We start from the raw sequence: 72,089 nt of genomic DNA, 5'->3' as shown, positions 1-72,089 counted from the left end.
CATGGTTACAGAAGGAGATCCTTGAGTGTTAAACACAAGGTTGTCCTCATTCAGTTGAAGGACCAACTCTCCTCTGTCCACATCAATCACAGCTTTTGCTGTGGCTAGGAAGGGTCTTCCAAGGATGATGGATTCATCCTCATCCTTCCCAGTGTCTAGGATTATGAAATCAGCAGGGATGTAAAGGCCTTCCACCTTTACTAGCACGTCCTCTACTAGTTCATAAGCCTGTTTTCTTGAGTTGTCTGCCATCTCTAATGAGATTCTGGCAGCTTGCACCTCAAAGATTCCAAGTTTCTCCATTACAGAGAGTGGCATTAAGTTTATTCCTGACCCCAGGTCACACAGAGCCTTCTCAAAGGTCATGGTGCCTATGTTACAGGGAATTAGGAATTTACCTGGATCCTGTTTCTTTTGAGGTAATTTCTGCCTATCCAATGCATTTAGTTCATTGGTGAGCAAGGGAGGTTCATCTTCCCAAGTCTCATTACCAAATAATTTGGCATTTAGCTTCATGATTGCACCAAGGTACTTAGCGACTTGCTCTTCAGTAATGTCTTCATCCTCTTCAGAGGAAGAATACTCATCAGAGCTCATGAAGGGCAGAAAGAGGTTCAATGGAATCTCTATGGTCTCTAGATGAGCCTCAGATTCCTTTGGTTCCTCAAAGGGAAACTCCTTATTGGTCACTGAGCGTTCCAGGAGGTCTTCCTCACTAGGATTCACGTCCTCGTCCTCCTCTCTGGGTTCGGCCACACCAAATAAGGTAATGGCCTTGCACTCTCTTTTTGGATTCTCTTCTGTATTGCTTGGGAGAGTACTAGGAGGAGTTTCAGTGACTCTTTTACTCAGTTGGCCCACTTGTGCCTCCAAATTTCTAATGGAGGACCTTGTTTCATTCATGAAACTCACAGTGGCCTTAGATAGATCAGAGACTATATTTGCTAAGCTAGATAGACTCTGCTCAGAATTCTCTGTCTGTTGCTGAGTGGATAATGGAAAAGGCTTGCTATTGCTAAACCTGTTTTTTCCAACATTATTAAAGCCTTGTTGAGGCTTTTGTTGATCCTTCCATGAGAAATTTGGATGATTTCTCCATGAGGGATTATAGGTGTTTCCATAGGGTTAATCCATGTAATTCACCTCTGCTATTGCAGGGTTCTTAGGATCATAAGCTTCTTCTTCAGAAGATGCCTCTTGAGTACTGTTGGATGCAGTTTGTATTCCATTCAGACTCTGAGAAATCATATTGACTTGCTGAGTCAATATTTTATTCTGAGCCAATATGGCATTCAGAGCATCAATCTCAAGAACTCCCTTCCTCTGAGGCGTCCCATTACTCACAGGATTCCTTTCAGAAGTGTACATGAACTGGTTATTTGCAACCATGTCAACGAGTTCCTGAGCTTCTGCAGGCATTTTCTTTAGGTGAATGGATCCACCTGCAGAATGGTCCAATGACATCTTAGATAATTCAGACAGACCATCATAGAATATATCCAGGATGGTCCATTTTGAAAGCATGTCAGAGGGACACTTTTTGGTCAGTTGCTTGTATCTCTCCTAAGCTTCATAGAGGGATTCACCTTCTTTCTATTTGAAGGTTTGAACATCCACTCTAAGCTTACTAAGCTTTTGAGGAGGAAAGAACTTGGCTAAGAAAGCCGTGACCAGCTTATCCCAAGAGTTCAGGCTATCCTTAGGTTGAGAGTCCAACCATATGTAGACCTCGGAGTCAACCCCATTGGTCTTAACAGTATCACAGATCTGCAAGAATTTAGTTAAGAACTGAAAAGGATCTTCTGATGGAAGTCCATGAAACTTGCAGTTCTGTTACATCAGAGAAACTAATTGAGGTTTTAGCTCAAAATTGTTTGCTCCAATGGCAGGGATTGAGATGCTTCTTCCATGTAAATTAGAATTTGGTGCAGTAAAGTCACCAAGCATCTTCGTTGCATTGTTATTATTTTCGGGCATGTCTCCTTCTTTTTCAAAAATTTCTGTCAGATTTTCTCCAGAGAGTTGTGCTTTAGCTTCCCTTAGCTTCCTCTTCAGAGTCCTTTCAGGTTCAGGATCAGCTTCAACAAGAATGTTCTTATCCTTGTTCCTGCTCATATGAAAAAGAAGAAAATAGAAAAGAAAATATGGAATCCTCTATGTCACGCTATAGAGATTCCTTATGTGAGTAGAAGAGAAGAAAAAGAATTCGAACACAGAAAGAGGGAGAGGGTTCAAATTTTTAAGAAGAAGAGAAGTGTTAGTAGATAAATAAAATAATTAGAAGGAGATGAGAGATGGAAGAATTCGAAAATAAAATAAAAATATTTTTGTTTTTAATTTAAAATAAAGTTAAAATTCGAAAGTTTTAAAAAGAAAAATGAAATTAAATTAAATTAGAATTTAAAGCAATTAGTTAATTAAAAAGGAATTTTGAAAAAGAGGAAAGTGATTTTTAAAAATTAGGGATAGAATTAGTTAGGTAGTTTTGAAAAAGATATGATTGAAATAGTAAACTTTTAAAATCAAACAAAAAGTCAAGTAGTTAATTGAAAAAGATTTGAAAATCAATTTTTGAAAAGATAAGAGGTTAGAAAAGAAGTTAGAAAAGATTTTGAAATTGATTTTTAAAAAGATGTGATTGAAACTTATTTTGAAAAATATTTGAAAAAAAAATTTAAAAAGATTTGATTTTAAAAATTAAAGTTGATTACTTGGCTAATAAGAAGCAAAAAGATATGATTTAAAATTTAAAGATTGAACCTTTCTTAAGAGGCAAGTAAAAAACTTTAAAATTTTGAATCAATCACATTAATTGTTAGCATTAATTTCAAAAATAATAAGTAGAAATAAGAAAAAGATTTTGAAAATAAATTTTGAAAATTTCGAAATTATGAAAGAAAAAAATGAAAAAGATTTTATTTTTGAAAAATATTTGAAAAAGATAGAATTTTTAAATTGAAAATTTGATTTGACTCATAAGAAACAACTAAATTTTAAAAAGTTTTGAAAAAGTCAACTCAAATTTTCGAAAATTTATGAGAGAAAAAGGGAAAGATATTTTTTTTATTTTTTATTTTTTTATTATGAGAGAGAAAAACATCAAAAAGACTCAATGCATGTAAATTATGAATCAAAACACTCAATGCATGCAAGAACACTTTGAATGTCAAGATGAACACCAAGAACACTTTGAATGTCAAGATGAACATCAAGAACATATTTTTGAAAATTTTTAAGAAAAGAAAGACATGCAAGACACCAAACTTAGAAATTGACAATGTTTAGGCATTAACAAATTGAAAATGCATATGAAAAATAAGAAAAGATACAAAACATGAAAAACTAAAGATCAAACAAAGACAATCATCAAGAACAACTTGAAGATCATGAAGAACATCATGCATGAGTTTTCGTAAAATGCAAGAAAGAGATAAACATGCAATTGACACCAAACTTAAAAACTGACACAAGACTCAAACAAGAAACATCGAATTATTTTTTATTTTATGATTTTAGAAAATTTTTTTGTTATTTTTCTAAAATTAATTGGAAAAAGGAAAATAAGGATTTCAAGATTTTTAATGAGAATTTTAGGAATCATGCAATGTTAGTCTAAAGCTCCAGTCCAGGAATTAGACATGGCTTACTAGCCAGCCAAGATTTCAGTGAAAGCTCCGGTCCAAAACACTAGACATGACCAATGGCCAGCCAAGCTTCAGCAGAACATAACATAAAATAACTAATTTGCTGGAAAAGACAAAGAAGCTCTTCTCTTGAGATAGTTGAAACCTCGGTCCAAAAGATTAGACATGGCTTAACAGCCAGCCAGGATTCAACCTATCTCATGAGATTCTAGAATTCCTTCTTAAAAATCCTGAAGAACAAAGACTAATTTATTTTTTATTTTTTTTAAATAATTTTTTTTTCTGAAAATATAAATAATAAAAACAAAAAGCTTAAATTAAAATAAAATTACCTAATCTGAGCAACAAGATGAACCGTCAGTTGTCCAAACTCGAACAATCCCCGGCAACAGCGCCAAAACCTTGGTGCACGAAATTGTGATCCTTAACAACAGTGCCAAAAACTTGGTGCTCGGAACGTAATTCACACACTTTGTCACAACTTTGCACAACTAACCAGCAAGTGCACTGGGTCGTCCAAGTAATAAACCTTATGTGAGTAAGGGTTGATCCCACGGAGATTGTCGGCTTAAAGCAAGCTATGGTCACCTTGTAAATCTCAGTCAGGCGGATTCAAATGGTTATAGAGTTTTAATAATTAAAAGATAAATAAAACATAAAATGGGATAGAGATACTTATGTAATTCATTGGTGAGAATTTCAGATAAGCGTATAGAGATGCTTTTGTTCCTCCTGAACCTCTGCTTTCCTACTGTCTTCATCCAATCATTCCCACTCCTTTCTATGGCAAGCTTTGTGTAGGGCATCACCGTTGTCAATGGCTACTTCCCATCCTCTCAGTGAAAATGGTCCAAGATGCGCTGTCACCGCACGGCTATTCATCTGTCAGTTCTCGATCATACTGGAATAAGATTCAGTAATCCTTTTGCGTCTGTCACTACGCCCAGCACTTGCGAGTTTGAAGCTCGTCACAGCCATCCCTTCCCAGATCCTACTCAGAATACCACAGACAAGGTTTAGACTTTTCGGACCTCAAGAATGGCCGCCAATAGTTCTAGCCTATACCACGAAGACTCTGATCTCACGATCAGAATGCTAAGAGATACACATTCAAGCTTGTTTGCATGTAAAATGGAAGTGTTTGTCAGACACGCGTTCATAAGTGAGAATGATGATGAGCGTCACATAATCATCACATTCATCATGTTCTTGAGTGCGAATGAATATCTTAGAGAAGAAATAGGCTTGAATTGAATAGAAAAACAGTAGTACTTTGCATTAATTCATGAGGAACAGCAGAGCTCCACACCTTAATCTATGGTGTGTAGAAACTCTACCGTTGAAAATACATAAGTGATAATGGTCCAGGCATGGCCGAATGGCCAGCCTCCCAAAGAGGGTTCAATCATCAAAACATGATCAAAAGATAATCCAAAGATGATAGTAAAAAGTTCTATTTATACTAAACTAGTTACTAGGGTTACAGAAATAAGTAAATGATGCAGAAATCCACTTCCAGGCCCACTTGGTGTGTGCTTGGACTGAACATTGAAGCTTCAATGTGTAGAGGTCTTCCTTGGAGTTAAACGCCAGTTTGTAACCTGTTTCTGGCGTTTAACTCTGCTTTGCAACCTATTTCTGGCGTTTAACTCCAGAATAGGGCAGAAAGCTGGCGTTTAACGCCAGTTTGTGTCATCTAAACGCGGACAAAGTATGGACTATTATATATTGCTGGAAAGCCCTGGATGTCTACTTTCCAACGCAATTGAGAGCGCACCATTTGGACTCCTGTAGCTCCAGAAAATCTACTTTGAGTGCAGGGAGGTCAGAATCCAACAGCATCTGCAGTCCTTCTTCAACCTCTGAATCTGATTTTTACTCTGGTACCTCAATTTCAGCCAAAAAATATCTGAAATCACAGAAAAACACACAAACTCATAGTAAAGTCCAGAAATGTGATTTTTATTTAAAAACTAATAAAAATATACTAAAAACTAATCAAATCATACTAAAAACTATGTAAAAACAATGCCAAAAAGCGTATAAATTATCCGCTCATCACTGACATATGCCACCCTGGAGCACAGTGGAGGCGTGATGCTAGGAGGCAACCATACCAGTTGGGGAGGCATGATCTGAGGCCGGTTGCTAGGGGATGATTGGAGTTTATTCAGCGCTCCATCATCCCCACGAGTAACCGGTCCAAGGTTACCATTGACCGAGCAGTGCTGATTCACTGTATTATGCTCGGTAATGAGGTAGAGGTGCATCACGTGATTTCTCAGAAGTTGTACAGCTTTACCGCTAAGGCGTCCACTTCTGTTAGAAAAGCCTTTCCCCACCTCATCTTCCACCTGTGTGACGCTACTCGAGTGCGCATTGATCGTGACACCCCATTGACATCAAGAGGCCGATCACTAGGAGGGGCATGGAGTATGCAAAGGAGTATGCCCGAGCACTACCCTAGGAACCAGCTCTGCCTCCTCAGCACGAGTAGCTTGAGATACCTCAGGGACATTATTTCCCTCTTTAGGATTATTGGGATCAGCTGACATCATCCATTGGATATCTAGCATCATCTATTGATCAGTTGAGGGTAGACCATGTGGGCCACTTTGCCCTCTTCCAGCAGCTAGTGGAGGAACAGCAGAGCCAGAGGTGGGAGATGGAGCAGCTGCGGCTTGATTTTGGAGCTTCCAATGGATTCCTTGGGGGGAGCAACCACCATGACAACTGAGGTGGTTTAGCTCCTTTTATACTATTTCCCTATTTTAGTTCTTATATTATTTATCTCCTATTTTCTAGTGCTTTGTAGTATCTTTTGTATGATCCTGTTTAGAGTCAATAGTTCTAGTTATGTTTAGTAGTTTCAATTGTCTTTAAATTTCTATTTTTGAAGATGTCTCATGTATGCTCACTGAGCTTAAAAAAGAAAAAGAAAAAAAAAGGGAAAAGAAAAGTAGTGTAATTGCATGAGAAATTGAGTTCATATATTCTGAATTGTCCTATTTATCTTAATGTGGTGGTATTATCTGTGGCTCTGAATGTATGAAAAGAATAGCGCATAATTGATATTGAAGTTAAAGACTGTTGGTTCCTGAGGTATAGGAATTTAGAGAAATATTATGGATTCTCTAAATTAAACAAAAAATTAATCCTTGAAGCAAAATAGACAGCAAAAAGTAAAAAAATATAAAAAGCAAGGTCCAAGGCTTTGAGCATCAATGCCTAGGAAGGTCAAATATGATTAAAAGCTCAAAGAGTTATTTTTCTAACCATATGCTTGTGGTGGGAATGTGTCAAGGAATTCTTGAGACAGAGCACTAAGAGTTGAGACCAAGTGCAATTAAAGAGTATGCCAAAGGCTCTGAGCACCACTGACTGAGAAAAATAAAAAGAAAAATTAAAACTCAAAGAGTTCCCCAGTTAAGTACTTGTGGTGTTTTTGTGTCAAGTTAAGCTTAAGACAAAACATTTAGAAGTCACGGCTAGGCTCAAGGTGCAAAGCACCAAAGAAAAGATAAGAAAAAGCTGTGTTCGAGGATTAATCAAAGGGTAAAAAGGAAAAGAATTCATAATATTATCCAGGTTCTAGTTCTGAAGGACATTGACATTTTCTGAACTTCAAAGGATAGTGAGATGCCAAACCTATTCAGAATCACAGTGTCATCAACTCCACTCAGTGAACGGATAGGAGCTTAACTGAAAACTCAATTCTTGGGCAATTTCACTTTTCAGTTCTATATTGTTTTTAGGTGCTTGAGGACAAGCAACAATTCAAGATTGGTGTTATGATGCATGAGCATCTTTTCCTTATGTTCTTATTATTTTAAATATAAATTAACTGATTTTTATTGAGATTTTAGTATTTGAAGCCTATTTGGATGCTACTTTGAGTCGTTCTATTGTTTTGATTATTTCAGATGAAGTTTGGAGCAGTTTGACAGATTCCGTGCAGAAGAAAGGAGAAGAATTTTGATTCTGTTGAGCTGGCGCTAAACGCCGCATCTGGCATTTAGTGCCCAAGTTCTTTGAAATGCATGCAGCCATTCTGTCAAGCTGGTGGTAAACGCCAAACCGCCAGGAAGACAGTAACGATTGGAAGCTTTCTGCCTCAAGGGATGCTAAACGCCGATTCTGGCATTGAGCGCCAGTAGCGCGGATCCAAGTTTAATGAAAGGACTTTATTAGTTAGATTTGAGTCATATTCATTGTATTTTATTTTGTTTTAGTTATTTTTATTCCCAAACACAATCTTTTGGGCTTTAGTAGTTAATTTTCTATTTTATTTTCAATTCAATTGAGGTTAGATATAAAAGGGAAAAGATTTAGCCCTTTGGGCTCTCTCTTCTCTTTTTCCGGATTCTAGTTTTCACACACTTTGGAACCCTAGTTTTCTCTCTGAGCCATGAGCAACTAAACCTCCCTTTGTTAAGGTTAGGAGCTCTGCTTATTCTATGGATTAATACTATTACCGCTCTATTTTAATTAATGTATTGATTAGATTCAAGGATTACTTTCGTTCTTCATCTTATGAATTTGATTGTATTGGAAAATAACTCTTGTTCTACATGAATTCTTGTTGATTCTTGGAAAAGTTATCTCACTTGAATACTAGCCTGGAAGTAAATTTCTGCTAAATCACTAATTGCCTGGACTTAACGAGATACGTGATATATAATCCTCTTATATTTGGGTAATTAGATTTTTTGTGGCTAATAAACTAGAATTGAACCTAACCCTTTAATCTATATTAAGTGACCAAGGAATTTACAGTTGATTAGGTTAGAGAAGACTAAATCACTAAGGAATTAGGGTTTAGTCAATTACAGTTTGCCACGAATTGAATCTTGCATGATTAAAGTAGTTGGTAAGAAATATAAATCCGGAAAAATAAACATATCTGAAGCCTTAACTATCCTCTCACATATTTCTCACAAAAATTTTACTGTTCACTTTCTAAATCTTTGAATTACTGTTTAATGTTTTTGAACCCCAAAACACCAATTTCTGCTTGTCTGGCTAAGTGAATCATTCGATTATTGTTGCTTGGTCCATCAATCCTCATGAGATCAACCCTCACTCACTTGAGGTATTACTTGGTATGACCCGATGCACTTGCCGGTTAGTTTGTGGTTTTGAAAATCCGCACCAACAAGCACTATTATAATTGTGGGTTGTGATGGACAAGTAATGATATGTACTTGATAAATAGGAATTTTAAATGCATTATATAAGATAGAACAAAATGAAACACATGCATATAATTAAAAAGGAAGGAAGCAATTAGAATTCAACAACCTTAGTTCCCACTGCCTTTCTCTTTATCATCTTCTTCTTCATCACCTTTTAGGCTATGTAGAGTATATCTTCCGACACCAAACTTAGAATGGTTTCTTGTCCCCAGGCAACAAAGAAAAAAAAAAGAAATAATGGTGATGGAAATAGGCATAAACAGGATTATCAAGTGAAAGTAATCAAGCAATGCAAAGACTTATTCAAAGAAAACAAACCAAATTAAACCAAAAATAAATGAAAGATAAAATGATGCAAAATAAATGGGTTGCTACTGTGTTTGCATGGGGGTTGTGGCAACACCAAACTTGGTGTGAGGACACTGAACTTTGTGTGACACAATCGATGTAAAATTAGGCCAAGTACCCAGTGAACTGCAAATGCCTTGTTGGTGTAGCACACCAAACTTAATCCGTATTCAGCTCCGAGCTTGCCTAATATGAGTTAAAGTTATTTCTATCTCAGGATCAAACGGGGCCAAGCTCGGGTTTGGAAGAGACCGTGCCATTCAATTGAGGAATCATAGAAATCATGCAATTGTTAAAGACCAAAGAAAAAGTAACTAAAGAAATGAACTAACAACTAACAATAACTACCAAATCAAAAGCACTAGCTACCAATTAGTGTCAACTAACATAAAAAAAGTAACTATTCACAATATTCACATATCTACAACAACAAAAAATATGACACGCAATTGCATAGTCACTGGCAACGGCGCCAAAAACTTGATGCACGCTAGATCGTCGGTTAGGAATTCTTCACTAATTGAGAAAAGAGTGGATTTGTTGCGAGTATAACTCCCAACAGACAAAACGGCATGAACCAAAGTTTAGAAGAAGAATGTCATAATTCAATTCAATAATGAGGAGTTTTAATTCTCGGGTCGTTTTCCCTTGGACTAGCAATCAAATGTGCAAGTTTAGTTGTGAACTCGTGAATTAAAGGAATTAGAATTAAATGAACTAAAGCAATGAAATAACAACTAGAATTAGCAAACAAGCAAGACAATGAGATAAGCAAGCATGAATAAGAACAATTAATAAGCTATTACTAGATTAAAAGATAATTAATGTAAATTAAAGAAAATTGAAACAACAAACTAATGAGAATGTAATTCAATGCATGAAAGAACATTGGCTTGGAGTTGAGAGTTAAGGAATCCTATCCTTGTCATAACCACAACCATGGCAATTACAATGATTTAATCCCACTTAGTTAACCCCTAAATAATGGGAAAAGTCAAGTAGGCATAATTGGCCTTAATCCACAATTCCTAGCTAACTTACTAATTAAACTTAGTAAAAAGCTAGCGTTAGTGGAAACAAGAGCAACTAACAACCCAAAATTACCACTTAATGTTGGACATTAATAACTGTAGGATCCTAGTTACTCAAGCCCCAAGCCAAAGAGTAAAAATCTACTCTATAATTAAAATGGACATTTGGTGCATGAAATCACAATCACACTTTTGTAATTCCGCACAACTAACCAGCAAGTGCACTGGGTCGTCCAAGTAATACCTTACGTGAGTAAGGGTCGATCCCACAGAGATTATCATCTTGAAGCAAGCTATGGTTATCTTGTAACTCTTAGTCAGGATATCAATAATAATTCTCAGTTTTAATTGGAATGAGTAAAAGAACATAGATTAAATAATACTTGTTATGCAGTAATGGAGAACAGGTTGAGGTTTTGGAGATGCTCTGTCTTCTGAATTTCTGCTTTTCTACTGTCTTCTTCTTCACGCATGCAGGTCTCCTTCCATGGCAAGCTGTATGTTGGTGGATCACCGTTGTCAATGGCTACCAGCCGTCCTCTCAGTGAAAAGGGTCAATGTACATGGCTAATCATCAATCAGTTCTCACTAATATTGGAATAGGATCATTGATCCTTTTGCACACTGTCACTGCGCCCAGCATTCATGAGTTTGAAGTTTGTCACAGTCATCCATTCCCGGATCCTACTCGGAATACCATAGACAAGGTTTAGACTTTTCGGATCTCAGGAATGCTGCCAATTGATTCTAGCTTATACCACGAAGACTCTGATCTCACAGATTTGAAAGCTCTGTTGTCAAGAGAGGCAGTCAAACTCGTGAGACAAGAACCAAAGAGATATACATTGTATCTAAGGTAGAACGGAAGTGGTTGTCAGACACGCGTTCGAAAGTTAGGAATGGTGATGAGTGTCACGGATCATCACATTCGTCATGTTGAAGTACGAATGAATATCTTAGAATAGAAACAAGCGTGATTGAATGGAAAACAGTAGTAATTGCATTAATCCATCGAGACACAGCAGAGCTCCTCACCCCCAACCATGGAGTTTAGAGACTCATGTCGTAGAAGATGTAAAATTCAGATGTGAAATGTCACAAGGTACATAGTAAGTCTCTAAAAGTAGTTTTTATACTAAACTAGTGACCTAGGTTTACAAAAAATGAGTAAACTAAGATAGATAGTGCAGAAATCCACTTTCGGGGCCCACTTGGTGTGTATTTAGGCTGAGAATTGAAGCTTTCACGTGCATAGGCTGCTCCTGGCATTTAACTCCAGCTTTTGTGCCAGTTTAGGCGTTTAACTCTAACTTTTATGCCAGTTCTGGCGTTTAACGCCAGAATAGGGCAGAGACTTGGCGTTAAACGCCAGTTTGCATGATCTTAACTTGAGCAAAGTATGGACTATTATATATTGCTGGAAATCCCAAGATGTCTACTTTCCAAAGCAATTGAGAGCGCGCCAATTGGGCTTCTGTAGCTCTAGAAAATCCATTTCGAGTGCAGGGAGTTCAGAATCCAACAGCTTCTGCAGTCCTTTTTCAGCCTCTGAATCAGATTTTTGCTCAGGTCCCTCAATTTCAGCCAGAAAATACCTGAAATCATAGAAAAACACACAAACTCATAGTAAAGTCCAGAAATGTGATTTTTGCATAAAAACTAATAAAATTATACTAAAAAGTAGCTAGATCCTACTAAAAACTATATGAAAATACCCCCAAAAAGCATATAAAATATCCGCTCATTACAACACCAAACTTAAATTGTTGCTTTTCCTTAAGCAACTAGATAAATAAAACAGGATAGAAAGAAAATCAAGAGGCAATAACATCTCAGAGTTTTATATGAAGCTCAAATTCTCATTAGATGAGCGGGACTAGTAGCTTTTTGCTTCTGAACAGTTTTGGCACCTCAATTTATCCTTTGAAGTTCAGAATGATTGGCATCTATAGGAACTCAGAATTCAGATAGTATTATTTATTCTCCTAGTTTAGTATGTTGATTCTTGAGCACAGCTACTTTATAAGTCTTGGCCGTGGCCCTTAACACTTTGTTTTCCAGTATTACCACTGGATACATAAATGCCACAGACATATAACTGGGTGAACCTTTTCAGATTGTGACTTAGCTTTGCTAAAGTCCCCAGTTAGAGGTGTCCAGAGTTCTTAAGCACACTCTTTTTTCTTTAGACCACGACTTTAACCACTCAGTCTCAAGTTTTTCACTTGACACCTTCACGCCACAAGCACATGGTTAGGGACAGCTTGGTTTAGCCGCTTAGGCTAGGATTTTATTCCTTTAGGCCCTCCTATCCATTAATGCTCAAAGCCTTGGATCCTTATTACCCTTGCCTTTTGTTTTAAAGGGCTATTGGCTTTTTCTGCTTGTTTTTTCTTTTTCTTTCTTTTTCTTTTATTTTTCGCCATTTTTTTTCGCAAGCTTTGTATTCACTGCTTTTTCTTGCTTCAAGAATCAATTTTATAATTTTTCAAATTATCAATAACATCTCTCCTTTTTCATTATTCTTTCAAGAGCCAACAAATTTAACATTCATAAAATTCACTATCAAAAATTATGCATTGTTCAAGCATTCATTCAGAAGACAAAAAGTATTGCCACCACATATAAATAATTTGAATTTTTTTTTTCTTATTAAGAATTCAAAAATAAAACTGCCTCCTTATTCTAAAAAAATCTGCTATTTTATTCATGTTTAATGATGATGAGAAAAATAAATTATAGCTTACTTGGAGATAAAAAATAAAAATAAAAATAAAGATACTAATTACTATTATTCATGTGACTCCTAAGATAGATCTCTAATAGCAAAAGTTATCACAGAGTTAAGATTAGGACTCAACAATCTTTATTTTGGGAGATGGATTCTCCTTCAATTTGTGGGGTGTCTGGCCCTTCAAGAGACAGCTTCTGGCGCTTCAGCTCCTGTAGCTCACGCCCTTGCTTCTCTTGTTCCTTCAGCAGTTTGCAGAGCATGCTATTTTGAACTTGCTGTTCTTCTTTCAGTTGATCCATAGCTTCTTGCAGCTTGGTGATAGATGCTTCTAGGTGGGTCCAGTAGTCAATCTGAGGGATTTTTGGGAGGAACTCCTGTGCCCTCCTTTTGATGGAGTTATCTTGCACTTGTTGTCCTTCCATTGACTTTTTGGTGATTGGGTGCTCGACTGAGATATACTCATCCACTCCCATCTTTACCCCAGCATCTTTACATAACAGAGAGATTTAGCTTGGGTAAGCCAATTTGGCGTCAGTGGAGTTCTTGTTTGCAATTATGAAGCTCACAAGAAATCAGATGATGAATCTCCACTTCGTTTCCTAGCATAATGCAGTGGATCATCACTGCTCTTTTGATAGTGACTTCAGAGCGGTTGCTGGTGAGTAGTATAGAACGCCCAATGAAGTCCAGCCAGCCCCTAGCAACTAGTTTGAGATCTCCTCTCTTGAGTTGATTTGGGACACCCTTTGTGTTGGTTATCCACTTGGTTCCAGGGATGCATATGTCCTCTAGAACTTGGTCCAAGTGCTTATCAAATCTCACCATTCTCCTATTAAAGGATTCTGGATCATCTTGTAGTTGAGAAAGCTTGAAGACCTCTCTTATTTTGTCCAGGTGGAAGTAAATAATATGCCCTCTGACCATGGTTCGAAAGGTATAGAAGGCGGTTCCAGTCATTCTCTGCTTATCTGTTTACCACAGATTTGAGTAGAATTCATGAACCATGTTTCTACCCACCTTTGTCTCAGGATTAGCTAGAATTTCCTAGCCCCTGTTTCGAATCTGACCTTAGACCCATGATTTTGTGGTAATGGTCTGCATGTTCTTTGGTTAAGAACTTCTCTTGATTCCAAAGTGGTTTTGAAGTGTTCTCTTTCTTGCCTCTTGAAGTGGTTTGTTTTCCTTTAGGAGCCATGATCTTAGTGAATCTTAGCTCAGTGATCACGAAAAACACACCAAACTTAGAGGTTTGCTTGTCCTCAAGCAAAAGAAAGGAAAGGAGAGGAATAGAAGAGTCAAATTCGAGTTATGGAGGAGAGGGGGAGGTCGATTGTGAATTTATAAGGGAGGGGATGGGTTCGAAAATTTTGAAAAAGATATGATAGAAGATATGATTTGTAAAAGATAAATATGATATGAAAAAGATGAAATTTTAAAATTGAAAAGATATGAGAGATTTGAAAAAGATAAATCTGAATTTGAAAAGATAATAGGATGAGTTGAAAAGATTTGAGAAGAAATTAAAAAGATAGATGAGTTTTGAAAAAGATTTAAAAAGAAATTGAAGAAGATTTGAGAAAGATTTTTATGATTAAAGAAAAATTTATTTTTAATTTGTTCTATTTTTTTTTTTTTTGAAATTGAAATTGAAAGATGATAATTTGTAACATGTTTTTGCAAGAAATTTTGGATGGACCCATGAAAATTTGAAAAAAAATTGAGTTGGAAACAAAACTTCCTCCCCTCCACATTCCTAGCGTTAAACACCCAGAATGGCACTCATTCTGGCGTTTAATGCCCATTTGTTGCTTCTTTTGGGCGTTTAACGCCCAGCCAGGTACCCTGGCTGGCGTTAAATGCCAGAAAGCCTTTATCACTGGGCGTTTTTCTAAACACCCAGGATGCTGCAATTCTGGCGTTAAACGCCCAGAATGGTACCCATTCTGGACGTTTCACGCTCCTACTGGCGTTTTTGTGCTAGTGAGCTCCTTTTCTCTGCTTTATGCTCTGAATTCTTCTGTAACTCTGTGAACTCCTGCAATTGATAATTAACCTTGAGGATAATTTATATCAAACTCTTATAATTATTATTTGAATAACAAATAAACTTTGCTAATGGCTGGGTTGCCTCCCAGCAAGCGCTTCTTTATTGTCTTTAGTTGGACCTTGTTGAGCTTTAATCTAGTCTCAGCTTTGAGCATTCTTGCTCAACATTGCCGTCAAGATAATGCTTGACTCTCTGTCCATTGACAATGAACTTTTTATTAGAGTCAATATCCTGAAGCTCTACATAGCCATATGGTGACACACTTGTAATCACATATGGTCCCCTCCACCGGGATTTTAATTTCCCAGGGAATAATCTGAGCCTAGAGTTAAATAGCAGAACCTTCTGTCCTGGTTCAAAGACTCTGGATGATAGTTTCTTATCATGCCACCTTTTTGCTTTCTCCTTGTAAATTTTTGCATTTTCGAAAGCATTGAGTCTGAATTCCTCTAGCTCATTTAACTGGAGTAATCTCTTCTCTCCAGCTAACTTAGCATCTAGGTTTAGGAACCTGGTTGCCCAGTAGGCCTTATGCCCCAGTTCCACAGGCAGATGACAGGCCTTGCCATACACAAGCTGGTATGGAGAGGTTCCTATAGGAGTCTTGAACGCTGTTCTGTATGCCCACAGAGCATCGTTCAAGCTTTTTGCCCAATCCCTTCTATGGGCAATTAAAGTCCATTCTAGGATTCTTTTTAGTTCTCTATTAGAGACTTCAGCCTGCCCATTTGTCTGTAGATGATATGGAGTTGCTACCTTGTGGCTAATTCCATACCGGACCATAGCAGAGTAAAGTTATTTGTTGCAGAAATGAGTGCCCCCATCACTGATTAGTACTCTAAGGACACCAAACCTGCTGAAGATATGTTTCTGGAGGAACTTCAGCACTGTCTTAGTATCATTAGTGGGTGTGGCAATTGCCTCTACCCATTTAGATACATAGTCTACTGCCACCAGAATATACGTGTTTGAGTATGATGGTGGGAAAGGCCCCATGAAGTCAATACCCCATACATCAAACAACTCAATCTCCAAGATCCCTTGTTGAGGCATGGCGTAACCATGAGGCAGATTACCAGCTCTCTGGTAGCTATCACAGTTACGTACAAACTCTCGGGAGTCTCTATAGAGAGTAGGCCAGTAGAAGCCACATTGGAGAACCTTGGTGGCTGTTCACTCACCTCCAAAATGGCCTCCATATTGTGATTCATGGCAATGTCATAAGATCTTCTGTGCCTCTTCCTTGGGCACACATCTACAGATTATTCTGTCTGCACATCTCTTAAAGAGATATGGTTCATCCCATAAGTAGTACTTTGCATCAGAAATCAATTTCTTTATTTGCTGCCTGTTGTACTCTTTGGGTATGAATCTCACAGCTTTATAGTTTGCAATGTCTGCAAACCACGGTGTTTCCTAAATGGCAAATAGTTGCTCATCTAGAAAGGTTTCAAAGATCTCAATAGAGGGGGAGGACGCCCCTTCTACTGGTTCTATCCGGGATAGATGATCAGCCACTTGGTTCTTTGTCCATTTTCTGTCTCTTATTTCTATATCAAACTCTTGCAGAAGCAACTCCCATCTTATGAGCCTGGATTTTGAATCTTGCTTTGTAAGTAGCTATTTAAGAGCAGCATGGTCAGTGTACACAATCACTTTTGATCCTACTAAGTATGATCTAAACTTGTCAATGGCATAAACCACTATAAGCAGCTCTTTTTCTGTGGTTGTGTAATCATTCTGTGCATCATTTAAAACACGGCTAGCATAATAAATGACATGCAGAAGATTGTTATGCCTCTGTCCCAATACTGCACCAATGGCATGGTCACTAGCATCACACATTAGTTCGAATGGTAATGTCCAGTCTCGTGCAGAAATAATTGGTGCTGTGACCAGCTTAGCTTTCAGAGTTTCAAATGCCTGCAGACACTCTGTGTCAAACACAAATGGCGTGTCAGCAACTAGCAGGTTACTCAGAGGTTTTACAATTTTTGAGAAATCCTTTATAAACCTCCTATAGAATCCTGCATGCCCTAGACAGCTTCTAATTGCCTTAACATTGGCAGGTGGTGGTAATTTTTCAATTACCTCTACTTTAGTTTGATCCACCTCTATTCCCTTGTTTGAAATTTTATGCCCAAGGACAATTCCTTCAGTCACCATAAAGTAACATTTTTCTCAGTTTAAAACTAGGTTGGTCTCTTGGCACCTTTTCAAAACAAGTGCTAAATGGTCAAGGAAGGAGCTGAATGAGTTTCCAAATACTGAGAAGTCATCCATGAAGACTTCCAGAAATTTCTCTACCATATTAGAGAAGATAGAGAGCATGCACCTTTGAAAGGTTGCAGGTGCATTGCACAGACCAAAAGGTATCCTTCTGTAGGCAAATACTCCATAAGGACATGTGAATGCTGTTTTCTCTTGGTCCTGAGGATCTACTGCAATTTGGTTGTAACCTGAATAGCCATCCAAAAAGCAGTAATATTCATGACCTGCTAGTCTCTCTAGCATCTGGCCTATGAATGGTAAAGGAAATTGATCCTTCCTGGTGGCTGTATTGAGCCTTTGGTAGTTAATACACATACGCCACCCTGTAACTGTTCTTGTAGGAACCAGTTCATTCTTTTCATTATGAACCACTGTCATGCCTCCCTTCTTTGGGACAACTTGGACAGGGCTCACCTAGGGGCTATCGGAAATAGGATAAATAATCCCAGCCTCCAGTAACTTGGTGACCTCTTTCTGCACAACCTCCTTCATGGTTGGATTTAGCCGTCTCTGTGGTTGAACCACTGGCTTAGCATCGTCCTCCAATAGGATCTTGAGCATGCATCTTGCTGGGCTGATGCCCTTAAGATCACTTATGGACCACCCAAGAGCTGTCTTGTGTGTCCTTAGCACTTGAAGTAGTACTTTCTCTTCCTGTGGATTTAAAGCAGAGCTAATGATCACCAGAAAAGTGTCACCTTCTCCCAAAAATGCATATTTCCGGGATGGTGGTAGTGGTTTGAGCTCGGGTTTAGGAGGTTTCTCCTCTTCCTGAGGAATTTTCAGAGGTTTTTTTATTTCCTCTGGTTCCTCCAGATCAGGCTAAACATCTTTAAATATATCCTCTAGCTCTGATTCGAGACTCTCAGCCATGTTGATCTCCTCTACCAGGGAGTCAATAATATCAACACTCATGCAGTCTTTTGATGTGTCTGGATGCTTCATTGCCTCAACAGCATTCAGCCTGAACTCATCCTCATTGACTCTCAAGGTTACTTCCCCTTTTTGGATGTCAATGAGGGTTCGTCCAGTTGCTAGGAAGGGTCTTCCTAGAATGAGAGTTGCACTCTTGTGCTCCTCCATTTCCAGCACTACAAAGTCATTCGCAAAGGCAAATGGCCCAACTATGACAATCATATCCTCAATTATGCCTGATGGATATTTAATGGAGCCATCAGCAAGTTGAAGACAGATCCAGGTTGGTTTGACCTCTTCAGTCAAGCCAAGCTTTCTGATAGTGGATGCAGGGATTAGGTTGATACTCGCCCCAAGATCACATATAGCTGTCTTGGTACAAGTACCCTCTAATGTGCATGGTATCATAAAGCTCCCAGGATCATTAAGCTTTTCTGGTAAGATCTTTAAAATGACTGCACTGCACTCTTCAGTGAGGAAAACTTTTTCAGTTTCCCTCCAATCCTTCTTATGACTTAAGATTTCTTTCATGAACTTAACATAAGAGGGTATTTGCTCAAGTGCCTCTGCAAACAGAATCTTGATTTCAAGAGTCCTGAGATAGTCTGCAAAACGGGCAAATTGTTTATCTTGTTCCGCTTGGCGGAGTTTCTGAGGATAAGGCATCTTGGCTTTGTATTCTTCAACCTTAGTTACTGCAGGTTTATTCCCTACAGAGGTGGTTGGAGAAGCCTTCTTAGAGGGGTTACCATCAGCACTTGCAGGTGTCTGATCCCTCATTGGCGTTTGAACGCCAGGCTTGGGGGTTGGATGGGCGTTTAACGCCAGATTCCCTCCCCTTTCTGGTGTTTGAACGCCAGAACTGGACATGGATTGGGCGTTTAACGCCAATTTTTTACCCTTTTTCTGGCGTTTGAATGCCAGAGTTATTCCTCTTTGGGCTCTTACTGTCCTCAGAGGGATTTTGGGTAGCAGGTTGCTCATCCTCTATCAGTTGTTCTTTTCTTGGCTTTCTGCTGCTTTGAGTTGAGGTATTTAATATTTTTCCACTTCTTAATTGAACTGCTTGGCACTCTTCTGTTATCTGTTTTGATAACTGCTGTTTTGTCTGATTCAATTGTGATTCCATATCCTTGTTAGCATTTTTGGTTTCTTGTAGCATCTCCTTAAATTTTGCTAACTGCCTTGTTATAGAAGATAGTTGCTGATTGAGTTCAGCAACTTGTTCCTGATGACTAAAGTCAGTTGATAGTGTTTTAGCTTCTTCTTTCATGGAGGACTCACTACTTATGTACAGATGTTGATTTCTAGCAACTGTATCGATAAGCTTTTGAGCCACTTCAATAGTCTTTCTCATGTGTATAGATCCACTAGCTGAGTGGTCTAGAGATATCTAAGCTTTTTCTATAAGCCCGTAATAGAAGATGTCTAACTACACCCACTCTGAAAATATTTTAGAGGGGTATTTCCTTAGCATCCCTCTATACCTCTCCCAGGCATTATAAAGGGATTCATCATCCTCTTGTTTAAAGCCTTGGATGTCCAGCCTTAGCTGTGTCATCCTTTTTGGAGGGAAATATTGATTCAGGAATTTGTCTGATAACTGTTTCCATGTTCTTATGCTTGCCGTGGGTTGGTTATTTAACCACCTCTTAGCTTGATCTTTTATAGCAAATGGAAATAGTAATAATCTGTATACATCCTGATATACCTCCTTGACACACACTGTGTCAGCAATTTGCAAGAAATGCGCCAGAAACTCAGTAGGTTCTTCCTGTGTAAGACCGGAATACTAGTAATTTTGCTGCACCATGACAATGAGCTGAGGATTTAGCTCAAAACTTCTTGCTTTGATGGAAGGTATACAAATACTACTCCCGTATGCAGTGGTAATGGGGTTAGCATATGACCCCAGAGTCCTTCTGGACTGTTCATTTCCACTTATGTCCATGATGGAGAAAAGGGAATTGATATGAATTGCAAATAAATTTTATTTTTATTTTTATGTTATGTAATTAAAAGCAACCGAATAAAATAAAATAAAATAAATAGAAAATAAAATAAAAGTTTTGAAAACTAAAATAATTGATTAATTAAGAAAATTTGAAAAAAAAACTTGGATATGATTTTTGAAAAAGATTTGAATTTTGAAATTCTAAAACTAAGATAAGATAAAATAAGAAGTTTTAAAATAAAAATCTGAATTTTTAAAGGCAGAATTCAAAAATTAATTAAAATAAAGAGAAAATATATTTTTGAATTTAATGAAGAAAGAGAAAAACAGTAAAAACGACACAAAACTTAAAATTTTTAGATCAAAACAAAGAAAACAAACAAGGAAGCTTTGAATATCACAATGAACACTAAGAGCAACTTTTGAAAAAATTTTAAGAAAACAGAAACACAAAGGACACCAAACTTAAAAATTTTTATATTTTGAGCACTGATAATTCGAAAAAATGAAAGAAAAATAAAATCATGCAATTGACACCAAACTTAGAATATGAAACTAAACTCAAACAGAAGACTAAATTATGAAGTTACTAGTTTTGAAAATTTTCGAAAATAATTTAGAAAAATAAAATAAGAATTTTAAAATTTTAACCAAAAACAATAATAAAAGACTCTAAATCAAAAAGAAAAATTTTCCTAATCTAAGCAACAAAATAAACCGTCAGTTGTCCAAACTCGAACAATCCCCGGCAACGGTGCCAAAAACTTGGTGCACGAAATCACAATCACACTTTTGTAATTCCGCACAACTAACCAGCAAGTGCACTAGGTCGTCCAAGTAATACCTTACATGAGTAAGGGTCGATCCCACGGAGATTGTCGGCTTGAAGCAAGCTATGGTTATCTTGTAACTCTTAGTCAGGATATCAATAATAATTCTTAGCAAGGTTGTCAAACTCGCGAGTCTAAGTAAACTCGTGGAGCTGACGTAGACTCGACTCGCGAGTTAACCCGTAGACTTGTACGAGTTAACCTGTTATGAAGTTTATATATATATTCATACATAATGTATATTTACTCAATTCTAACCCTTCAAAATTAATAATATCAATCTTAAAGCACATAATAAATTAAAATAGTAGCATAGGTTATAACAAATATTTTAAAATACACATTCAAATCTTCTATCATTATTCTTATACAAATACAACATAGAACACACAAAATTAAAAATTTTAAATCTGTAATACTAAATCTTTAATTAAACATTGAACAATATCAAATAATCAAATTAATTTTAATCAAAATAATTAATTACTAATCAGCCATGAATGGATGAACCATCTGGTCATCTAACATAAACGATAAGCAATAGGCTAAAATTAGAAGCAATAAAATTTATAAAGAAAAAAAAACTAAATCAAGAAGCAAATGCTCAAAAAAGGGCAAAAGGTATACAAAAAATAGAGGATACAGAAGAAAAGAAGGGGACAAAGTCCCAGCAACAGTAGATCGAAGACAAGGGTGCAGCAGGCAGCGGTGATGAGGGTGCAGCAGCAGCACAAAACGGCGGCGACAAAGAGTCATGGATTTCACGATGGCGCAAACCAGAGCAGTGATAGGACTATAGGAGAAGTAGTCAAACTCGTGAACGGTGATAGCATGATGGAGTTGCGGATAGTGGAGATGTGAAGAAATACAAAGCAGAGGACAACATAGGTAAAATTCACAAAGACAATGGTGCAAATCAGAGCAGAGGTAGTAGACGCAGGCGAACAGCAGTAGCTCGACGGGGAACAACGACTGCGGCAGAACATGGAGAAAGTGAGACTTGAGAGCAACGACACAGATGAGTGAGTTGTGAGTGAGTTTTCTTTCATTCTTTGGGAGTGTTATCGTAACCCTAATAAAAAAAGTATTTTTTTGGTTTCAAAATGATGTTTTTTTGAGCAAAAATGAAGAAAAATACAAACTCGCTAACTCGGTCCTAAACTCACGAGTTTGTCCGAGTTTGACCGAGTCTAGCCGAGTTTACTCAGGATAGAGTTTATGTCTGAGTCAACTCGTTTCTATATCTAAACTCGTACGAGTTTACGAGTTAACTCGAGAGTTTGACAACAATGATTCTTAGTTTTAATTGGAATGAGTAAAAGAACATAGATTAAATAATACTTGTTATGCAGTAATGGAGAACAGGTTGAGGTTTTGGAGATGCTCTGTCTTCTGAATTTCTGCTTTCCTACTGTCTTCTTCTTCACGCACGCAGGTCTCCTTCCATGGCAAGCTGTATGTTGGTGGATCACCGTTCTTAATGGCTACCAGCCGTCCTCTCAGTGAAAAGGGTCCATGTACATGGCAAATCACCTGTCGGTTCTCACTAATGTTGGAATAGGATCCATTGATCCTTTTGTACACTGTCACTGTGCCCAGCATTCATGAGTTTGAAGTTCGTCACAGTCGTCCCTTCCCGGATCCTACTCGGAATACCACAGACAATTTAGACTTTCTGGATCTCAGGAATATTGCCAATTGATTCTAGCTTATACCACGAAGACTCTGATCTCACAGATTTGAAAGCTCTGTTGTCAGGAGAGGCAGTCAAACTCGTGAGCCAGGAACCAAAGAGATATACATTCAATCTAAGGTAGAACGGAAGTGGTTGTCAGGCACGCATTTGTAAGTTGGGAATGGTGATGAGTGTCACGGATCATCACATTCGTCATGTTGAAGTACGAATGAATATCTTAGAATAGAAACAAGCGTGATTGAATGGAAAACAGTAGTAATTGCATTAATCCATCGAGACACAGCAGAGCTCCTCACCACCAACCATGGAGTTTAGAGACTCATGCCGTAGAAGATGTAAAATTCAGATGTAAAATGTCACAAGGTACATAGTAAGTCTCTAAAAGTAGTTTTTATACTAAACTAGTGACCTAGGTTTACAAAAAATGAGTAAACTAAGATAGATAGTGCAGAAATCTACTTCCGGGGCCCATTTGGTGTGTATTTGGGCTGAGCATTGAAGCTTTAACATGCATAGGCTATTCCTGGCGTTTAACTCCAGCTTTTGTGCTAGTTTGGGCGTTTAACTCCAACTTTTATCCCAGTTCTGGCGTTTAACGCCAGAATAGGGCAGAGACTTGGCGTTAAACGCCAATTTGCGTGACCTTAACTCAGACAAAGTATGGACTATTATATATTACTGGAAAGCCCAGGATGTCTACTTTCCAACGCAATTAAGAGCACACCAATTGGGCTTCTGTAGCTCCAGAAAATCTATTTCGAGTGCAGGGAGGTCAGAATCCAACAGCATCTGCGGTCCTTTTTCAGCCTCTGAATCAGATTTTTGCTCAGGTCCCTCAATTTCAACCCGAAAATACCTGAAATCACAGAAAAACACACAAACTCATAGTAAAGTCCAGAAATGTGATTTTTGCATAAAAACTAATAAAAATATATTAAAAAGTAGCTAGATCCTACTAAAAACTATATGAAAATACCCCAAAAAGCCTATGAAATATCTGCTCATCAATATTTCAACAAACACTTGGTGGGCACAATAACAAAACATAGTGAATTACAAAAGATACTTGAAATTATAACCAATCAATACAAACAATCAACCATAGTAACTCAATCAAACATATAGAAACTTCAAAACATCAAATTCATCAACAAGAAACTCAAGAATTCAAAAGTAAATATACTAACAAAGTGACTTCAATTATAAAAAAGTATGAGTAAGTATAGTGTAATTGAAGAGAAAATTAAGGACAACTTACAATGGAAACAAACTAGAATCCAAGATTAAAATGTAAACAGCAAACTCTACTAAAAATCCTAATAAAATCCTAATGAGAATTGAGAGTATTTCCTAAGAGAAAACTTAATTAAAACCTAACTAAAACTTCCTAATATGATGTATGTATGTGTTGGAATGGAATGTTGCCCCCCTTTGACAGAGCTTCAGCACTTCATATTTGGGCCAAAGAGGCCCCTAAAAACGCGAGGCACGTGACATTTTAAATGAGGCAGGCGTTTGTACTTGTGCGTATGCACAGCCATGTGTGCGTACGCACACTTGCTGAAATTCCTCTTGTGCATACGCATAAGAAGGTGTGCGTACGAACATACCGATGTGCTCTTCTCCTTTGTTTCTTCATGAATTCTCCCACTTTGCATGCTTTCCTTCCACTTCTCCAAAGCCATCATTGCTTATTGGTCCTGAAATCACTCAACAAAACATATCACGGATCAAATTCTTCCACTTCTCCAAAGCCATGATGCACGAAAACTTGTCTCTCAACAATTTCCCTTGGCAAGTATACCGAATTGTCGTCAAGTAAAAACTCACAATAGAGTGAGGTCGAATCCCACAGGGATTGATTGGTCAATCAACTTTAATTAGAAGAACATTCTAGTTGAGCTAAGCAGAAATTGATTTGAGAATTGCAGGAAATTAAATGGCGGGAAAGTAAATGGCAGAAAATGTAAATGCTGGAAATAAAGAGCTGAATATAAATGACGGAAAGTAAAGTGCAGAATCTTAAATGGGGAATGGGGAATTTAGCATGAAAGTAAATTGCAGAAATTAAAGAGAATGGGTAAGATCAGAAATGGGGGATTCATTGGGCTTAGGAGATGTTGCATTCTCCGGATCAAGTTCATTTTCATCTCTTCCTCAATCAATGCATTCATTGATCTCCTTGGCAATCTTAAGTGATTGAATTCCAATTCCTTAGTAATTCAATCTCTCAAATCTTGATCAATAGCCAATTCCTTGGTCTAATTGCTCATGAGAAGAGATGAAGTATGGTCACTGATTATACCACATGTATTTCCAAATCAAAGTATTGGGAGAATTATATGTCACCATATCCGCCCAACCCCCAATTTGGTCCAAGATGAGAAAGCATTTCTAGCATGATCCCTTCATTCCTCTTCCAAGGTTCCGAAGAGATCCAAGTATGAATAGCTTCTTTTCCAAGACAACTACCCAATTGGATGAAGATTGAAAGCTTTCTAGTAAAATCAAGAGAAAAGAAAGAAGAAGAATAATGAAAACTATTATTGATCCATCAAATTACAACAGAGCTCCCTAACCCAATGAAAGGAGTTTAGTTGTTCATGGCTCTGGGAATGGAAAACAAAGATGGAGAATGCATTCTAAAAGTAAAACTAGAAGTTGCAGAGAAAGTAAAATTATACAGAGAGTAGTCCTCTCAATCCCCAAAAGCTTCTCTCTAGTTCAAAACTACTCCTATATATACTACTCTTCTGATCTTCCAGATGGCTCTTCAAGTCTTGGATATGGGACTTTGGATCTTGAGTTGAAGCAATTTGGAATCTTTAGTGGGCTCAGCTTTACTTGCAGAGAAAGTGTGAAGTAGGCATGGACTTTGGCTAGGACGTTAGTGGCGTTAACGTTAAGTGAAAATGTGGGTTCGAGAACGTTAGTGACGATCACCTTTTGCACTAACGTTCCTAGCCCAAGATGAGTTACGTTAACTTCAACGTTAGTGGTACTAACGTGACCACTAATGTTGCCTCTTGGTCCATCGCGAGCGTTATTGGCGTTTACCTTTGCCAATAACGTTGCCCTTAGCCCCTTTTTCTCACGTTAGAGTCCATGTTAGTATAACTAACGTGGCTCTTAACGTGGGCATGCCTTAGCCTCGAGAGCGTTAGTGACACTTACCTTTGTCACTAACGCTCCAAACGCCCCTTCTCACGTTAGTGCCCCACGTTAATTGTCTTAACGTGGCCACTAACGTGGTGGTGATTGCCATCTCCAACATTAGTGATAAAGGTGAGTGTCACTAACATGGCTCATAGTGGCTTAGTCCAACGTTAGTGACAAAAGTGAGTGTCACTAACGTTGGCGATTCCTTGCTCCTTCCACATTAGAGTTCACGTTAACCAAGTTAACGTGGCTCTTAACGTAGCCAATATGGGCTTAGTCCAACGTTAGTGACAAAGGTGAGTGTCACTAACGTTGGCATTATCTTCCTCTTCCACGTTAGAGTTCACGTTAACTGAGTTAACGTGACTCTTAACGTGGCCAATTGCCCTTTTGGAGCATTAGTGGCACTTACTTTTACCACTAACGCTTGGAGCTTCCTTTTCTTCCACGTTAACTACCACATTAATATAGTTAACGTGGTAATTAACGTGGGCTATGATGGCTTCGAAGACATTATTGGCGATTACTTTTCTCATTAACGTTGCAAGCTAGCTCCCATTCCACGTTAGTGGTCACGTTAGTTAGACTAACGTGGCTTTTTCTTGCTTCCTTTGTCCTGAAATCAAGCAAATAAAGTGCATCAAAGCTCTAATCCAAGTTATGAGTCATGCATCATCCAATTTGTCATTAAATTCATGCATAATTCTCATGAAATCATATAAAATTCACAATGTTTGCTTGAATCAAGATGTAAGTGTAATTCTACCCAAAACTTGCTTATTTCCTAAGAAAATGCATGAAACTACCCTAAAACAGTAAAGAAAAGGTCAGTGAAACTGGCCGAAATGCCCTGGCATTACAACACCAAACTTAAAGCTTGCTTGTCCCTAAGCAAGTACTGGAATAAGAGAATGATGAATGAAATGACAAGAGAAATTAATCATTATTGTGGAAGTCATGTCCTTGGTTTTATGGGGTTTCATGCATAGCAACTTAGGTTCATTCCTTTTCTGGCTTTCAGACCTTTATCATGCCCGGGAATACTCACTTGATTGCACCCTTTGAGACTTTTATTTATTGATCCCTTTGTCTTTTCAAGGTTTATTGCATCCTTAGGCTAAGTGCTTTGTGAGGGGGCGACTCTTTAAAATAAGCTTTCAGCCAACACTCCCGAACCAGTTGGTTCAAGGTGCTAGGTGTTGAAACACCCCTAAGGACTTACTCCCTCAAGTCTCTCTCCTCCATACATGCACACCACAGGCACATGGTTTGTTATTTTCTTTCCTTGAGGCCTTGGTGTCCAGCACCTCTTTGGGTTACTAAATGTTCTGTAGCAAAGTTGTTCTTGATAGTGGATTTTTAGTTGATAATCCCGGGTTAGTTAACCCAAGTTACCAAGTGATGAAGCACTCCTAAGAACTTATTCATCCAAGCAGATCCTTGGTACAAGAGCACCACAGACACATCCCTCAAGATTCAAGCCCTTGGTGCCTAGCCTTATTCTTTATTACTTTTCTTTCTTTTTCAACTCTTATTGTTCTTTTCCTTTTTCTTATTAGGATCTTGTTATTTAGCTAGTCTCATGGGGTGTGTTTCAAGCATATGATTTAGGACAGATAGTTGCCTTCCTACCTTGTTGGTGAACCAACTTAGCTAAGTGATTACTACACCACAAATTTAAGGACCTACTCCACAACTTGAACATCACTCTGGTCTTTTCATAACATCTCTTTTTATTTGACTCAAGGGATAAGCATACAAGTAAGCAAGGTGAAAATGAAGACAGGTAACTTGAACCAGCACACATATGACCTAAGCAATGAAAATACTAAAGACAGAATTGAAAATTCCTAAGCTACTATGGAAGCATGTTCTATCTCATACATGATTTTCCTTATTTAAAACTTGAAAAAGATGGGATAATGAGGGAACTCCACCACCTTTTTTACTCATGGGATTGCTCATGCTCTCCCTCTTGTTTGTCCTCTTTGTGTTTTTCTTGAGTGCTTGAACTCCCACTTCCCTTTCCTTTTCCAATCAACTTTTTCCAGAAGCCAGCATCTTCCATCTTCTTTTTCAATATTTCCTTCTGTTGTTTCACCTTCCTTTCCTCTTGTTCTGTTAGCTCTTTTTGGACTTCATCATACCTAGGGATTGCAGAGTGCAGATTATGCATATGACCAGACATATAGTTCAACTTGGCTTGAGTGTTTATGTTGAACTCCTCCCTATGTAGTTGCCATCCTTCATTCAGTACGCTAAACTCATTGAATGCCTTTGTTTGAGCTAGCTGTCGTTGGTTGAGTTCTTGAAGGCATTTGTCTTAACGCTCTTGCCTTTCAGTCACTTGATTGATGGCTTGAGTGAGTTGGGAGTAGTGTTCCATTTGCTATTTCTGCCACTCCCCTTGTTGATTCATCCAATTAGAAAGCAGTTCTTCTTGACGATCCATTCTTTGGGCTTGAATGTGCAGTTGTTGTTCTTGTCCCTCCATATAACTCCTTGCTAGCTCCTCAATGGCTCCGTGAATGTGATTCAAGTTGATGTTGGTTGGATCATAGTACTCTTCTTGCTGGTATTCTTTCTGATGAGATTCTTCTCGGTGAGGTCCCTCTTGTGCTGTTCTTTTCCCTATTTGAGGTCTTCTTTGTTGTTGGGCGGGTGCCACATAAGTTATTCGCTGTAGCGTGACTGACCTTCCAGGGTTCACCCAACTTGGATTGCTGTCCTCGAAGACTACCTTGGCTTTCGTGCACAGTCTAAGGATGGTGCTGGGGTACCAAAGTCTAGCACCTGGATCATTCTTCACGGCTGACTCTTGAATCCCCTCAGCTATAATCTCATGCACATTAATGCCTCCACCCTTTATTAAGCAATGTACCATAGTAGCTCAAGTAGTGTTAACCTCAGAATTGTTCGCGGCTGGGAGGATAGATCTCCTCACGAGCTCAAACCATCCTTTGGCTTCCGGGATGAGGTCTCCTCTCCTGATGAATCGGGGTCTCCTATCCGAATACCTTTCCCAGTCAGATCCTATAACACACATGTCGTTCACAATTTCTTCAAGTTCATCATTGTCGGGGCCATTACTTATTCTCACATGATAACTGGGCTCATCAAAATGTGGCGATTTCAGCTGAAGAGTCCTTGTTATGGCATTGGGGCTGAAGTCCACCTCTGTTCTTCTCACATAACTTTTGAAGGTGGGGGCCTTAGTTTTGCCTTCTCTAACCATATTTGCATAGAACTCTTTGATGAGGTTTGCATTTATCTTTGCTTCTGGGTTCGTGAGCCTTAGCCAACCCCTTTGTTCAATCTTCTCTCGAATCTGTGGGCACGCATCCTCATTGAACTGGAATGTTAACTCAGGAAATATCTTTTTGAGCTTTATCCGTTCAAATCCAAGTTCATGAAATGCAGTTTTGAATCTCCCTTTATCAAAAGGGGTGCTCTCTACCGGTTTCTTCCTCTTTTGCCTCTTGGAGCTTGATGATGCCATAAGTGACTTTTGAGATGTGAAGGTGTAAAGGGTGTGGATAATGAACTTCGGCCGGTTAAGATGGGTTAAAAGGAGTTGGGTGCTGAAAATGGGAAGTGTAAGGGATGGAAATTGGAATGTGAAAGGAGTATGGAATAAGAGTATCTTATATAGAGAAATGGTGGGTAGATGAAAGGTGTGGATTGATGGAGTGGGTGTGTGATGAACGGATGGGGTTTATCATGGGATGAGCACAAGGATCATCAACTTTATGAAGGGGGGTTGGTTTAGTTTCCAAGCGTGTTCTTCTTTCAATGTTGCATGGCAACATTTCCCAATGCATCATCCTTGAAAACACGTGTATAGTACTCTCCTTTTGTGGTGGCCGAATCCTCCTTCTTCAATTGTCCCATCAATTCTCCTACAAATAAAGGGATGTGATTAATGAATTTGTGGAAAGTGGTGGCAAAATTTAAAAGAAAAGAAAGAGTAACCACTTTTTAAAATTTTTGTTGTTAACTGACTAAGTGCTATTGACAAGTACAAACCAACTGACTAATTGATTGTCCATGTATGCAACATTGGTGACACCAAACTTAGTTTGTGGCCATGTGGAGTAAAAAGATTTGTTCAAGGTTCTAAGAGTGACATGATATAAATTGCATTCATATTCTCTTAGTGTGCCTTGAACACCAAACTTGTTCTTCACTATATGTTGCATAAAAGGATTCATTCAAGTATATGTCAGAGTTGATTTAGACTTCATGAACCTTGCATTATTAACTACTTTTAAAAACATGTAAAACATGGGTTGCCTTCCATGAAGCACTTCTTTAGCGTCACTAGCTTGACGTTCTGCCCTTTGTCAGGGTGGTTGGTAATGCTTCAGATCTTCCCCTCTTGCAGTAAATCTATCTCCATTGGCTTCATCAAGGATCTCTACATGCTCTAGGGAGAGAACTTTGTTGATGGTGAAAACCTTAGGTAGCTGAGATGGGATGGTGGGAAGATGAGGTGGGATATCTAGGAAGTAAGCTGAGATCACTTTATCCCCTGGAGAGAAATCTTCTGTAGGGATCTTCTTGTTCCTCCATCTCCTTGGTGCTTTCTTCTTTGTTCCTTTTGTTGTTGCCCTGCTCTTTGTGACCTCTTCTTTCAAGGAAATTTTGTTGATGGTCTCATATGACTCTGGTGGTTTAGGTTCCTCCTGATTTTCCTTGAGTTGTGTGATAAACCACTATTTTATGGTTTATCTTGTGCTCAATTGAGTGAATTTTATCAACTCTTTACCCACTTATTCATACTATTTGCATGTTTTACATTTTCATTCCTAATTATGTGCTTTGATTGAAAACATGCTTCTTTGGACTTATATTTGCTTATTATTAATCCTCTCTTATCACCATTAGATGCCTTGATATGTGTGTTAAGTGTTTTCAGATATTATAAGCCAGAAATGGCTTGGAGGATGGGAAGAAAGCATGCAAAAGTGGAAGGAATGCAATAATTTGAAAAAATTGCTAAGCTGTCCAGCCTGACCTCTTCGCACTCAAACGGCTATAACTTTTGCTACAGAGGTCCATATGATGCGGTTTCAGTTGCATTAGAAAGCTAACGTATGGGGCTTCGATTTGATATATAATATGTTATAGTTTTCCTGACGCTAGGTGACGCGACTGCGTGATCCATGCGGCCGCGTTGCAGTGACGGAAATCCAGCGTGGCAAAATTCGAAACCAGCGAATTCTGGACTGTTTCTGACCCAGTTTGCGGCCCAGAAAACACAGATTAGAGGCTATAAAGTGGGGGACTGCATCCATTCAAAGGGAGGCTCTCATAATTCACTTTTCATGTTTTAGATGTAGTTTTAGAGAGAGAGGTTCTCTCCTCTCTCTTAGGATTTAGAATTAGGACTCTTTTCACTTCATAATTATTTCATCTTTTGCGATCACAGGTTCAATGTTCCTTTTATTTATTTTTCTAATTTAATTTATGAACTCTTCTATGTTACATTTGATGTCTTCATTAGTGCTAATTTGAGGTATTTTCAGATCTATGATTGCTTTCCTTTATTTAAATAATTTAGATTTTTCCCTTTTGGCTTTGGTTGATTTATTGGTAACGCTTGAGCTGTCAAATAAAGCAGTGGTTGAAATTGGGAGTTGCTCCAATAACTCTAGTCTTTCCATAGGAATTGACTAGGACCTGAGGATTAAGCTAATTAATCCACTTGATTTACCTTCAGAGTTAGAGGTTAACAAAGTGGGATTAAAACCCAATTCTCATCGCAATTGATAAGGATAGGACTTCCGGTTCTCATACCTTGCCAAGAGATTTTATTTTATTTTTATTATTATTATTTTATTTTACTTGTCATATAACATATTCCCACCTTACTTCCTAAACCCCAATTTACAAACTCATAACCAATAATAAGAACATACTTCCCTGCAATTCCTTGAGAAGATGACCCGAGGTTTAATACTCGGTATCAATTTAAAAAGGGGTTTGTTACTTGTGACAACCAAAACGTTTGTATGAAAGGACTTTTGAAAGTTTAGAAACTATACTTGTAACGAGGATTTATCCGCAAATTTCTAGACCACGCAAAAGTTCTCTCATCAAAATGGCGCCGTTGCCGGGGAATTGCAAACGTGTGCCTTATTATTGGTTATTGTAAATATTTTTTTGATTTTAATTTGTTTTTATTTCTGTTTTTATTTTTTCTGCTTTTTCGTAAATTAAAAGGTTATTGGTTTTTATTTTAAAATTTTTTATCTTATCTTATCTTATTTCAAAAAAAATCAAATTTTAAAATTCAAATTTAAAAATTTTCAAAAAATTTTAATTTTCAAATTAAAAATTTAAATAATCTTTTAATTTCAATTTGTTTTTATTTTTAATTTCTATTTACTATGAACTCTCACCCCTTTGGCTATGAGTCTGGTTACAATTATGTTGTAGGAAGAAGAAATTACAATGAGAACAGGCATCAAGGTTGGAACAATCAAAGATGGGAGGAGCCACAAGGATTTGATCAACCCTCATGGCAACAACCACCTCCAATGGACTATCAACAACCACCACCATATGCCTATGAACCCTTTCCTCAACACAACTTTGAACTACCACACTCACAAGCCAACTACCACCATTCATCTCCATATGACCCTAACCCTCAACCACCATACCAACCACCTTATAAGCCATATGAACCATATATAGAACCACCCCAATTCCAATCCACTCACTCCCAACCACCACCACTTCTCTATGTGTCCTGTCCAAATCCGGCAACTCAAGAAGCAGAGGTTTGCCTAAAAGAAACAGTGGATCGATTTCAGGCAACCATTATCAATTGGGGCAAGCAATAATGAATCAATTAGCTTCCCGACGTTCGGACACTCAAGGAACCCCCATGGCTTCATGTGGACAATCTAATGAAGAACGTAGTATGAAGGAGATACTAGAAACTCCAGTGAACAGTACGAAGCATGAATTTGTACTGGAACAAGTAGAGGAAGCCGGAATTATTGAAGAAGAAGAAGTGGTTGAAGACTTAGGAGATGCAGAACCTCCATGGGAAAGTCAAGACATAGAGCCTCCTTCCAAGACGGTTGAAATTGATGCTGAGGAGGGTGTACAACCTCCAAAGCATATCATAGTTGAAGACTTGGAAGAGGTTGATCAAGAGATGGAGATTCAAGAAGAAGAAGCACAACCTCCCATGCCCTTGGAAAGCAATGAAGAGGAGATTGAATTGAAAGAGAGCTACCAAGAGGAAGAGGTTGAAATTGAAGAAGCTTGCAAAGAGGTGGTAATTATCAGAGAAGAGCACAAGGGAGTGGAGCTTGCAATTTCATTGAAAATACCTCCCCCTAAGTTGCCATCATCCTTCACAACATTCAAGTGGGTAAATTTCATATCCCTTAGCTTTCTAATTCCACTTGAATATGGGCTACTGGAGACGGATGGTCAACTTAGAGCTCTTTGTGACATTAAGAGTAAGAGGAAGATGGCCAGTGGTAAGAATTGTCCTGCAAGGTTCATCATGGTTGGAAGCTTTAATTTTAAACGTAAAGGTTGGTATAGAGCTCAACTGAATGGGTCTAGAAAGTTGTTTGGACACCTACGTGAGAATTTAGGCTGCTTGCCACCCGGATGGAACAATATTGCTCAACCAAAAGACGGGTGCAAAGGCAAGGTCTGGGACCCAGGAATCCATTCTATCAATCACCACTCTTGGAGCCTGGTCACTTGCTTTAACTTACTTGAAGGCTTTCTGCGCCTAGTTTGGGATCCCGGAGGACACTTGAATCACAAACATTGGTGGAGATTCCTGGATAAGTTCAAGCACAAGCCACCATAACAGGAAGCTCACCAAATGTCCAACTTAAGGACTTTAACTAAAAGTGCTAGGTGGGAGACAACCCACCATGGTATGATTGTTCCTTTTTTTTTCATTTTTATTTAGTTTTATTTGTTATCTAGTTTTATTTTATTTTGTTATATTGAACCTGGAGTTTTGCATTAACACTGCATTCTGCATCTTTTTCAGATTATCAAAAAAAAAAAGTGAGCACGCGACGCGACTGCATCAGCGACGCGTCCGCGTCGCAAGGAGATGGGAGACAATATTAATATGAACAGAGAGTTTCGCAGGAGCAGCACTGGAGGTGTGCCAATGGCACAAATCACCCCACGCGACTGCGTCGTTGACGCATCCGCGTCATATGAAAAACATGCCTCCCACGCGACCGCGTCACCCACGCGGCCGTGTGACCTGAAATCGGCGTAAAAAGGGTGTATGGCAGAAAGTTGAGCTGGAGTTGGGCTGGACTCGTGCTGGAAGCCCAAGCCTCACCACGCGAACGCGTGCCCCACGCATCCGCGTCGTTTTTAAAAGATGGCCATTCACGCGATCGCACGCCCACGCGATCGCGTCACCCAGATTTTTGGCAAAAAGAGTTCGAACAGAGAGTTGCGCGACCACGAGGCTGCACTCGCGCCAATCGCACAAAACAGGCCACGCAATCGCGTGACCCACACGTCCGCGTCACCTGACCTTATCGCGGACCACGCGACCGCGTCACTCATGCGACCGCGTCACAAGCGGCGGACAGAATATCCAGATCAGTCAATTTTATTATCTTTTCTTCTCTAATCCTTATTTTTCTTATCTTTTCTTATTTCTTTCTTCTTCCTTTCTTCTTTTCTTTTACTGTCATTATGTTTTATTTAATTTAATTACATACTTTCATTCATTGCATTATTTTTATTGGTGTTAGAAATTTATTTGGGTCATCATTTTTTATATATTTTTGTGGATTATTTAAGATTTGTTTGACAATTATATATTACTTTTAAAAAGGGTTACTTGCATGTTCAATTTCATACTTTCAATAACTTATGCATGCTCTGTGTTTGTGAAAAAGCTTGTATGGCATTATGTATTTTTCTAGATTATTCCATTCTACTATTCTGATGCCTGTTTTTCACAAATTCCCTTTTTATATTTTATTAATTTAATATAATTGTTCTTACAAACAGGTTGTTAGTATAAAAGACTTGGTAATTTAAATTGGACATTAAATGCTTGATCTATGCTTCTCATGCCTTTGTCTGCATGCCAATAAACACCTTGCATTTAATTATCTTCATATGCACTGCTATATTCCCGTTTATGATTTTTCACATGTAGTCATGACCATGTGTCAACATCATTTATCTTTTAATGTGCAATAATTACCACCTTTCCTATTCTCTTCCTTGCTCATCCCTTTGAATTTAAGTTACTTTCTTCTTCCCTTTTCAGGATGGCCACCAAGAAGGGTAAAGAGAAAGCTACTCCCAAATCACCAGCAAGGAAAGGAACGAAAAGAACCCCAGTTGAAGCAACCCGTCCACTTGTATATCTCAGCATGCACCGAGGACAGTGCAATCTTTAAGTGTGGGGAGGTCGATACCGATCTCCATGGGTTAGTACTTTCTTGTCTCAAACACCAATGTTTAAATTTTCTTTGTAGATTAGTTGTTGCATTTGCATATTTGTTTGATTTTTGCATATCTTACCACTCGGTTAAAGTAATATTTTCTTTTTCAAGAAACCTTTTAAAGTATTTCACTAATTTGAATAAAATTTTTTGTTACACTTGTTTGAAGAAATATTATATTGGAACATGGTTTAGAGCTCAAACACACAAAACCTATGAGATCTTTGAGCCTATTTGAATTGGTTGCATTTTACCAACCAATATTTTGTTTTAGTGTGTTTTTCTCTTTAAAATTGTGATCTTTGTCTTGCTTGATTCTATATTTCCATGGTTTGATGTATGCATACACTTATATGATTGAGGCCTTTGTTTCACTGAGCTTACATACCCATATGGCCTTAACCCTTCATTATCCCTTGCAAACCAATTTGAGCCTATTATACCCCTTTGTTCTTTACTTTAGCACATCATTAACTCTAAGCGAAAAACAATAATGTCCTTAAATTTGAATCCTTGGTTAGCTTAGACTAGTGAGAGTGCTCATGAATTAAGTGTGGGGAAAAGTGGGTTTGAAAACATTTGGTTTGAGAATTGAGTATGTTATGTATCTTTATGTGAAAGAAATGTTTAGGACATGTTCATGCATTCAATAAATTAATCATATGCATTGAGAGATTTAAAAAAAAAAAAAGAGGAAAAGAAAAACAAAAGAGAAAAAGAAAAGAAAAAGAGCAATTAAGCAAAAAGGGGACAAAATGTCCCAAAGTAAATGTTGAAAGCAATGCATATGTACTGTACTTTAAATTAGAATGCATGAATATGTGGAAAACATGGTTAATGGATAGTTAGGTGTGGTATTATGATTACATGGATTGTCTAAAGTTAGGTGGAAAGTTTAAGATTAATTAAGGATTCAGATTTTAGTCCACTTGACCAAATACAATCCTACCTTGACCCTAACCCCATTACAACCCTTAAAAGGCCTCTTGATATGTGTATTTGTGCATCAAATTTATGTTGATTGTTAGATGAAGAGAAAGCCTTAGAAAGCAAGGTTAGTAGAGAATTGAGAGAATCGAACCTAAAACACTTGAGTGATTAGAGTGATATACACTACTAGTGAGGGTTCGATGCTCGATTTTTTGTTCCCGGCTCTCACGAGCTATTTTCTTCTACAAGTCTATTTGTACTTCATTTTTATGATTTGAATTAGTGAAATCCAGTTCATATTTATTCTTGGAGATTTATTTACTTTTAACCAAGTAGGTAGAAACATTTTTTGCATGTAGTTGCATTCACAGGTTGCATTTCATACATTCTACCATTCCTCTTTATCTTTATAGCTTCTCTTGAGCTTAGCATGAGGACATGCTAATGTTTAAGTGTGGGGAGGTTGATAAACCACTATTTTATGGTTTATCTTGTGCTCAATTGAGTGGATTTTATCAACTCTTTACCCACTTATTCATACTATTTGCATGTTTTACATTTTCATTCCTAATTATGTGCTTTGATTGAAAACATGCTTCTTTGGACTTATATTTGCTTATTATTAATCCTCTCTTATCACCATTAGATGCCTTGATATGTGTGTTAAGTGTTTTCAGATATTATAAGGCAGGAATGGCTTGGAGGATGGGAAGAAAGCATGCAAAAGTGGAAGGAATGCAATAAGTTGAAGAAATTGCTAAGCTGTCTAGCCTGACCTCTTCGCACTCAAATAGCTATAACTTTTGCTACAGAGGTCCAAATGATGCGGTTCCAGTTGCGTTGGAAAGCTAACGTCCGGGGCTTCGATTTGATTTATAATATGTTATAGTTTCCCTGACGCTAGGCGACGCGACCGCGTGATCCATGCGGCCGGATCGCAGTGACAGAAATCCAGCGTGGCAAAATTCAAAACCAGCGAATTCTGGACTGTTTCTGACCCAGTTTGCAGCCCAAAAAACACATATTAGAGGCTATAAAGTGGGGGACTGTATCCATTCATAGGGAGGCTCTCATAATTCACTTTTCATGTTTTAGATGTAGTTTTAGAGAGAGAGGTTCTCTCCTCTCTCTTAGGATTTAGAATTAGGACTCTTTTCACTTCATGATTATTTCATCTTTTGCGATCAGAGGTTCAATGTTCCTTTTATTTATTTTTCTAATTTAATTTATGAACTCTTCCATGTTACATTTGATGTCTTCATTAGTGCTAATTTGAGGTATTTTCAGATCTATGATTGCTTTTCTTTATTTAAATAATTTAGATTTTTTCCTTTTGGCTTTAGTTGATTTATTGGTAACGCTTGAGCTGTCAAATAAAGCAGTGGTTGAAATTGGGAGTTGCTCCAATAACTCTAGTCTTTCCATAGGAATTGACTAGGACATGAGGATTAAGCTAATTAATCCACTTGATTTACCTTCATAGTTAGAGGTTAACAAAGTGAGATTAAAACCCAATTCTCATCGCAATTGATAAGGATAGGACTTCCGGTTCTCATACCTTGCCAAGAGATTTTATTTTATTTTTATTATTATTATTTTATTTTACTTGTCATATAACATATTCCCACCTTACTTCCTAAACCCCAATTTACAAACTCATAACCAATAATAAGAACATACTTCCCTGCAATTCCTTGAGAAGACGACCCGAGGTTTAATACTCGGTTATCAATTTAAAAAGGGGTTTGTTACTTGTGACAACCAAAACGTTTGTATGAAAGGACTTTTGAAGGTTTAGAAACTATACTTGCAACGAGGATTTATCCGCAAATTTCTAGACCACGCAAAAGTTCTCTCATCACTGTGACAGCTGCTGATTATCTTGTTCATCAACCAAAGGGATTCTCTGTGATTCAATGCTTGTTTCTTCCACCAGTGCTTTGTCATGCTCTTTCCTTGGTTCCTTGCTTTCCTGATCTGCTTCTTTTGAGGGTTTGAAGACATTGAATGCGAGTTGTTCGTCATGTATCCTCAATATTAGCTCTCCTCGCTCCACATCTATGAGCACTCTGGCTGTAGCTAGGAATGGTCTTCCCAATATGATTGGGTGAAGGTGACTCTCTTCCATTTCCAATATGACAAAGTCTGTAGGAAGGAAGTAGTTTCCAACCTTTACCAACACGTTTTCCACCACTCCTACTGCTTGTTTTTGAGTTTTGTCAGCCAGCCTGATGACTACGTCTGCGGGCATTAGCTCATTGATCTGCAGCTTCTTCATAAGGGATAAAGGCATTAAGTTGATGCTTGCTCCCAGATCATAGAGTCCTTTGTCAAACATTGTTTCTCCTATGGCACAGGGGATGTGAAAACTCCCTAGGTCCTTCCTTTTTGTAGGCAACTCTGGTTGAATGAGAGCACTGCACTCCTTATTCATCACTATTGTTTGCCCTCCCTTGAGTGAGCTTTTCCTTGTCAGCAACTCTTTCATATACTTAATGTATGAGGGCATTTGTTGGAGAGCCTTGATGAATGGTATGTTCACATGGAGAGATAAAAATATGTCAAGGAACTTTGAGTATATTCTCTTTTCTACACCACCCTTGAGTCTTTGGGGAAAAGGTGCATAGAGTCTCAGCAACTCCTTCTGTGTAATTTTGGTTTCTTGGTGATCCTCTTCCTGTTTCTCTGCTGATGTGTCTCCAGGTTGTTCTAATGGTTTGTTCGGCTCTTCCTCAGTCCCTTGATCACTTGTAGTGACCATCTTGCAATCTTCCCATCTGACCTTCTTTGCTTCACCTCTCGGGTTCTTCTCTGTGTCACTTGGGAAGCTATCAGTAGGGTTGGGAATCTTCTCAGAGAGGTATCCCACTTGAAATTCTAGCCTCTGAATGGTGTCTCCCTGGATTTTGAGATTAGCTTGCACCTCCTCTTTGAACACCTTGTTATCTTGGATTTCCTTACATATGCCTTCAAGTAGAGTTTCAATCCTTGATAGTCTTCCTTCCGATGATGGTGAGTTGAGATTCGAGGGATGAGAAGGGCCATTTTGGCTTTGGTATGGATGTTGAGGTGTGTTGTTAAGTGGGTGCTGATATGATCTCTGTGTGGAATGTTGGTGAGCCGCATGGTTGTTGGGGTTGTGACGTCTCTGATCTTGGCCTTGGTCTTGTTGGTTTCCCCACCCAAAGTTTGGGTGGTTCCTCCAACCAGAATTATACGTTTTGGAGTATGGGTCAAGTTCTGCCTAGGTGAATTTCCAATGTAGTTGGCTTGCTCCTGACTACCCTCTGCCTCTTCATTCACTCCTTCTTGAGTTGCTGCTGAAGTGGTGATTGCTGCTACTTGATTCCTCTCTATCTTCTTGGTAAGGTCAGCCAACTGCTTGGTAATCATCTTATTTTGAGCTAGCAGTGCATCCACATTGTTCAGCTCCATCACTCCTCTAGTGTTGCCTCTTTCAGAAGCGTAGAAGTAGTCATTCTCAGCTACAGTCTCAATGACATCTATGGCTTCTTCAATGGTCTTCTTCTTGTTCAGAGATCCCCCGGATTTGTGGTCTACTGCCTTCTTTGATTCATAACAAAGACCTTCATAGAAAATATGTAGCTGTACCCATTCATTGAACATATCTGGCGGGCACCTTCTTATCAGATCCTTAAACCTCTCCCATGCTTCGTAGAGAGTCTCACCATCTTGTTGCCTGAAAGTTTGAACCTCAGCTCTGAACCTGTTGATTCTTTGAGGAGGATAGAATCTCGCCAAGAACTTGTTCACCACATCTTCCCAGGTTGTTAAGCTCTCCTTCGGGAAGGATTCCAGCCATTTAGATGCCTTGTCCTTGAGTGAGAAGGGGAATAGAAGTAGTCTGTAGGTGTCAGGATGAACACCATTAGACTTCACAGTATCACATATCCTCAGGAAGGTGGTTAGATGTTGATTGGGATCTTCTTGCACACTTCTTCCGAATGAACAGTTGTTCTGAACAAGGGTGATGAGTTGTGGCTTTAGTTCAAAGTTGTTGGCATGCATGGTTGGCCTTTGGATTCTACTTCCACAGTTTCCTGGGTTTGGATTGATGTAGGATCCCAGAACTCTTCTCTCTTGCCCAGCATGACGCACTGGGCCTTCTCTGCCATGGTTGTGAGCCTCTTCTTCATGATGGTTCTCCATATTCTCATCCATGTCTGGTTCAAAATACTCCTCTTCTTCCTCCGTACCAACTACTCTCTTTCCTCTTGCTTCCCTCCTTAATCTAAGGAAGGTCCTCTCAGGTTTAGAATCAAAGGAAGTTGAAGCACTGCTTCTTCTACCTGTCATACAACCCACAAATCACAAGCAAGAAAGATAGATGTAGACAGTATTCTTTGCAGAAATGATGTTAGTGTGAGTGATGCAATATATCAAACAGTTAGTGGGTCAGTGAACTAAATAGTAAACAACTAAGAAAGGGGTAGGGGGAAAGGAAGAAAATAACTAAACTGAAAGTGAATTACTCAAATGAAATCAAACAAAATAAAAAAATGCTCAATCTAGTTATCCACCAATTTAATCATTGTTGATACAAAATCAATCCCCAGCAACGGCGCCTGATGAGCGGATAATTTATACGCTTTTTGGCATTATTTTTACATAATTTTCAGTATAATTTAATTAGTTTTTAGTATATTTTTATTAGTTTTTAATTAAATTCACATTTCTGGACTTTACTATGAGTTTGTGTGTTTTTCTATGATTTCAGGTATTTTCTGGCTGAAATTGAGGGACTTGAGCAAAAATCAGATTCAGAGGTTGAAGAAGGACTGCAGATGTTGTTGGATTCTGACCTCCCTGCACTCAAAGTGGATTTTCTGGAGCTACAGAAATCCAAATGGTGCGCTCTCAATTGCGTTGGAAAGTAGACATCTAGGGCTTTCCAGCAATATATAATAGTCTATACTTTGCCTGAGTTTAGACGACACAAACTGGCGTTCAACGCCAGTTCCATGCTGCATTCTGGAGTCAAACGCCAGAAACAGGTTGCAAAGTGGAGTTCAACGCCAGAAATAGGCTACAAACAGGCGTTCAACTCCAAGAGAAGCCTCTACACGTGTAAAGCTCAATTCTCAGCCCAAGCACACACCAAGTGGGCCCCAGAAGTGGATTTCTGCATCATTTACTTATTTCTGTAACCCTAGTAACTAGTTTAGTATAAATAGGACTTTTTACTATTGTATTTACATCCTTAGTTACATCTTTGGAACTTCTTTTGATCCTTTAGATCACGTTTGGGGCTGGCCATTCGGCTATGCCTGGACCACTATCACTTATGTATTTTCAACGGTAGAGTTTCTACACACCATAGATTAAGGTGTGGAGCTCTGCTGTTCCTCAAAGATTAATGCAAAGTACTACTGTTTTTCTATTCAATTCAACTTATTCCGCTTCTAAGATATTCATTCGCACTTCAATATGATGAATGTGATGATCGTGACAGTCATCATCATTCTCAACTTATAAACGCGTGCCTGACAACCACTTCCGTTCTACCTTAGATTGAATGGATATCTCTTGGATATCTAATACAGGGGACCAAGTCCGAGATATTAGAGTCTTTGTGGTATAAGTTAGAACCCATGGATGGCCATTCCTGAGATCCAGAAAGTCTAAACCTTGTCTGTGGTATTCCGAGTAGGATCTGGGAAGGGATGGCTGTGACGAGCTTCAAACTCGTGAGTGCTGGGCGTAGTGACAGACGCAAAAGGATCAATGGATCCTATTCCAGTATGATCGAGAACCGACAGATGAATATCCATGCCGTGACAGAGCATCTTGGACCATTTTCACTGAGAGGATGGAAAGTAGCCATTGACAACGGTGATGCCCAACATACAGCTTGCCATGGACAGGAGTAGGAAGGATTGGATGAAGACAGCAGGAAAGCAGAGGTTCTGAGGGATGAAAGCATCTCTATATGCTTATCTGAAATTCTCACCAATGAATTACATAAGTACCACTATCCTATTTTATATTTTATTTATCTTTTACTTATCAATTCATAAAATCAGTTGAATCCGCCTGATTGAGAATTACAAGGTGACCATAGCTTGCTTCAAGCCGACAATCTCCGTGGGATCGACCCTTACTCATATAAGGTTTATTACTTGGACGACCCAGTGCACTTGCTGGTTAGTTGTACGAAGTTGTGAAACAGAATTAAGATCATGAACGTGCGTATTGAGTTTTTAGCGCCGTTACCAAGGAAGTAATGATCACGATTTCGCACACCAGCGCCATAAACTTGATGCACGAAAACTTGTCTCTCAACAATTTCCCTCGGCAAGTATACCAAATTGTCGTTAAGTAAAAACTCACAATAGAGTGAGGTCAAATCCCACAGGGATTGATTGGTCAATCAACTTTAATTAGAGGAACATTCTAGTTGAGCTAAGCAGAAATTGATTTGAGAATTGCAGGAAATTAAATGGCGGAAAAGTAAATGGCAGAAAATGTAAATGCTGGAAATAAAGAGCTGAATATAAATGACGGAAAGTAAAGTGAAGAATCTTAAATGGGGAATGGGGAATTTAGCATGAAAGTAAATTGCAGAAATTAAAGAGAATGGGTAAGATCAGAAATGGGGGATTCATTGGACTTAGGAGATGTTGCATTCTCCGGATCAAGTTCATTTTCATCTCTTCCTCAATCAATGCATTCATTGATCTCCTTGGCAATCTTAAGTCATTGAATTCCAATTCCTTGGTAATTCAATCTCTCAAATCTTGATCAATAGCCAATTCCTTGGTCTAATTGCTCATGAGAAGAGATGAAGTATGGTCACTGATTATACTACATGTATTTCCAAATCAAAGTATTGGAAGAATTATATGTCACCATATCCGCCCAACCCCCAATTTGGTCCAACTCGAGAAAGCATTTCTAGCATGATCCCTTCATTCCTCTTCCAAGGTTCCGAAGAGATCCAAGTATGAATAGCTTCTTTTCCAAGACAACTACCCAATTGGATAAAGATTGAAAGCTTTCTAGTAAAATCAAGAGAAAAGAAAGAAGAATAATGAAAATTATTATTGATCCATCAAATTACAACAGAACTTCCTAACCCAATGAAAGGGGTTTAGTTGTTCATGGCTCTGGGAATGGAAAACAAAGATGGAGAATGCATTCTGAAAGTAAAACTAGAAGTTGTAGAGAAAGTAAAATTATACAGAGAGTGGTCCTCTCAATCCCCAAAAGCTTCTCTCTAGTTCAAAACTACTCCTATATATACTACTCTTCTGATCTTCCAGTTGGCTCTTCAAGTCTTGGATATGGGCCTTTGGATCTTGAGTTAAAGCAGTTTGGAATCTTTAGTGGGCTCAGCTTTACTTGCAGAGAAAGTGTGAAGTAGGCATGGACTTTGGTTAGGACGTTAGTGGCATTAACGTTAAGTGAAAATGTGGGTTCGAGAACGTTAGTGACGATCACCTTTTGCACTAACGTTCCTAGCCCAAGATGAGTTACGTTAACTTCAACGTTAGTGGTACTAAGGTGACCACTAACGTTGCCTCTTGGTCCATCGCGAGCGTTATTGGCGTTTACCTTTGCCAATAACGTTGCCCTTAGCCCTTTTTCTCACGTTAGAGTCCACGTTAGTATAACTAACGTGGCTCTTAACGTGGGCATGCCTTAGCCTCGAGAGCGTTAGTGACACTTACCTTTGTCACTAACGCTCCAAATGCCCCTTCTCACGTTAGTGCCCCACGTTAATTGTCTTAACGTGGCCACTAACGTGGTAGTGATTGCCATCTCCAACGTTAGTGACAAAGGTGAGTGTCACTAACGTTGGCTCATCAATTCTTTCCTCCACATTAGCTTCCACGTTAATTCACTTAACGTGGTAACTAATGTGGCTCATAGTGGCTTAGTCCAACGTTAGTGACAAAAGTGAGTGTCACTAACGTTGGCGATTCCTTGCTCCTTCCACATTAGAGTTCACGTTAACCAAGTTAATGTGGCTCTTAACGTAGCCAATATGGGCTTAGTCCAACGTTAGTGACAAAGGTGAGTGTCACTAACGTTGGCATTATCTTCCTCTTCCACGTTAGAGTTCACGTTAACTGAGTTAACGTGACTCTTAACGTGGCCAATTGCCCTTTTGGAGCGTTAGTGGCACTTACTTTTACCACTAACGCTTGGAGCTTCCTTTTCTTCCACGTTAACTACCACGTTAATGTAGTTAACGTGGTAATTAACGTGGGCTATGATGGCTTCGAAGACGTTATTGGCAATTACTTTTCTCATTAATGTTGCAAGCTAGCTCCCATTCCACGTTAGTGGTCACGTTAGTTAGACTAACGTGGCTACTAACGTGGCTTTTCCTTGCTTCCTTTGTCCTGAAATCAAGCAAATAAAGTGCATCAAAGCTCTAATCCAAGTTATGAGTCATGCATCATCCAATTTGTCATTAAATTCATGTATAATTCTCATGAAATCAAATAAAATTCTCAATGTTTGCTTGAATCAAGATGTAAGTGTAATTCTACCCAAAACTTGCTTATTTCCTAAGAAAATGCATGAAACTACCCTAAAACAGCAAAGAAAAGGTCAGTGAAACTGGCCGAAATGCCCTGGCATCAAGCCATCCTTGTCTATTGGTCTTGAAATCACTCAACAAAATATATCATGGATCAAATGGAATAAAAGTGGAATTAGTTGACTATTTAGAGCATAAAATCATGTTTTTAACAATTAGGTGTAATTTAGAGAGAATTCACAAAAGCATGCTATTTAAGTGAATAAATGCAAGTTTATATGATGAAATCAACTCAATTCAAGCCAAAAATTATCATAAAATGTAGACTTATCAAGCAGCAAGGACACTGGCAAGATCATCTACCTTCTTATGAGAGCAACTTCTTTTTTTGTGCCCTTTAGTACCACAATAAGTACAGGTGAATTCCTTATACTGCCTCTTTAATTTGGTTGAATTTTTTGACTTCTTACGACTAAAGGGATCTTCATCAGTATCCTTTATTCTCTTTTTATTCTCTTTTTGGTTAATGGTCTTTGGTTGTCTCCTCATTTTCGATGCAAGAGGCTTGTTGTATTAAGATTTCTCCCAAAGATCCTCCCCTAGTACTGGATTAAGAGAGTGCATATATATAGCTCTATAGGTCTCCATACTCAGCCATGATGACAATAATCCTCAGGATTTTGATTAACCCTAGAGATGGCTGCACATGCATGGACACATAGCATGCCTACAAAGACAAATATTACCACAGCCAGAACCAATAATTATTTAAATAAACCAAGAATTAGTAATAACACGACATTCACAATGAAATATACCAAACCAAGAATTATGTAAACAAATATTACCTGTCATTTATCAGAACCTACAAGTGCAAATGCTCTTTCTTAAGTTAGCAGCCATGTTGGTAGGCCAGTCATGAATCTCAAACTGCTGATACTGTTCATTTCCACACCAAACTAGTGTCCATTTCTGGGATTCTTTTCTGATCTTCTGTAATCTGCTATGTTATATTGGTAGGAGATTACCAACATGATGGTATAACTTCACCTTATTTTTTGCAATTTTTCTCAATACAAACATATGAACCTGCTCTAACAGGGTTGTTATTGGCTTAGCTCTATACTCCTTGATCCTTGAATTAAAAATCTTACAAGCGTTGTTACAAATGTTATCAATCTTTGGTCCATGGCTGAAAAATGTCCTTGTCCATGCTTCTTTAGGTCACTTATCCAAGTATGCCCATGATTGCTCATTAAGCCTCCTTAGCCGATCCATCTTTTGCTCAAAACCATGTCGGATTGTTTCCCTATCACACTTCAATAAGAGGCCTCTATACTTATACTCATTCCATTATTTGTTAAAATTCTTCCATAAATGCTAGACACATAATCTATGATGTATCCCTAGCATGAGCTCCTATACAGTAGGGATCAAACTTTACACCAAATACAAATGCAAATTACATAATCTTGCCTCAATTAGACCTCCCAAATAAATTAAATGAACTCAGAGAAAAACTCCCAAATTTAATAAGTATACTAATATTGGCCCCCACAACAGAGATCACATTCACTAACCTTTGCATGTCTGACGTGAAAGCCCATCCATGTTAGTGATAGTCACCCATGTCATCAAGAAGCATCTCCAAAAATCACCTCAAATTCTATTTGATCTCCACATCTACAATCACCCAAGCAATTGGATAGATATGGTTGTTGGTGTTCTGACCCACAACTAAAAGTATTTGTCCCCCAAATTGAGTCTTCAAGAAGGCTCCATTTAGTCCAATCAATGGGTGGCATCCAGCCTTAAAACCCTTCTTACATCCATCGAGGCACACTACATTTTTATTAAAAATGAAATCTTTCCCTTGGAGATATGCACCAATATTCACAATTGAATCTGGATTACTCTTAAGCAGAGTCTTTGCATACTCTCTAACCAAACCATACTTAACAGCTGCATCACCATAAACAACATTTCTTGTGTCTGTTAGAGCTCTAGTAAGTGATAATTTGTTTAGGTCCAAATCACATTTTCTCTTAAAATATGCCTTAGCCTCACTGTGCTTCAAGTTCGGATGCCTCTTCAACTTCTTAACCAACTTGCCAACAAGCCACCTCCTGTTTGCAACCCTATTTTTGCTCATCCTAAGACATATGTATTCATTATTAAAAGTGTTCAACTGCCAGTAGGTCTCCTCATGGTCTCTGGATGCATAAGCAACCCATGGACATCTAATGACATCTTCATCTTCTCTGGTTGTCCACTTGCATATAACTTTCACCTTGTAGCTCTCATTCCTTTTAAATTAACCTTCATTCCAACTTAAAACTTCAGTTCTCCAAATCGGCCACCCTCAGAGAACATTGGGAACATATCATCAATATCGTCTTCACTCTACTCCTCATTAGAATTTAGGGAGCTTTCAATTCTTTATATTTCCAAGAATTGTTTCTATCAGAGTTATCATGAATTAGATCATATGCATGGTTATCTTTTTTGTTGCCCAACACTTGTAGCTAATCTACTTCTTCATCCAAATTCTCTCTAACAAGCCCATCATCTTCCAATAATATTTTTTCCTTGTCCTTCTTCCAAGAAGAACCTAAAGCATGCTTGAACTTCATGTCCTTCAACCTTATTCCAGATAGGCCACCTTAAATATCTGATTCAGTAGAGATATTTTATGTTTCAGGCCTATATATATATATATATATATATATATATATTGATGCATCAATGGTTGATTTTATGCCTCTGGAATTTGTACTTATTCTCCAGATTATCGATTTTGTTCTTGTACAGTTGTTATGTAGGATATTTTGTTAATTATTTAATTTTGACCTCACTGTGGGACTAAATTGATGCTAAATGAAACTTTTTTGGATTCAAATAGAACACTTTAAACCTTAAGGACCAAAATAGAATTACGCCCAAATATAGAGGACCAATTTAGTACTTTATATATATATATGTATTGCAGATTTATGGGAGTCACTACTACTGCTACCATTCAATCCACTATCCTAGATTTCTACCACTTTACCTATTAATCTAGCAAAGGACCTGGTTGTAGTAGGAGTTGATTTGCTTAAATTGGCTTTAGATGAAGTGGATTTAGATGAAGTGGGTTTAGATGAAATGGGTGTGGGTTTGGGTGCTGATTTGGGTGTGGACTTAGCTGGAGGTTTAGGTTAGGGTTTGGGTGTGGCCTTTGATGGTGGTTTGGATTGGAGCTTGGGTGGGGCTTGAGTTGTGAACTTGGTTAGTAATATGCTATGAATTGTAGCAATTTCAGGTGGTTTAGAAATGGTTTCTTTAGAGGGCTTAGTTGTTGTATCATTGTTTGGGCTAGGAATTGGGCTAGGTGTGGTCCCTTTTGGAACCTTGTCTACTCTAGTGGCAGTAAATGTCAACTCTATCAACTCAGGTGTTATATTTACCAGAGGTTGAAAAACTCCATGCTCATAGTAAATGTGCAATCTTTCCTGATTATTCTTTCAATAGAAGCACATCTCTAGCAACTCTTTGTCATGAATTAGTGTTCTCAGTCCACTCTTCATAGGTCTACCAGGAACAAGCCACCAACACTCAACCGCATTATCATAGTCTAGAATCTTATAATAATCCCTCAGTGAAAATACATCTAGTACATCTTCATCTAGCCCAGTCAACTAATCAGTGTGATCAGTCTTATAAACCATATTGCCATCTGGCTTGGTGACAAAACTACCTCCATAATGATACAAAGTTGTTATTAAATCATCAATCTGCAAATAAGATTAAAAAACACATAATCATGCATTCATCAACCTCCATTTAAATCATGGAAATGCTAAGTTAAATCCTCCATGTATTCTAACTTCTAATAAACTCAAGTTTAGAAAATTTCCAACAACCAACTAAATATTATTTTCATTATCAAATAGCATCGCTACTAATATCCTTGTACCCGACACATCACTCACAGTTAATCATAGCACAAATCCATTTTTAAAAATTTAAACCCTATTGCTTGAACCAAAAAATCCAAGTATCCGAGCGATTTACCGATCAAATAGAGCAAAAAACCATGAATAACAAACCTCACCTAACAAAAGATATGAAAACAAAGAATTGAAGGTTGAGAATAATGGTCTTGTTACTGACTTGTTCTTGTAATAATTCTAGTTCGCAGGGTCTTTGTCTTCACTATAGGCAAATGAAATAAGTGCAAATAGCTTTCAAGTTGGCCTATAGCAATACCATTGGTTCTTCCTGAGCATAGTGCCTAGAAGAGGATGAAGATGAAGGGTCAATTGAGGTTTGCGTAATGAAAGAACAGTGAATTGGGGTTGTCTTTACGCCTTTGTAGTCTCGCACGTCGTCGTTTTGTAACATTTTTGGCATGAGAAACAAAACGACGTTTAATTAGTGCCAGGTATCAACTAAACGTGCCACATCAGCTCTCTGATGACGGAGATGGATGGAAGGGCCAACAAGAGTCATGCCTTAAAATTTCAGGGTATAATTTGGGTCAATTAGAAATTGGATTGTTAAATTGAGTCGAGAGTCCAATTTTAGGAGTCATTTTGAGTATTAACTCCTACTACGACCAGGATCTCCAGAAACTCAGACTAATTCGAAGCAAGGAATTGCTGCCTAAACTCAGACTAATTCGAAGCAAGGAATTGCTGCCTAGCTTTTGGGATGCAACTGTTATGGGGTGAGCCCACATCTCTTTAAAAAATATTGTACGAAAGAGGGGAAAAAAATTAGACTCCTAGCATGATGAACATTGGCTTGTATACCCATAGCCAGTCCAAGACCCGGGGAGCCGACATGTTTACATAGCACACTCGCTCTTGATCACTAGGAAGGAATAGCTCGTAGTGCTCTTCCACGAGGCTGCCACCACAGATGGACCCGTCGTTACGAAGCTCTTGCAGGTCGCTTTCAGATAGTCATGAAGACGTCCCCATCACATCAGACGTACACACTAGTGATACTAGTCAAGGACGCCCAAGGTGGAAAAAACAAGAACTCAGGGGGAACAGAATTGACTCTCCTTCCCATACCTACAGTAGGGGGCACCATCATCGTTAGCCTCACAAGGTCTCTAGTGAGTATAAAAAAGAAATAAAGCTATTCTAACTAAATTGTCCCCCTAATCTTGATAATATTAGTTATACTACCTTATTTTAATCAAATTATCCTAAACCATGGATTTTCACATTAAGCTACAAGTAGTAAACCACAAGTTCACCAAAGTGAAATTTGAGAAAGAAGAAAGAAAGAAGGCCTTACTTGAATTTGTAGAAGTAAAAAGGAGAATGTTGAAGAAGGAAAATCCAAATGCTAAGAAAGAACACTAAACACGGAAAAGAGGCGATTGAAAAAGATGAAAGGTGGCAGAGAATTTTCAACAATAGTAGAAATGGGAAGTTGGAGGGGAAGGGCTTTAATTACCTCTTTCAAAAAGAAGTACGAAGGGACGCATCTGAGCAGGGGGCAAAATCGACTTTTCTCCAGATATTTAAAACCCACTGACTATACCACATAGTAATCAAGGTGACTTTTTTCGAGAAGAGCAAATGTCAAAGTAACGTCAAATCATAGTCACGAAATCTGGGAATCTTTTCACTAGGACACAATCTTCAATGCACCCCCATAACCAACTTGCAGTGACCAAAAACTAGGAAAAATAGATAAATACAACAATCCTTATTCACATGACCTTTAGCATTAGGAGTCCTGTTCTAGGCCAACCCTTAACTCAAAGGATTATAGCCCACCAGCATACCGACCACAAGACTACGTGACAAAGCTACCGAGCATCCGTACCAGATGCTTCAGGAAGAGAACGATTATAGGATTTTTTCCGAATCTAGGAAATAGTGGATCATCCTCTATCAAGATGACAACACAACAAACCCTTGATACCAACTTCGAATATATAAGGTTGTGATTGTTTACAAACACAGGACACTAAGACAGAAACACAAAAATACAAAATTATATTTGACAAATTAAACAGACAGAAATATTATATCCAAAAACACTGAATTAATATATTTTGTGTTCATTCTGACAAAAAAAATACAGAGATACAATTTATTTTTTTATTTTTTCTTTTATTATTCTTGTTAATTTTTTATAATTATATTTTTTATTATTATATTTTTCTTCTCAAACTTTTTGAATAAAAAAAATAAGAATAAATTAAATTTTCATAATTCATTTTAATTTTCACCGAACAAAATACAAAAATACTAATTTTTGTCTATCTTATTTTCAGTATTTTATTTTATCCTATTTTCAAAACTAAACACAGTCTAAGAGAGGTAAATAACCTCCTTAAAAAGCAAGATTTTACCCTAAATTCCCTTTAACCTTATCAAATACATACTAACTTGAGAGTTGGAATGATACCACTCCCTCTGCTCGAGTTTCCAACCTCACCGCATCTCCATACACACAGCCATCGGATTCCCCTCTTTACCGACTTCCCTCCGGTAACGACTTAACATTACTAATTTCTACTTTCACTTTATGCAGTTTAAGTCATTCAGATCATTCCTCTGTTTAACAATCCCTGCAATCGACATTGTCAATTTCTCATTAACACTCTACAATAAGACCGAGTGATCCACTAATACGATGAAAAAATATATAAATAAAGTGACTGAATTCATCCCACGTTGTAAACCAAGCTGGTTTTATGATCAATGAATGATAGAGCGACTATTATGGTCTGTCTGACTTAAAATGTAATTTACAAATAAAGAATAAAGTAAATAAAGGGAAACCATGGGATAATAAAGAGCACTAAGAAGAGCTGTGGGGCACTCTTCTTAATTGCATCATATGCGAGCAACGTAGGAGTTGGCCTGCGTCACATATCTCACCCATCTATATGGTTCATGAGTTCCATATTTCTTTGCTATCTGCAAGTATTTTACCTGCATTTTGTGTATTAGTCATTAGATTATGCAATGGTGAGCATGGAAATAGCAAACCAAGTTTTCTGTAGCCAAAGATAAATAATAGAATATTTGAAACGAGTGAAATTTCTAGATTAACTGGCTCAGAATCTTGAATGGGTCTGTTTTTAGACTTTTTCAAGGGTACTAGCATGATTACTCGAACACAGCAAATAGAAACCACGCAACAAAATAGAGGGCAAGAAACAAGAAACACAATTACACATCCAACATGACACAACTGTTAAATATAATCTCGGAGTTGGCATCGTCAAATCGGTTTAGTGGGGGTAGAAAAATTTTGATATAGAACACAACTGATTGAGGATAGGCTTTTGGTCAAATAAAATCAGGAAGCTTGCAAGATCACTTTACCTGAAGCCGAGATGCATTATACATTGGAATGGTAAACGTCATGCTAACAGGTCCAGATTCTTTTGTTATGTTACCTATTTAGAGATAAATTTGCACAAATACGATATATTAATCATTTAATTAAAGTCAAATAAACTATTCATTTCATGCATCCATAAACTTAAGCGATAAATACCATGTAATTCCTGAGAAAAGCTAAGCTTTGCACGTAGAGTATGTTCACATCCTCCGACAACCTGCATTTTTTGCACCTATCAATGACTATTTCTCTATAAATGAAATAATGACAAGAATCATTTACTTTAAACTTTGCTTTGAAGAATGACAGTCAATGGCACCGGGGAAAGGGAGTAAAAAATGACAAGAACTGTTGCCTTTTTTAAATTCCACTCTAGCCTCTTATTTGCCTCCTTGAAATCAGTTGTTTGTCCAGAAGCTCCAGGTTCCAGCTCAAAACTCACTCTGATAAATTCCAGATAACTTGCGTAAGCAACTATTATACATGGTATACATATTTTCAAATGTAAGGTAATTTGAATTGATTTTCAAAGGTAGCCGAATTTCATGAATGGGACAAAATGAGCAATAAGCATGTCACAGAAAAGTGCTCAAGTTACATGATGACAACCTTCCAAACTTTATTGATTATTTCATTAATTCTACCATATCAACGCAAAGTGTTATATGTAAACCCTTTCATCAGCCACCATCGAATAGCTTATTCTTAACATAACATCAGCGCCTTAAACACCCTACAAGTGCAGAGGCTGCTTCTATCGAACCTGTGATCTTTGAAGTCACATGGCAGTAATCCTTACCTTTTCCCCAGTGATCACAAACGCGACATAGATAATATCAATAGTCATGTATGTAAGCATGTTAATAGATAATTTATCATTGGTGTTCCAAGTTTCTTTCGGTATAACCTGGGTCCTGAGGGGAATGCGATTATGTTCACCAGGGAGAACCTGTTAAATCTTTTTATTGATCGAACTCCAAAATTATCTATTGTTAGGATGTACGCATGTGACTGATTTGTTCTGCAGTGTAGCTATAACTATCATGTGGTATCAATAACATTAGATTCTAAGGAAATAGTTAAACATTATTGACCACTTCTTCAAAACATGGCATGTGTTTATTCTGAGTATATATACAGCTACTGGTTGTGTACATTAAGCAAGCATTAGACCAAAGCAATGTAAAATCACTATAAAAGAGACTATCTGGTCACATATTCAGCGATATTGAGAATGAACATGATAATACCTATTGGTGTATTTTGGTAGTGGCATCTGCACTTTGATCGTATTTGCAGTTATACTTGATGCAAACTCGGCACGTACTTTAAGAATGACTTCTGCCTGAAGATAAATGATTTTTGAGATTTGAAATAGAATGTCTGGCATTGGAATATAAAATATTTAACAATGGAATTGCGATCCCCACAGAGATCAGGGGAATTATGATACATCTTCATAATTCGATACATTCCAACATATCTAAAAAATTAGATGAATGATAGAATTGTGCAAAAAGAATTTGCAGGAAAGACATCTGAAATAATGACAACATTATTGTTCAAGCTACCATTGAATTGCTCTATTGTTCAAGTAAAAGTCAAAAGAACACATTAATGACGCCTTCAATTACTGTAAGCCAAAGGATAAAGAATAATAAGAAAAATAAAAAAATAAAAACATTGAAGATCACACCTTATGGGCCCCTGCTTCTTCAATCAAAGCATTGATACGGAAAGGAGGCTTGAATTCCTGGGTCATACGGTAATTCATGACAGGAAATTCACCATCTGGTGGTACCTAAATTGGCAGCATGAGAACCATTAATTTTAACAATGACAAGAAAGTGGGCAAGTGGCTAATAAAGTAATTCTATAGGCTAGCAATTTTATATTCTTTAAAGACTCATTTTGAACTCACCAGGGATAGAGTTCTGTCTACTTCAAAACTATCAAGACGAACAGATTCATGGAAATTACAGTCATCTAATACCACTACTCCTGAGCCTGTTGAACTCCTATAACCTGATTTAGAAACAGGTCACATAAATCATCAATGTAATTTAAAGTTTTCAAAGACCAAAAGAAAGAATCTATTCTACTTGAAATCGAATCAATGAGAAAGTCAGTGGAATGGAATCATCATATTTCCTCCAAAGTAGAAAGATATTTATGCAAAACTATGAATGAACACGATTAAAATGGTGATCATCGTATCTGCTGAAAATTTAGATGTTGATTAAAACCCATGAAATTAACATATTAACATATATTATTTCCACAGCCCAAATCTAAATCCAACGCAAAAAATTCTAATTACTTCTTAGTTCTTACAAGCTCCCCCCCCCCCCCCCCAAAAAAAAAAAAAAACCGGTTTTCTGTTTGAAAAAAAAAAGGAAAAAAGAAAGAAAGAAAGAAAAAAGAACGAAGAGAGAATGAAATTGTACACAAGGATGTTCAACAACGAAGGAGCGCCGAGATTGTGAAATGAAATCCAACAATGTTGATAAAAACATACCATAAACAGGTCCTTGGCCTCTTCCAATGGCAAGGTCATCATTAAGAGCTAATCGAATTTCAGGATTGCCAGAAAGATAGCTCTTCATTTGTATGGTGCCATCAATCTCAGAAGTTAGTATATAGCCCTGACAGATGACATAAAGAGTGTTAAGAATGATAAACAAAACATGACAAACAAGCAACTTGAAAATGCAACCAATGCTTATCACACTAAGAGGCACTTCAAATATAAAGAAAAATACAGCAGCAAGAGCCTTCTCCCTAAGAGTGCTATCAAACAAATCTATTGTTTATTAAAAACTCATTTTTTCCGAAACTGCCATTCAGATATATATATATCTTTTTGTAATGGTTTATATTAAAGTTTCCTGGGACTTCAACTACCTTTTCCTCATAAGGCCAAACCATCATTAGGTAATATTTTGTCATATTTTCTTTAATAAGTGCTATTCTTGCTTCCTCTCTAATACATTAATTCTAAACCTTGTCGTCAACTCATTAAATACAACAGTTTCATCTCTGCAATACTAGCTTCTGCTCTTGTGGGCACTTAACCACCTTCAAAACTAAGCAATATAAGCATTACATAACGAGGAAAAAATGAATTCATATTCTATGTTTCATTAAAAGAGTAAAGCCCTTCCATTCTACACTGGAGAAAGCACACTGCTGGTATGCCAAATTTTAACTTAATTTGATGATTCTTTATTTAGATTTAAAATAAGTTTGAAGAACTTTGAGTCATGAGTGAGATCTAGTATCAGATATTCAGCCCCCTGAACATACTACAATTATGCCTTTTGGTTTGTTTACTTTTAGGTACACTAGACATAAACCCTCGGTATCAGCCGGCCAGATGCCAACACAGCAACACTAATCCCTAGCCTTCTTGGAGTTCACATTTCGGAGGGTAGAGGGGTGGCCACGAAACCTCGGTTCACCCTTAGGAAGGTTCAATTCCTTTTTAGTTAGCATCTGGAGAATAATAAACAAAGCTTTTTGCAAGACATACAAAGATGAAGCAATATGAATAGTATGTACTCACACTAGAGCTAAAAGTGATGCTGATTTTCTCAATTATGTCTACAAATATTTCCTCCCTCTTTCTACCTCCAGGCTCTGTTGCAACCACTGATTTTGTGACAGCTATCCCAGGCATTCTTTTTGTCCCTTGCTGCATATAATCAAAATTAAGAATTAATAAAATCACATGCTCAAGTGATAATTACAAAACTTAATAAGTTCCTCATGTATAACATATTAAACAGCGTACCGCAAAAAGTGTAGCAGGTCCAAGAGGTGGCATACGTGTGGCATCAACCACTAGTGGCTCATTGAAAACATAGGACTTCAACAATTCGGTAGATGTTGTTTGCACATAACCAAAATCCTGGTTCAAGTAATGTTTTCAGGTCACCATATGATCTTTTGATACACAACCGATTGGGATTTAGTATAGGTCAAAGCACTGGTAAAACATAAAAAGTTTTGCAAATACTCGATTGTTGTACTTCCAAAGAAAGATAAGTGAAAACAACATCAATCAGAAGTTTATACTTTCTATTGCACATTTGAAAAATGAAAAATGCAAGCATAACTTTATAATCCATTGAATGCTTCTGTCATAAACTTCCCGAAAAATTATACTGATAAAAAGATACAACAGCAAAGAGAAAGAGTCTCAAGTGTGAAGATAAAATTGAAAAAAACGGGGAGACAGTCTCAAGTGTGAAGATAAAATTGAAAAAAACGGGGAGACAGGAACAAATGATAATTTAATACAATGATGCACTTCAGTTGTGAAAATATCGGACTGGAAATAAGCAAAGCACCAAATCAAGTATAAGTGGCTGCTTACAATAACTTCATCAAGTAACTCGTACACAAGCACAAAGTTCTTCCGTAATGAGTCCTCATTGAGAATGCCAAGGTAATCTTTGATAACACGAGCAATTCTTTGTAAAAGCTCCAAGACATAGGAAGGTGACGTATTAACTCTTGTAGTTGCAACAAACAATAACCCAACAACTTTCACGTGAAAGTAATTTACACCATCCACATTCTGTCAATGAACATACCACAAAAAAAATGAGCATATTTTATAACCAAAACTGCAAATAAAACAGCATAGCATATCGTACAAGAAGCAGTGCAAATGAATGATGAGAAATTGAGAATAGACATTCACTCCTTGCACATAAACCATTTTACGAGATCTAAACAATGATTTTAAATTAAGCCAATTTAGATTTGAAATCATGAAATATCACTGGTGAAACCAGAGGCAGATGCAAATAAAATGTATCAATAACAGTACATAGATCTAGCAGCTCTGCATACAGTCATAGAAAACAAAGGGTGATCACATTTAGTAATAATCTGCATCTCTCTTTCCCTTTCTTAAGTTACAACAGTCTAAAAAATTTAACCTTTCAATTCTCTCATACAAACCACAGAAACAAAGAAAATGCAATTTTAAGTTGTATCAAACAGTAATGAAACCTCTTAAAGCACAAAAAATAAACTCTGCCTGATTCAGAAAAATAATACCTACAAAGACAGGTGGTGCCTCCTCGAGCCCTCCATCTTCCCAAAACTTCACTTTCCGAAAAAATATCTCTGCACTACCTTTCGGCACTTCACCACGGTCTGTAATAAGACAATTAAGTAGCAACAGGCTTTGAGCATGATACTAAAATATATCAAGCACCATAGGTTGTAAAACAATAGTTGATATACAACTCCCAGTGGTTTTGACTACCTATTTCCCAGTAGCAACGTTGTTCACTCTGTCAAAATACTCAAAACTAAAAGCAGCGACAACAAACTATGCTAAAACACTAATTGACAAGTATACCAGATAGAAAATCCAGAAGCACCAGCCTGATAGGAACAGCGCAAAACGGCAAATATCACTGGACACAAGGAGCTCAGAGAACAATTTCATAGCCAAACAAAAAGTTGGTGCACAATTAAGATCTGCCTAATTTTGAGTACAAACCATAGTCGTCTCTCTCAAGATTTTACATCCATATAAACAGTTATTCGAAGTAAAGTCCGAATTTCCTTAAATTCATGCGACAAAATTCAAACAAGCACACATTTTCAAAACTAACATTCAATTTTTCTTCTTTTAAAATCTGAATTTTGCAGGGAAGCAATTTATTGATTACTGATTAGCACTATGATAAATTGAAGTGAGATCTGCACCCGAAAACTCGCATTACTAAGTTAGTGATAATATGACTAGGGATCAGAAATACTCAAGTTAAAGAGAAATGGATCGAAACGATGGATCAAAGGAGGAGCGTCAGATCTAACGAACAAAGGAGAAAGAAAATCGCAGAGAGAGAGAGAGAGCTGACAGTCTCGAAAGACGATGTTATCGCCACGCTGAGAGAGGACGAAGAACTGCGAGATCATGGCTCTGTCTTCACTCCTCTTTCGATGTGTTCCTCTTCCTGCAGATGGCTATTGCTGCCTTTGGTTTTGCTATTGACTTAGTGTACCACGAGCTCAACAATACTGGTGTTGTTCTATGTTTTCTATACGCTTCCTTTAGGGATTTTTCTTCTTTAAATAAATAAAATAAATATAATATTTATCGATTTACACAAATGGGAATATTTAAATTTTACACCATATTACACATTTAGTTGTTATTATAAACGAGTATGTACATATGTGGTTATGTGCAGATAAAATAAGTAATAAAATTTTCTTATTCTTTTCGTTTACAAGCAAATATGTTATTTCGTTGGTAGTGTTCTTTCATATAGTAATGAGATTTGTTTTTTCTAAAAAATAACAATTATGTACATACCAAAAAAAATACACAAATTAAATTAAAAATTAACATTTTTTATTATCAAAAATCACCTCACTTCTTATAACTCTTAAAAGAACGGTTAACAATGTCATAAATTGATGTTTTATTATGAAAAAGAGTCTTTTTTTTTTTTCTGCCAAACATTTCAAATAACGGAAATAGTTCAACTATTTTCTACACTTTTCTTTTTTTATTGAAATTGGTATCCATCTCTCAAAATATTTTTTTATTATTCTCAGATGGTCCAAAAGGCCTAAAATTAGAAGTCCAAACACACTATACTTCTACAAAGTAATTTTGCATGCAACAAACAAGTTATTTATAGTTTAATAAACCATTTTTTAATTTAGATATGGAAGCAAAAATGATATAGGATGCAATTATGGAAGTTCAGGGTGCTTTACACAATTGTGGTGTCAAGATAAAAAAAATTAGACGGTCTGAGTTCAGGTGAAATAATCAGACAGTTCCATTAAAAGTACACAAATCGGACAACCTTGTGTGCTCCCAGCCACGTATTGCGCATGCGATGATTCTTGGCACGGTGATCCCCTTACACGAACATAACCCCCCTTTTCGGAAGTCTCACTTACTCCACCTAGCCACTATTTTTTCTCTTCTTCTTCACCATAACCCTTCTTTAAATCTTCAATAAGTTACAATGCCAAAGAAGCAAAAATGTAAAGATGTTGATCATCCTAAATTTTATATTATCAATTATTTCTGTCATTCTGATTATGTAAGTTTGTTTTTTAAATTTTTTTTATGTAACAGAAATATTATAAATAATGTTGTTAATGATAGTTAGTGTAATAATTAGAAATATATATTTAAATTTAATTAGTGAATATTTTAATAAAAATTATATGCTTAAAATTTTTTATAATAATTAAGAAAATTATAATTAATTATTATTAGAATTACGTTATTATTGTATAATTTTTGTAAAGTAGATTTTATAGAATATTATATTTTTGCTCCGGTAATAATTATTTATTTATTATTAGATATTTAATTAACATAAATATATGATTGTAGTTGAGGTTTAAAAGTTTTTAACATTGTTAGTTAAATTAGATTTGTCATACGATTTAGGGTTTATTTATTAGTTATTATTATTATTAGTAAGCTAGTATTTATTATTAGGACCTGCTACACATACAAGTAAAAAAGACTCACAAGCCTTACAAGGTCACTCAAATGGTTACTCTTTGGAATAAGCGTTCGTCATGGCTAACTCTTCCTCTTCTCCTTCAAACAAAACACAAACCACAAAGTTTCGAGCAACATTCCAAACTAAAGAGACATTATTCAAGATCGAACTCGTCGCGAAGATAGAACTCTCCATCAACAATCTCTAGAAAAAACGAAGAAATATTATTCAAGGTACATTACTATTTTACTCATCTTGTACATTTTTCACATTTCTGTTTCTGATTTCGAAATCGAAGAACTAGGTTTTACTATTCTTCCATGTTCTTCTAGGTTTTACTGATCTTCTTGTTCTAAATCTCATATCACTATTTTTACTGTTCTTCTTATTCTAGGTTTTACTCTTCTTGTAAGTTCCTCTAGGTTTTATTGTTCTTCAAAGTGGTTCTAGGTTTTACTGTTCTTCTTGTTCTAGTTCTTCTCGTAACTGATTTTTCGCTGTATATTGCTTAATTTGTTGGGTGTATATGGAGTAATTTGTATGGGTGTATATGGTTGATTGTTGGGTGTATATGGCATAATGTGTTGGGTGTATATGGCGTAATTTATTGGGTGTATATTCCTGAACCCATATCATGTAATATAATCAACTGTTGCAACTGTCCTAATATTGCTTGTCCTTGGGTGTATATTGCTTGACATTGTAATATTGCTTGAGCTTGTATATTTATCCATGTTTCAGTGAATTGAACATAATTTTGAAATGATCTAATTAAATACTTATGAAATTAGTTTGGGTGTATGTGCCTGATCTAAGTTTTTATCGTTCATCTTGTTCTAGCTTTTACAGTTCTTCTTGTTCTAGTTCTTCTCCTAACTGATTTTTGTGTGTATATTGTGTAATTTGTTGGGTGTATATGGCGTAATTTGTTGGGTGTATATTTCTGAACTCATATAATTTAATATAGTCAACTGTTGCAAATGTTCTAATACTGCTTGTCCTTGGCTGTATATTGCTTGACATTGTAATATTGCTTGAGCTTGTATATTCCAAGAAATGAATCAAGACAAAGCTGAAGCCATTAGTGGAAGTCATGCAATAAGATTGTCCAGACCATCCTCATTGTTATTGAGTCCATTTTGTCAGATAGATTCTAATGATATTGACACTGATTAATGTAACTGTTATATACTCTTGTAAGAAATTGAAAACATGCTGTAAATTTATTTGATCCAATTATAAGTAAATTTTTTTTTCCATAATTAAACTCTCTCTGGTGTATTGAAAATGTCTGATTTACAAGTACTATAATATGAAGAAAAACATCAAACCAAATATACACCCATAACCTGACATTTTACACCCAAAGAATGTTGATTATATACCCAAACATCTATTCCCCCTGATGATTTATCCCTAAAAATCCTAAACCATAAACCCTAAACACTAAACCTAAAATCTAAACCCTAAACCCTAAACCCTAAACCCTAAACCATATACCATAAACCCTAAACATTAAACCCTAAACACTAAACCCTAAACCCTAAAAACCTAAACCCTAAACCATAAACCCTAAACACTAAACATTAAAAACCTAAACCCTAAAAACCTAAATCCTAAATCCTAAACCCTAAACCCTAAACCCTAAACCCTAAAAACCTAAATCCTAAATACTAAACCCTAAACACTAAACCCTAAACCCTAAAAACCTAACCCCTAAACCCTAAACCCTAAATCACCCAACCTATTATACACCCAAATCATTGATTTTTACACTCATAAAATCTCATTTTACACCCAAGAAAAGTTAAATATACACCAGACTCTATCCCCTGATGCTTTATCCCTAAACCCTAAGCCCCTAAATCTTTAAACCCTAAACCCTATACCAAAATAAAAAAAACAAACAATAATTTATAACATAAACAGCAGATTCTGAATATATATATATATATATATATATATATATATATATATATATATATATATATATATATATATATATAATGTCAAACACAAGAAAATTCAGAAATACACTCAAGAAAACTATGGTTTACACCCATATTCTGTAACTATACACCCAAAAAATTATCCACTGCTGCTGGTTCCCTGAACTGATAATTCATAACACGTCCTTGATATTGGCTGGAATTTGGATGCACCACTGATACAGCATGAAAGAGGTTTAACTGGATATAATAAACCTGCAACCTTGGCATAGTCCTTATAAAATTTTGCAGCATCTTCAAGGTTTTTAAAAGTCATTCCTACCTTGGGAACAAGTTGCTCATCAACAACAGAGAGAGACTGCAAAATACAACATGTTAAAAACAAGAAAATACTATAGAATTTCTGCACCTCATAAAAAAAATAACAATCAAAGTAACATACACCCAATGACTTCTGATATACACCCGAACGACAACAAGTCAATTAAAAATAACAAGAAAACCATAAACTGTAAATACACCCAAACCTCCATAAAAATACACCCAAAAAATTTTGATCTACACCTGAGCGTCTGCTATAAATTGCAGATAATTAATCAAAACTAATACATTAGATTCAATCCACAGATTATGTTCACGGATTAATTTCACAGTCTAGCTTCACGAATTATTCAGCTAGACAATCAAAATTAACTGAAACTAAATCAAACCTCAGGAACTTCGTTCGATTCAAATTCAAAATCCACTTCGCTGTGATTGAGCTGACAATCTGAGATTGAATCCACTTCGCCGTGATTGCGCTAACAATCTGAGGTTGAATCATCCATTATCTTCAAAAGGACTTCAAAATTTGATTTTAGAAACCAGAAAATCAAAATAAAATGAAGCTAACGTTACAGTTCGCAAAACTCAGGCGAATGACGAAGACCAAAGAAGTGATAAACGCAGAAGAAAGAAGGATCCAAACGACCAGGGGAGAACGCGAGAAGGAGAACGAAGAAACTTGGCAAGAGATTAGAAGAAGGTAAGGAAATCTTTTGAAGATTGGAAGAGAGATATTCGCGCGTTAATTGATTTTGATTGAAACTAAAGTCTGTTATATAGCGCGTGACTTGTACGTATGAATTGGAGCGCGTTTAGGGTTTTAGTAAGTTCCGCACTTGTAAGACTTGTAAATGCTAATGGCTTGTATGCTAAGATTAATTCTAATTATTAATAAAAAATAGGAACTAGTAGCCGGCAAATTATTTATGAATAAATAAATAAATAATTATGAAAGAAATAATTTAATAAATATTTAGGAAACAGTTTGCTAAAATATTTAATATGAATAATAATATCATAATTTTTGAAAATTTAAAATTATTCAAAATAATTTTGTTTTATTAATTAAATTTAGAAGTTAAATTATTATTATTGTGGAGTTTAGTAAAATGGATTAGTAAAATTAATTTATTTTTTGGTATTTTTAATAATTAATGATTATTGTTAGATATTTAATTAATATGTTTTGTGTAGTTAAATTTTTAAATTTTTTCATAATGATAATTAAATAATTAGTAGGTTAGTCGTATTTATACATACATGCTAGTTACTAAATTAGCTAATTAATAGTAAGTTTAGTATTAGTTTAATAAAGTAGTTACTATTATTAAAAAATTATTAATTTTTAGTAGTAAATTAGTCATAGTTATCAGAACCGGACTGGATTGACCAATTCGAACGAAAAATTGATGAACCAATGATCTGGCCGGTTCGATTAGTAAATTGAACCGGTCAAGCAATTGAACCGGTCAAGTGCGCGCCTGCTGAACCACGTCACTCCCTTGCCACTGTGCCATCTTTAATCACAGTACATGTGATAAAAATTAAATATATAATAAACCATTAATTAATTTTTTTTATCCTTTTAAGCATGGATTGACATGGATACCAAACATAACAAGTAACAATACATAATATATAAACATATTGATATATTGATATTGATTTTGTTATCTTTTGTTTTCTCTCGTTCATTTAAATTGAGAAAGTATTTTGTACTAGTGACTAATTTATTATCTATTTTTGTACCATAAATTATATCTAAGAATCGATATTTGATTATCATTAATATATTCTTTAAAAACATGCATTTAATTTTTTATTTTATTTTTTTATAATTTTATATTTTTATTTAATTATGACCGGATCAACTGGGTAAATCAGTGACCCATTGATGCGTGAGCATCTTTCCTATCTTTTCCTAGTGAATTTGCATTTAATTTGTTAAGTTTTATCAAGAATTAATTATCTTTTAGCCATTATGGATGCTACTTTGAGTTTTTTGAAATTCTGCTTATTTTAGGTAGCATTCGGATGGATTTGATGGAGTTTCTGCAGAGAAAGAAAAGAAACCAAGGAGCTGACCAGCGAGAAGCAATGCGTGCGCGTGCCTGACGCGTACGCATGACATGTGCGACATGCAGAAATCGCAGAAAACACTGGGGGCGATTTCAGGCCAAGTTTCGACCCAGTTTTTAGCTCAGAAAGCACAGATCAGAGGCTGCAGAGTGAAGGAAACAAGTGGTCCCCACCCATCAACTGAAGACTTGTAAATTAATTCTAATTTAAAATTCAAATATTATTTTTAGGAAAAGATGTTATTTTAGTTTTAGAAGATAGATTTTAAATTAATTAGGATTAGATATAAAAAGGGATGCCAACAGGGTGGTTCCAACACAACATTTTTTTATTCCACCTCAACACAACATTATTCCATTCCAATTTACAATCCTTATTATTCTCTAAACCATGAGCAACTAAATCTCCATTGTTAAGGTTAGGAGCTCTGTCTATTTGTATGGATTGATTTTATTGCTTTTTCTATTTTAATTCATGTATGGATTTATAATTTAAGAATTGTTTTCGCTCTTTATCTTATGAATTTGGGTGGAACGGAAGTATGACCCTCTTTCTATTTGAGTTCTTGTATAACTTGGAAGAGCTCTTTACTTGAACAACAGCTTGAAAACATATTCTCCTAAATTTTAATTATCTGGATTTAACGGGATACGTGACATATAATCCTTTTATTTTTGGGGAATTAGAGTTTTTGTGGCATATAAACTGGAATTTGATCATCGCCCTCTAATTGGAATTAATTGACCAAGGAATTGGTTGTTGATGAATTTTAGAGGAGACTAGAAAGGTCTAAGAAATTAGGGTCTAGTCACATATAGTTTGCCATAAATTAAATCCTACATGATTAAAATAAATAGTAAGAAAAGTTAATTCGGAAAAATAGATAACTCTAAAACCTTAACTGTCTTCTCCATATTTTCTTCCCAATTTATTTACTCACCTTCCTTTAATATTCTTTATATTGTTTAATGTCTTTTATATTGCCCAAACATTCCCTTCTGTTTGCCTGACTAAGTCTATCATTCAATTATTGTTGCTTGATCCATCAATCCTTGTGAGATCGACCCTCACTCACCTGAGGTATTACTTGGTACGACCCAATGCACTTGCCGGTTAGTTTGTGGTTAAAAAATCTGCACCAAATTTTTGGCGTCGTTGCCAGAAATTGACTGTGATTAACAACTATTAGTTACTTGATTGCTTAAATTAGGCGTTTTGATTTTAATTAATTTAATTTTATTATTATTAATTTTTATTTTTCATTTTTGTTTATTTTCATTCCCATAAAATTTTTTTTCTTTTCTTTGTTCTTTCATTAGCACCTCCTTCCCCTGTTTCGTTTTCTTTCTTTTTTCTTTTATTATTTAATAAATAGAAAATAAAAAAATTAAATATATATATATATATATTTATATTAGTACTAATAAATTTTGTTTTTAGTTTCTGAAATTAAGTTTGGTGTTACCTAGTTAATTTTGTTTTAATTTCTCTATTTAATTTTTTCTTTAAATCTTAGAATTTTTTTTATTTATTGAGTAGTAAGTATTTTTAATTTATTATTTTACACAGGTTACCTCACTGAGAATTCTCTGCACTCTGACGTAGAGAGTTCCATATTTTTTTATTGTCTTCTGTTTGTTTATGCGCAGGAACAGAGACAAAGAACATCTCTTAGACTTTGATCCTGAACCTGAAAGAACTTTCAGGCGACATTTACAACAAGAAAGACTTTACAAGGCTGCAGAGTCCACTATGGATAATAATAATGCTGTTAATGCTTATGTGGCAAATCCGAATGGGGATGATCAACAAAGGAGAGTGCTTGGCTCTTATTTTGCCCCTACTGTTGATCTTTATGGAAAAAGCATTGTGGTGCCTCGTATAGCTGCAAATAACTTTGAGTTGAAGCCACAATTGGTCACCTTGGTGCAACAAAACTGCCAATATCATGGACTTCCTCATGAAGATCCAAATCAGTTTATATCTGATTTTCTGCAGATATGTGATACTGTGAAGACAAATGGAGTGAACCTGTAACACCCTAACTACCAAAGTTCACACTTCCGGCTGCGCGACTCTGATAGCTCGGGCATTACGACGACTTTTATACTATTTAATACTAAAATATGAGCCTGTTTAAATCTTTAAACCGCAATACCGATCCAAAAATACTTTCATCCAATATCATACATCCATAAATACCATACAACTTACAAAAACTCATAAAGAGTACATACATATATACACTTATATACATAGATAATATTACAAGCATTATCCAATACAATTCCTATCCCTCTTACAGAACATATCAAGATAAAGGCGAGGGTACAAAATATACTAAAGCAATACAGAGTTCTCAACAACAACTAAATAAACTCTTCGTAACTTCTGCGCCCATATCCTGAAAGGGGAAAAATGTAGGGGGGTGAGAACATCATCCTCGAAAGGGTTCTCAGTAGAGGGTTTTTGGGAATTACTGTAATAGGATACATGAAGATAACCGCACCAGTGATTAATAACTGTCTTATGCCTCTTTTCAAAAACAACAGTTTTCAATAAGGTAAAGTCGGAAATCTTTTCTGAAGGAGGAATCGTTCAATTCTCAAAAACACCAAAAGCCTTTCAAAAAGGTTTATCTATACTAAACCAAAATAGCCTTTCATATTTTTCCAAATCAGAAACACAAAACCGAAATCAACCATCGGTCCATCTCAATCCAACCACGGCCCTAGGCCCAAACAATCCAACCATCAACCAAATCACCACAATCCAACAGAGTCCCAGATGCAAACACAGATAGGAAGTTCAAGCACAAAAAAATAGTTATTACAAGTAGAACAGTTAGCAATTAATCACATAGGCAAACCAAGTATAATATGCACACCCAACCAAAGTCACACAAATGCATATGATGCATGCCTGTCCCTAGTGGCTGATGATATCATTTGTCGGTTATAGAGCCAACCCGACAAGTCCTGGTAGCTAACCATTGGACTGTCCCTCTGTCGTGCATCCCCAACTCGAGTTATACTCATCATAAACTTGATCATAATCATGATCCATATCCATCACCCTCACTGGTGAATATTTATCCATCACCATCACTGGTGAATATTTATGGGGGCGAGCTCATCCGGGGCTTTCACAGTGCCCGGCCACACTTACGACATAGGGTCAACAGAGTATCAAGTCTCAACCTGGAGCACGTGGTGGCTAGCCACTGCTACTACCCAGGGAAACTCGTATCTCAGATAGTGGAAGTGCAAAAATCACAATTATCAATGATTCAGCATAAACATGCAATCAATCTCATCCATGGATCAACATCCATCTCAGCCATCCGGCTCACGGTTCATTCTAGAACCAGCCAATATTCATATCATACACAGCCATTCCGGCTCACGGTTCAATCCAGAACCAATCAATATTGATAATCACACACAGCCCTTCCGGCTCACGGTCCAATCCAAAACCAGTCAATATTCATAATCATACATAGCCATTCCGACTCATAATAAAACAGCACTTCCACCATTCAAAATCATCAGATTTATGAAATCAGCATTTAAGCCATAAATCATTTTCTCAATTCATTTCACTTTGAAATCAAGTTTCAACTCTTTTCAGCCTTGGCTTTAGAAATCTCATTTCTCAAATCATCTCAGGCTCATAAGCCAAATTTACTCAAAGTGAGTTCCCTTTTTAAAACAAAGCCGCTCTCAGCATCCTCATTCCAAGACTTCCAAAACCATGGGAAGTTAAAGATTCAATTTGGGAACAATCAAAATCGCCCATCCCACAATGGGATTTTATAACAAGGTTCCTCGGCAGAGTCCCAAGTCTTTAGGGAAGGTCAACTTATATAAATTCCTTAAAATTCATTGAAACCTTTAAAATCATAGATTCCCGGTTCAAGTAAATAAAACTGAATTTATTATGAAACCGATCATACAAAATCACAAGTTCCAACTCGGTCCAAAAATCAACTCATTTGAAATGGAACCGGTTCATTTGAATCAAACCACTTTCAGGTTTCTTTTTGGAACCCATTTTTCTAACTCTTCCAAAATGCCTCAAACTTGATTACTCAATCAAAAGTTTAAATTCCTTTAAAATCACTAAAAGCTCCTTTTTATATTGAAATCAATATTAGAGCATCATTCTTTCCTTCAGTGATTCAAACTGTACAAATAGTTCGTTTCTAAATAAGCTGAACTCAACGCATAAAGTTCATTAAATAGATTAAGCTTGAAAACATAAATATTCTCTTAATAAATCAATTAATACAATTTCTCAAATCCAACCCTTTTTAAATAACTTTACAAACAAGAGTAGGATTTTGTAGAAATTTCGGCAGCACCTCCCCTAAAACTTGGACTTTTGCCACCCGGTTCGGGTCCCAACTAAACCGTTTCTCATTCCTTTTCAACAGCTCAAAACCAGAAATCAATTCAAAACAAGCTAAATCCAACAGTCGCCTCAATGGCATACCTCAAGGAAACCATTTCAAAAATCAACTCACTATCAACCGATTTAACTCATTTGTAAAGCTTTAAAGAATCGGTTCAGCAATAAATCATTTATCAAAACCAGAGCAATTAAAGCAACCCAGGCTGAATTTCAAGAGCATTCTATCTTTCACATCATCAAAATAATTGACTCAATTCAAACCAATCCTCAACGGATTAAACTCATTTCAAATATTTAAAGAATCAACTTCAAACATTACATTTCACAAGCCACACAACAATTCGGCCAAACCAACATCCATAGTCATTCGAGTCAATCAAATAATACATAAGGCAGATACAATCACCAATTACACCATATCTCACATCAGTATCCATATGTAATAATTCCAATAATAAACTGTAGTTTTCGGAAAGCGCCCCTACCTCAAAACACAATTCCATAATCCAAGCGCCTCATAAGTTCTTTTCACCTCAACTCAAAATCAAAGGCAGCTTCAAAGCACAGCCCCACACATTTTCGCAGCAGCATAAATAGCTCTAAATTACAACAAGCAACCTCAGTTACTAACTCTAGGAACATTAATACCATAAAGGCTTTAATACACGTACGGGACACTAACGTAAGGCTTTCGAAACATAATTTCTTACCGGAATAACAACACGAAGCAGCTGTGGTTTCGAACCGGCCCCGGCACAGCTCCGGCGATGGAGGCAACCTCAGCCCCAACTACTCGTAACAGCAACAACAACTCTAACCGTGACATGCCATAACTCGAACTCAGCCCTACGTTATCAAAACCTTAGGATTCCTACCCAAATATAACAGTGCAGATTTTCAAGGGCTCCGGAATGTAACTCTTACCGTAACTAAGGAGAAGTGACTGAGCCCAGTGACGGCATCTCCGGCGGTGTTTCTAGCGGTCACAAGACTGCTCCTGGCGGCCAGAACAGTGGCACGGCTTCTCTCTCGTTCGGAAGCAACAACAATGGTGTCTTCCGGTGGCCACTGACCTCCATCATTAGCAACAGAAACTCCAGCTAGGCACCGCGGAGCAACAGATCGACAGCACCGTCGGCCAAGGTGCGGTGGTGGAGACGCCCTCAACCACAGTGAAACGCGGCGGCTGGCTCTGTGACGAGGATGATGTAGTGGTGACGGCGCGTCAGCGGTGATGCGACAAGCTGGTCGGCGACGAGAATGGTGAAGGCCCACGCTCGGCGACGGTGACAGGCGGTGATGGTTTCCCCGCGGTGGCTCCCTTTCGTGCATCTCCTCTCTCTCTGCGCACGAGTTCGGCGGTGGCGAGGCAGTGAGGCGCGACGGTCTTCTCCCCCGGTCAGGAGACGGCGCGATGGCAGCAGTGAAGCCCGCATGCCGGCGCGAGTCTTTCTCTCCTCCTCCTCTTTCCTCGGCCCTCACAGATCTCTCCCCTCGTTGTCAGTAGCGGCGGCGACGGTGGCAGTGGCGTCCACCGCGCCGCCTTTCCTCCTCCCTCAATCTGCTTCTGCAAACCCCTCCCCTGTTTCCCCCTTCTTCCTTCGTTTCCTCCTAACCCATTCTTTCTTTCTTTCATTTAGTTGGGGAAACTGTTTGTGTTTGGCTGCTGGGTCATGGGGGAAGCAACGGGTAACCGGGTAGGGTTTTAGGGTTAGGGTTTCATTTTCAAAAATTAGGGTTAAGGGCATTTTAGTAATTTCACTTAAAAATAGGTATAATGTAGTAATTAGAAATAAATTCTAATTCAACAATAATAGTGTATAAAATACTATTTGCTCATCAATTTCACACTTTATTTTCAATAAATGCCCAAATCTAAAAATTAGAAATAATATACTTAATTTTCTTCATTTTTCAAGATAGCAGTAATAATATTTAAAATATTACTTATCAAATCCAAATCATATAAAATTCTTATTATTTCATAACTATCAACCTTATACTTTAAATATAGAAAATAATCCAATAATTGTGAAATTGGATAATAATCATAACTTATCTCAAGTTCAATAAATCAAAACTTGCCTTAATTATCCTTAATAAAATAATCTCTGAAATTAAGGCTATAAATAACCATATGATTTGAGACTTGATCATAATAAGACTTTTCAAAGATTTTGGGTCTTACATTCTACCCACCTTATAAAAATTTTCTCCCTCGAAAATTGATACAAAACGAAAGAAATTCCATAACAATTCACCCTTGAACACATTTAAGGTAGAAGCAAAAATATCTCTAAATATAGTCATATATACGATTTTCAAATACTTTGATTGTCATACGCATAATGATGTAAAGGTAGGAGTGTGATTGCAAAGCAAACGTTACAAGATAGGCTCAATGCAAAAGCTGACATGGGTCAATCATGTGATAGTAGGGCAAGGCATCAAAGGCTATCAAACAGGATGGAGTTAAAATGACGTGCTTAACATCCGTACACTAATCTCATATCAGCCTCAAAGTTTCAACTTTCCAATTCCATCAAGCACCTTACAAACCCCAAATTCGATCACAAGCCTGACAATCACAAACCCATTCGCAAGGAACAAAACGCCCACAACTCATACGTTGCACACCTACCGCTTCAACTTTCGTATACACATCACGTCTTAAAGAACTAACGTATCACGTTACTACGTCTACAAGTCGCACGTGATATCAAAATAATTCTCGAGTCTACTCAGAAGGATACAAGATTTAGAAAGGAGGGTCAAATGTCAAGGATAGCAATAATAGATTTGAGAGAATATATCCAATCCCAGATAACCAAGGATACTCAAGCAATGAAGTTCGCTAGACACAATTCAATTAACAACCTCAAAGATAACCCTTGAATCAAAGAAATCCAATAGGATCAACAAAAAGGAGGATCAGCGCATTAGCTTGAAACAAACTCAAGCTGAGTCAAAGAAGCATGAGGTTTATAGAAGAGAATATTTCAAACCCAAGACAAAGCTCACAGAACTCAAGAGCACGATTAAAAGTACTTCCGAATACATTGTTCATAAAGGAACCGAAACTTGCGGAAAAACCACTTCGCAATCTAAAAGAAAGGTTAAGTAACAACATCCTTCAAGAGAGTAACAAAAGCATAATCGTGGCTTTACTTCAATACAATTTCATGTTGAAGTAAATCATGTAGAGTTTTAAAAATAAAATGCACACAAGTTTTGCTAAGAGCTAAAAATATTTCCTCGAATATTTAGAAAGATAATTAGGTGCACAACTTAACCAAAAGTAATTCATAAAACTCGGAAGAGAAATCAAATGCTTGTTCAAAAATTCCCAAAAACCATATTCAAACAAGCGTGTATAACATTTATAGCGGGGACAAAAGAGGAAGTTAAACTCTCTTTAGAAAAGAAATTCCGAGGTAAAATTTTTTTTTTTTTTGCTTACAATCTGGTAAGGAGACAAGTAGTGCGTTACAAACGAACAGGTTTCCATTAAACAAGGAAACTTTTCAAAACCTCATTTAAAATAGCGCTTGCCAACTTTGAATTAACTTCGTCAAAATTGAACAATGTTTTCAATCTCAATTAAGCAACAGAAAAAAAATTCCGTTAAAGACTTCTTACAAGAGAATTCAAAACTTCTTTAAAAGGTTCAAAACAAGACTCCAAAAGTGTTCTTAAAATCACCATCTCAGGAGAACATTCAAGAAGT

At 37.0% G+C, this 72,089-nt stretch overlaps 1 protein-coding gene and 1 non-coding gene across 3 annotated transcripts; one reads left to right on the top strand and one right to left on the bottom strand.

Moving 5' to 3' along the window:
* Positions 1 to 39,846: 39,846 nt before the first annotated feature.
* LOC112767848 (small nucleolar RNA R71) lies at positions 39,847 to 39,953 on the top strand. The gene has a single exon (XR_003185289.1). It is a non-coding gene; the product is annotated as a small nucleolar RNA R71 (small nucleolar RNA).
* An 11,410-nt stretch (positions 39,954 to 51,363) lies between these two features.
* LOC112764753 (AP-4 complex subunit mu) lies at positions 51,364 to 58,192 on the bottom strand. Of its 2 annotated transcripts, none has more exons than XR_003183331.3 (13): positions 57,981 to 58,192; positions 57,170 to 57,264; positions 56,474 to 56,677; positions 55,889 to 56,005; positions 55,661 to 55,789; positions 54,614 to 54,740; positions 54,017 to 54,120; positions 53,792 to 53,896; positions 53,346 to 53,440; positions 52,378 to 52,538; positions 52,252 to 52,312; positions 52,077 to 52,150; positions 51,364 to 51,680 (listed from the first exon to the last, which is right to left on the bottom strand). XR_003183331.3 is itself a non-coding variant. In XM_025810522.3 (13 exons), exons 1-13 carry the CDS (start codon positions 58,036 to 58,038, stop codon positions 51,582 to 51,584), a joined length of 1,356 nt encoding a protein of 451 aa, XP_025666307.1. In that variant the 5' UTR covers positions 58,039 to 58,192; the 3' UTR covers positions 51,364 to 51,581. The 2 variants fall into 2 exon arrangements, 1 of the variants encoding a protein (XP_025666307.1); XM_025810522.3 differs by having other exon boundaries at positions 52,451 to 52,538.
* Between the last annotated feature and the right edge of the window lie 13,897 nt (positions 58,193 to 72,089).

Source organism: Arachis hypogaea, chromosome 17, assembly GCF_003086295.3.
Source record: "Arachis hypogaea cultivar Tifrunner chromosome 17, arahy.Tifrunner.gnm2.J5K5, whole genome shotgun sequence".
In the NCBI taxonomy this organism is placed as follows: Eukaryota; Viridiplantae; Streptophyta; class Magnoliopsida; order Fabales; family Fabaceae; genus Arachis; species Arachis hypogaea.
The sequence above is the reverse complement of the archived record's forward strand: the minus strand, read 5'-3'. Positions and strand labels throughout refer to the sequence as shown.

Bases quoted from the DNA above. Each gene is read 5' to 3' on its own strand.
- LOC112764753 (XM_025810522.3), bottom strand. From the start codon at position 58,038: ATGATCTCGCAGTTCTTCGTCCTCTCTCAGCGTGGCGATAACATCGTC. The intron at 56,678-57,169 runs GTAGGTATTATT...GTTCATTGACAG, and splicing joins AGGAGGCACCACCTGTCTTT to AATGTGGATGGTGTAAATTA. The intron at 55,790-55,888 runs GTACGCTGTTTA...GATTATATGCAG, and splicing joins GACCTGCTACACTTTTTGCG to CAAGGGACAAAAAGAATGCC.